Source organism: Eleutherodactylus coqui, chromosome 11 (genome assembly GCF_035609145.1).
Source record: "Eleutherodactylus coqui strain aEleCoq1 chromosome 11, aEleCoq1.hap1, whole genome shotgun sequence".
NCBI classification, from domain to species: Eukaryota; Metazoa; Chordata; class Amphibia; order Anura; family Eleutherodactylidae; genus Eleutherodactylus; species Eleutherodactylus coqui.
The window spans coordinates 62,349,568-62,421,656 of record NC_089847.1 but is presented as its reverse complement, the minus strand read 5'-3'; the positions used below and the strand labels follow the sequence as shown (position 1 = coordinate 62,421,656).

General features: G+C 46.6%; 1 protein-coding gene, 2 long non-coding RNA genes and 1 other non-coding gene across 6 annotated transcripts; 3 read left to right on the top strand and 1 right to left on the bottom strand.

Annotated features, from left to right (window-relative positions):
* Positions 1–26,253: 26,253 nt before the first annotated feature.
* LOC136581606 (uncharacterized protein C11orf98-like) lies at positions 26,254–39,992 on the bottom strand. The gene is made up of 4 exons (XM_066582198.1): positions 39,916–39,992; positions 35,696–35,820; positions 29,960–30,057; positions 26,254–27,449 (listed from the first exon to the last, which is right to left on the bottom strand). The coding sequence occupies exons 1-4, from the start codon at positions 39,949–39,951 to the stop codon at positions 27,334–27,336; spliced, it is 375 nt and encodes a 124-aa protein (XP_066438295.1). The 5' UTR covers positions 39,952–39,992; the 3' UTR covers positions 26,254–27,333.
* Positions 39,993–40,069: 77 nt separating this feature from the next.
* Positions 40,070–44,078, top strand: LOC136581604 (uncharacterized). Of its 2 annotated transcripts, none has more exons than XR_010787071.1 (2): positions 40,070–40,119; positions 42,541–44,078. It is a non-coding gene; the product is annotated as an uncharacterized lncRNA (long non-coding RNA). The 2 variants fall into 2 exon arrangements; XR_010787070.1 differs by lacking the exon at positions 40,070–40,119 and adding an exon at positions 40,132–41,734.
* On the top strand, positions 40,173–40,305 carry LOC136582923 (small nucleolar RNA SNORA57). Its single transcript, XR_010787250.1, has one exon. It is a non-coding gene; the product is annotated as a small nucleolar RNA SNORA57 (small nucleolar RNA).
* Positions 44,079–68,203: 24,125 nt separating the features above from the next.
* On the top strand, positions 68,204–71,280 carry LOC136582607 (uncharacterized). 2 transcript variants are annotated; one of them, XR_010787199.1, is made up of 4 exons: positions 68,204–68,467; positions 69,561–69,734; positions 70,026–70,199; positions 70,876–71,280. It is a non-coding gene; the product is annotated as an uncharacterized lncRNA (long non-coding RNA). The 2 variants fall into 2 exon arrangements; XR_010787198.1 differs by having other exon boundaries at positions 68,204–68,498.
* Positions 71,281–72,089: the final 809 nt, after the last annotated feature.

Genomic DNA, 72,089 nt, shown 5'->3' with positions numbered 1-72,089 from the left:
GCCTGCTTGCAAGTCAAGCAGCTCGCAAGCTGAGGCTCAGGGGTGATCTAATACTCAGCTATCGCTGGTGTTTCGATCCTCGCAATGGTCTACGGCGCAGCTGCAGTCTGTTGTGTCCTCCTCCATGCCAATAGAGCATTGCTTTCTGGATGCAGTGCTTGAATGCCCCGCCTTCAGCAAGGTAATGCTCTGATTGGCTGACGCGGCACTCTATTAACCAATGAAAGCCGGCGCTGGGTTAACCAATCACAGCCATTCAATGCTGGTATTAGACTAGGCAGCTCTAAGGATCATACAAATAGAACTGCAGTCAGCAGCTTAGTGACAGACAGGAGAATAGGTTGCCTTTATTAGTAGAGGCAACCTAGATGAACAGTGAGCGCATAATTAGTGAAGCAGAAATGATGCATATAGACGGGCTCCTAATGAACCAAATGAGGTGGTAATAAGATACAAAGTATTAAATATATTCTGGTGAAAGCTGCACAACAGTGCTATGCGATCATAATTTCGCCTCCTATTTCAATATTTTCTACCAACTCATATTGGTTTTTAGATATATGAGAATGTGACAAACATAGATAATTGTTGTGTCATAAAATAACCTACACATCATCTATAGAGGTTAGAGATGAGCGAACGTACTCGTCCGAGCTTGATGCTCGGGCGAATATTAGCGTGTTCGGGATGCTCGTTACTCGTAACGAGTACCACGCGATGTTCCGGTTACTTTCAGTTTCCTCTCTGAGACGTTAGCGCGCTTTTCTGGCCAATTGAAAGACAGGGAAGGCATTACAACTTCCTCCTGTGTTGTTCCAGCCCTATACCACCCCCCTGCTGTGAGTGGCTGGGGAGATCAGATGTCACCCGAGTATAAAAAGCGGCCCCTACCGCGGCTCGCCTCAGATGCCTTGTGAGTTAGCTGAGGGAAAGTCCAGTTGTGTTGTAGTTGCTGTAGGGAGAGTGTTTGTAGTGAGTGTAGGCTTCAAGAACCCCAACGGTCCTTCTTAGGGCCACATCTACCCATGTGCAGGCTGCTGTTAGCAGTGTATATATATATTTTTTTTTTTTCAAAATCGGCTGTGCAGAGCATTGCACCCTGTATTAGGGACAGAAGTGGGGGTTAGGCAGGGAGAGTGTTAGGAGTTAGTGTAGGCTTCAAGAACCCCAACGGTCCTTTCTAGGGCCACATTTAACGGTGTGGAGTACTGTGCAGGCTGCTGTTAGCTGTGTTGCATTTTTTTTTTTTCTCAAAATCGGCTGTGCAGAGCATTGCACCCTGCATTAATACTACAGGGACAAAATTGATTAGGCAGGGCCAGAAGACATATATTATTCATTGAATAGACGCAGTGGGCCTTTCCTTTTAAAAAAAAAAGGGAAAAAAGTATATTTGGCCTGCCTCTGACAGTCCTCGGGGCTCTGGGTACGTGTGTGCTGCGTGGAGAACGTAAAAAAATCAGACGCAACCAGCTACAGTTTACAGCAGGCTTGCGCCACTTTCTTTCCTGCCTGGGAAATTCCTTGCTCAGCTGTAGTTAATAACTCTGCAACACTAAAGTTCTGTGACACATTTGCAGGGGCACAACACAGTTATTAAACTTATTATTCATTGAATAGACGCAGTGGGCCTTTCCTTTTAAAAAAAAAAGGGAAAAAAGTATATTTGGCCTGCCTCTGACAGTCCTCGGGGCTCTGGGTACGTGTGTGCTGCGTGGAGAACGTAAAAAAATCAGACGCAACCAGCTACGTTTTACAGCAGGCTTGCGCCACTTTCTTTCCTGCCTGGGAAATTCCTTGCTCAGCTGTAGTTAATAACTCTGCAACACTAAATTTCTGTGACACATTTGCAGGGGCACAACACAGTTATTAAACTTATTATTCATTGAATAGACGCAGTGGGCCTTTCCTTTTAAAAAAAAGGGAAAAAAGTATATTTGGCCTGCCTCTGACAGTCCTCGGGGCTCTGGGTACGTGTGTGCTGCGTGGAGAACGTAAAAAAATCAGACGCAACCAGCTACGTTTTACAGCAGGCTTGCGCCACTTTCTTTCCTGCCTGGGAAATTCCTTGCTCAGCTGTAGTTAATAACTCTGCAACACTAAAGTTTTGTGACACATTTGCAGGGGCACAACACAGTTATTAAACTTATTATTCATTGAATAGACGCAGTGGGCCTTTCCTTTTAAAAAAAAAGGGAAAAAAGTATATTTGGCCTGCAGGCTTGCGCCAATTTATTTCCTGCCTGGGAAATCAAATCACTGGTAATACAGCATGCTGAGGGGTATGGGTAGGCCTAGAGGACGTGGACGCGGCCGAGGACGCAGAGGGCCAAGTGAGGGTGTGGGCACAGGCCGAACTCCTGATCCAGGTGTATCGCAGCCGACTGCTGCGCGATTACGAGAGAGGCACGTTTCTGGCGTACCGACATTCATCGCACAATTCATGGGTCCACGCGGGAGACCTTTATTAGAAAATGAGCAGTGTGAGCAGGTCCTGTCGTGGATGGCAGAAAGTGCTTCGAGCAACCTATCGTCCACCCACAGTTCTGCGCCGTCCACTGCTGCAAATCCGAATCCTCTGTCTGCTGCTCCTCCTTCCTCCCAGCCTCCTCACTCCACTACAATGACACATGCTCAGGAGCGGGAAGACTCCCAGGAATTGTTCTCGGGCCCCTGCTCAGATTGGGCAGCAGTGGTTCCTCTCCCACCAGAGGAGTTTATCGTCACTGATGCCCAACCATTGGAAAGTTCCCGGGGTCCGGGGGATGAGGCTGGGGACTTCCGGCAACTGTCTCAAGACCTTTCAGTGGGTGAGGAGGACGATGACGATGAGACACAGTTGTCTATCGGTGAGGTAGTAGTAAGGGCAGTAAGTCCGAGGGAGGAGCGCACAGAGGATTCGGAGGAAGAGCAGCAGGACGATGAGGTGACTGACCCCACCTGGTTTGCAACGCTACTCAGGACAGGTCTTCAGAGGGGGAGGCAAGGGCAGCAGCAGGGCAGCTTGCAAGAGGCAGTGCGGTGGCCAGGGGTAGAGGCAGGGCCAGACCGAATAATCCACCAACTGTTTCCCAAAGCGCACCCTCGCGCCATGCCACCCTGCAGAGGCCAAGGTGCTCTAAGGTCTGGCAGTTTTTCACAGAGACGCCTGACGACCGACGAACAGTGGTGTGCAACCTTTGTCACGCCAAGATCAGCCGGGGAGCCACCACTAACAGCCTCACCACCACCAGCATGCGCAGACATATGATGGCCAAGCACCCCACAAGGTGGGACGAAGGCCGTTCACCACCTCCGGTTTGCACCGCTGCCTCTCCCCCTGTGCCCCAACCTGCCACTGAGATACAACCCCCCTCTCAGGACACAGGCACTACCGTCTCCTGGCCTGCACCCACACCCTCACCTCCGCTGTCCTCGGCCCAATCCAGCAATGTGTCGCACCGCACCGTCCAGCCGTCGCTAGCACAAGTGTTTGAGCGCAAGCGCAAGTACGCCGCCACGCACCCGCACGCTCAAGCGTTAACCGTCCAGATAGCCAAATTTATCAGCCTTGAGATGCTGCCGTATAGGGTTGTGGAAACGGAGTCCTTCAAAAGTATGATGGCGGCGCCGCGCTACTCAGTTCCCAGTCGCCACTACTTTTCCCGATGTGCCGTCCCAGCCCTGCACGACCACGTCTCCCGCAACATTGTACGCGCCCTCACCAACGCGGTTACTGCCAAGGTCCACTTAACAACGGACACGTGGACAAGCACAGGCGGGCAGGGCCACTACATCTCCCTGACGGCACATTGGGTGAATTTAGTGGAGGCTGGGACAGAGTCAGAGCCTGGGACCGCTCACGTCCTACCCACCCCCAGAATTGCGGGCCCCAGCTCGGTGGTGGTATCTGCGGCGGTGTATGCTTCCTCCACTAAACCACCCTCCTCCTCCTCCTCCTCCAACGCAACCTCTGTCTCGCAATCAAGATGTGTCAGCAGCAGCGCGTCGCCAGCAGTCGGTGTCGCGCGTCGTGGCAGCACAGCGGTGGGCAAGCGTCAGCAGGCCGTGCTGAAACTACTCAGCTTAGGAGATAAGAGGCACATGGCCCACGAACTGCTGCAGGGTCTGACAGAGCAGACCGACCGCTGGCTTGCACCGCTGAGCCTCCAACCGGGCATGGTCGTGTGTGACAACGGCCGTAACCTGGTGGCGGCTCTGCAGCTCGGCAGCCTCACGCACGTGCCATGCCTGGCCCACGTCTTTAATTTGGTGGTTCAGCGCTTTCTGAAAAGCTACCCACGCTTGTCAGACCTGTTCGTAAAGGTGCGCCGGGTCTGCGCACATTTCCGCAAGTCCCACACGGACGCTGCCACCCTGCGGACCCTGCAACATCGGTTTACTCTGCCACTGCACCGACTGCTGTGCGACGTGCCCACACGGTGGAACTCTACGCTCCACATGTTGGCCAGGCTCTATGAGCAGCGTAGAGCTATAGTGGAATACCAACTCCAACATGGGCGGAGCAGTGGGAGTCAGCCTCCTCAATTATTTTCAGAAGAGTGGGCCTGGTTGGCAGACATCTGCCAGATCCTTCGAAACTTTGAGCAGTCTACCCAGGTGGTGAGCGGCGATGCTGCAATCATTAGCGTCACCATTCCTCTGCTATGCATCTTGAGAAGTTCCCTGCAAAGCATAAAGGCAGCCGCTTTGCGCTCGGAAACAGAGCCGGGGGAAGACAGTATGTCGCTGGATAGTCAGAGCACCCTCCTGTCTATATCTCAGCGCGTTCAGGAGGAGGAGGAGGAGCATGAGGAGGATGAGGAGGAGGGGGAAGAGACAGCTTGGCCCACTGCTGATGGTACCCATGCTGCTTGCCTGTCATCATTTCAGCGTGTATGGCCTGAGGAGGAGGAGGAGGATCCTGAAAGTGATCTTCCTAGTGAAGACAGCCATATGTTGCGTACAGGTACCCTGGCACACATGGCTGACTTCATGTTAGGATGCCTTTCTCGTGACCCTCGCGTTACACGCATTCTGGCCACTACGGATTACTGGGTGTACACACTGCTCGACCCACGCTATAAGGAGAACCTTCCCACTCTCATTCCCGAAGAGGAAAGGGGTTCGAGAGTGTTGCTATACCACAGGACCCTTGCGGACAAGCTAATGGTAAAATTCCCACCCGACAGCGCTAGTGGCAGAAGGCGCAGTTCCGAGGGCCAGGTATCAGGGGAGGTGTGGAGATCGAGCAGCATGTACAGCACAGGCAGTGCAACAGTCTTTAAGGGCCTGGACAGCTTTATGGCTCCCCAGCAAGACTGTGTCACCGCTCCCCAGTCAAGGCTGAGTCGGCAGGAGCACTGTAAAAGGATGGTGAGGGAGTACATAGCCAATCGCACGACCGTCCTCCGTGACGCCTCTGCCACCTACAACTACTGGGTGTCGAAGCTGGACACGTGGCCTGAACTAGCGCTGTATGCCCTGGAGGTGCTTGCTTGTCCTGCGGCTAGCGTCTTGTCGGAGAGGGTGTTTAGTGCGGCTGGGGGAATCATCACAGATAAGCGTACCCGCCTGTCAATCGACAGTGCCGACAGGCTAACACTCATCAAGATGAACAAAGCCTGGATTTCCCCAGACTTCTCTTCTCCACCAGCGGACAGCAGCGATACCTAAGCAATACGTAGGCTGCACCCGCGGATGGAAGCATCGTTCTCTCTCACCATCCAAAACGGGGACATTTCTGCTTCATCAATCTGTGTATAATATTCCTCCTCCTCCTCCTGCTCCTCCTCCTGAAACCTCACGTAATCACACTGAACGGGCAATTTTTCTTAGGGCCACAAGGCTCACTCATATAATTTTTCTAAAAATTTTTTATACGTTTCAATGCTCTTAAAAGCGTTGGAACTTTAACTTGAACCAATTTTTCGTTAAACTGGGCTGCCTCCAGGCCTAGTTACCACTTAAGCCACATTAACCAAAGCGATTAATGGGTTTCACCTGCCATCTTGGTTGGGCATGGCCAATTTTTACTGAGGTACATTAGTACTGTTGGTACACCAATTTTTTGGGGCACTCACCTACAGTGTAATCATAGCAATTTCTATGTTCTTCGCCTGCACTCATGGTACAGAAAGGTGTGTGGGGTTGGCCTACACTTTAGCTACATAAATGTAACTTGGGCCTTGTCTATACTGCAGCTACTGAAATGGAACGAAGACTGCGCTCCCACTATACTGCTGCTTCGGAATTGTTACTGGGGCCTGTCTTGAGTGCTACTATTACTGAAATGGAACGAAGACTGCGCTCCCACTATACTGCTGCTTCGGAATTGTTACTGGGGCCTGTCTTGAGTGCTACTATTACTGAAATGCAACGAAGACTGCGCTCCCACTATACTGCTGCTTCGGAATTGTTACTGGGGCCTGTCTTGAGTGCTACTATTACTGAAATGGAACTAATACTGTGCTCCCCCCATAATGCTGCTAGTGATATGTTAGTGGGGCCTGTCCTAATGCTACGGCTGAAATGTTACTAATTATGGGCTCTGCCTATACCGCTGCTAATGGTATGTCTCTGGGGTGTGGAAACAGAGGCTTCCCAAAGACATGATGGCGGCGAGGCCATTTCCCACCAACGCTGTTACTGTTAAGGTGCATATAACCACGGACACGTGGAGAGGACACGTAGTGCCTCAAAAACATCCCCCGCCACAGCCCACTTAATCCTGGCCACATTACGAAAACCAACAAAATAAAACCGCGCTACTAGGTCCGCAGTCACCACCACATTACCACCAACGCGGTTACTGTTAAGGTGCATATAACCACGGACACGTGGAGAGGACACGTAGTGCCTCAAAAACATCCCCCTCCTCCTCCAACAACGAAAACATTCTTGGCAAATGCCTTTGCATTGGTCCGTCTGGTGGCAGTCCAAGAATTTCACCTTTACCGACACAACAAGAGAGCCCCCCCACCATCCCCCCGCCACGGCCCACTTAATCCTGGCCACATTCCGAAAACCAACTACATAAAACCGCGCTACCAGGTCCGCAGTCACCACCACATTACCACCAACGAGGTTACTGTTAAGGTACATATTACCAGTCTGACTGGGGCATGCCGTGTGGGCCGAAGCCCACCTGCATTAAGCACGACATTACTACCTCAGCTGTGTTGGGCAATGCAATGGGATATATTTATGTACCGCCGGTGGGTTCCAGGGAGCCACCCATGCTGTGGGTCCACAGGGAATTATAAATAAATGCATCTGTTTCCACTTGTAAAGAACCCCAGTCTGACTGGGGCATGCAGTGTGGGCCGAAGCCCACCTGCATTAAGCACGACATTACTACCTCAGCTGTGTTGGGCAATGCAATGGGATATATTTATGTACCGCCGGTGGGTTCCAGGGAGCCACCCATGCTGTGGGTCCACAGGGAATTATAAATGCATCTGTTTCCACTTGTAAAGAACCCCAGTCTGACTGGGGCATGCAGTGTGGGCCGAAGCCCACCTGCATTAAGCACGACATTACTACCTCAGCTGTGTTGGGCAATGCAATGGGATATTTTTATGTACCGCCGGTGGGTTCCAGGGAGCCACCCATGCTGTTGGTCCACAGGGACTTCACAATAGGGAGTTGTACCTGCCTGTGTCTATGAATTAAAAACCGCGGTCTGACTGGGTCATGCAGACACCTTGACAGAATGAATAGTGTGTGGCACATAGGTTCCCCATTGCTATGCCCACGTGTGCAGCTCCTGATGGCGGTGGCACAGGATTATATTTCTCATTGCTTCTGTACAGCATTGTGGGCTATTGCCCCGCCCCTTTTAAAGAGGGTCGCTGCCTAGCCATGCCAACCCTCTGCAGTGTGTGCCTGCGGTTCCTCCTCATGGCAGACGCACTTATAAATAGACATGAGGGTGGCGTGGCATGAGGGCAGCTGAAGGCTGGGCAGGGACAGTTTGGTGTGCGCTGTGGACACTGGGTCGTGCAGGGGGGGTTGGGCAGCATGTAACCCAGGAGAAGTGGCAGCGGAGTGTCATGCAGGCAGTGATTGTGCTTTGTTGGAGGTAGTGTGGTGCTTAGCTAAGGTATGCATTGCTAATGAGGGCTTTTCAGAAGTAAAAGTTGTTGGGAGGGGGGGTGGCCCACTCTTGCCGGTATTGTGGCTTAATAGTGGGACCTGTGAACTTGAGATGCAGCCCAACATGTTGCCCCTCGCCTGCCCTATCCGTTGCTGTGTCGTTCCCATCACTTTCTTGAATTGCCCAGATTTTCACACATGAAAACCTTAGCGAGCATTGGCGAAATACAAAAATGCTCGGGTCGCCCATTGACTTCAATGGGGTTCGTTATTCGAAACGAACCCTCGAGCATCGCGAAAAGTTCGTCTCGAGTAACGAGCACCCGAGCATTCTGGTGCTCGCTCATCTCTAATAGAGGTATATTTGGGTCACTGAGGAGCTCCTTCTCGGAGCAAAATGCGTCGGACCGAGACCTAACCATTATTCAACTTCTTTGTTGGAGTGATCAAACTGAGACCTCCCTTTTGCCGCAGGGAGGTAAAAGATCAGTAACTCATTTGATCCCTGATAATTTGTAGTGACACCTAACACAACCGTGTAATTATCCTAGATAGTGGATGCAGATATCAGTCCACATAAATCCCAATTATATTACTCACGACAATAAGTGAGAAATACTTTATTTTAGTTTGAGATGTGTGTTTGTGAGTCTTTGTCTCAATTTTAATGATATTATTAAAGGTTATGTTTTACAGTCCAAACCAGTAAAAAAGTTCTATAGATAATATTTGAACTATTCTTGCCTCACTGAAGCCTACACAGTATACAAAAGTCAATCTGGATCTCACACCATTAATATGTGTCCCAACATGTATAGATGCCTTTTTTTCAGCCGGCCCACCCGATTCTGAAAATATCATTAATATTGGGCTGGGATCTTCATACAAGAATCTTTAATAAGAAATTCCCCTTTGTATTTAATTAAATAGGTAATTCCAACAAAGCAGGCATTTGGAGTTAGGAGACTTAAGGAGAATCAGGCTTATTTGCATCACAGTTGAAGGCTGGTTTAGACACATCGATTCTCGCTCAAAAATCACTCAATGCTGTCTTTTGAGCGAGAATTGTTGGGTCTAATTGCACTGACATCATGCAGTTTTCGTTAACGAGTCGCAATCAGCCTTATCAGGAGTTCACAGCGGGATACAGCTGATACTATTGTCTCAGCTGGTATCCCGCTCCGTGAACACAGCGCTCTAGCTGTGTTCTGTATACCCTGTTCGCAACTGTATAACCGCTGAGCGCTCCGAGAAGAGAACAGCTGGATGCAGAAAACAAGCAGCCCCGCTTGTCTTCTGCATGACCCACTCAAAGTGATCGCTCAAAACTGTAAATCAAACTGCCGTTTGAGCGATCACCATGTCCTGTAAATGCACATAACGATTATCGCTCAAAAGATGTCTTTTGAGCAACTTTTAAGCGAGAATCGTTGTGTCTAAACCAGGCGTAAGGGGAAGTAATACAATTATCTTTCTAAATTCAACATCCAGCAGGCAGAGGGGAGAAAATTGGAGAGGGGCCTGAAAAATTACCAATGCTATCTTCTACACCCAACATGGATGACCTACAGCCAGGCCAGAATGGGCTGATATAAAATGAATGCTGAGACAGGCCTACCAGTCTCTATATCACAAAGATGGTTTAGATATCAGCATAAATAATAAATGATATTCAATATTCATATTTCTAATGTATTATGACCACTGCCTTTGCTTTATCTGTGACATTCTGTAATAATATATGAAACTGACATCCATATAGAGGTAACAACTAGGACACAATATGACCTTGCAATCTGCAATCATTTCTAGAGACTACAAGAGCAAGGAAGGAGTAACAAAGAAATGACGAAAGAAGAAAAAGTGTTTTTTTTTTTTAAATGACAAAACACATTTAATAAAAATAATTTAATCGAAAGAAGAGAATTTGGAGAGAAGTGAAAAGCATATTGATTTTAGCATTGTTTGATTACTTCCAGAGTAATCAGTAACGTCATAGAGTGAATCATGTGACCTGCTGGAGTGCAGCATGCTCATGCTCCAGCTGATGTAATCATGAACAGGCTGTAGAGGGAAGATGTCATTTAGCCTCCTCTATTCTGGCCTGCTCAATAGAGACCAGCCAGATCACACCATAAAAAATAATTATCACACTGGGAACTGGCTTGATACTTACCTCGTTGGTACATCCTTGTCATTTCTTCATCCATTTCTATGCTGCATCACTGTCTGTCCAGGATAAATTGCATTAGAGTTTTTGCACTGGACACCACCATCTTGATGTTCTGCTTTTAACCCCGCTATTAGATGGAGCACAGCCAGCACAATCTGAGTACGCGCCATGGAGTGTGCTGCAGTAATAATGAACAGCTAGAGAACAAGCTCAAGAGATGCTCCTGGCATTGATGAGGATGTGTTCTGTGCTCTAAGCATGCTCAAGATGCAACAATGGTATTCATTCATAGTCTGTGCAGGATAAAGAACTAGGCCGCATCACTCTCATGTATCCCTCCACCAGACAAATCAGCTAATTCAGTTGACCTTTTTTGTCAGAGTAGCTACGCAGAGCATTTTATCCCAAACTAAGCCCTTCCCTGAAAATCATCCCTAGCTTGTGTAAAAAAAATAAATAAAAATAAATTATATACATATACTCACACACTCACTTCTCCAAATGGTACCCTAAAAATCCACCCTGGCTTGTGTTAAAAAAAAAAGTGAGTGTATATATATATATATATTTTTTTTTTTATACCCCCGAAAATCATTAATCATTGCCGCAGGGAGTTCCCTCATCACTGTACACTGTGCGATGAGGGGACTCCCCGTGGGGGTGAAGGAATCCTCTGCCACTGCTGTTACACTGTTACAGCAGTGGCAGCGGATAACGATCATTGCCCATTGATTTCAATAGGAACCGAGCCGCTCTCGCGCGTCACATGGCATGGGTTGGAGACCAATTTAAAATTTTTCTCTCAAACACATGTCTGACGACAGTCAGGTAAGGGGTTAATAATATTTTGTTTTAACTGTATTATTGGTAAACTCTTTACCAGAAAACGGCCTTAAAAAAAAAAATAGCACGACACCACACTTTTATGAAAGTTGTTTAAATGGAATATCTGCTTTTGTTGCCCACAGCAACCAATCACAGCACAGCTTTCATTTTACCTCAACAGTATAAGAAATAAAAGTTTGCTGTGATTAGTTCCTATGAAGTTTTCATAAAAGTGTGGGGCTGGGCTACTTTTTTGTGGCCCAACCTATATTATTTGCTCTTTTATCAATTTACCATGTACAATAATAAACAAGCTATTGTTATGATAAACATTATATGAAAAATGTAAAGATAACTTGCCTGCGCTTCTCCCAATAGCTTTACACTGGCTTAGGCCTCCTTCCCACGAGCGTGACGGGGTCCGCCGCGTAATATTACGCAGTGAAGCCCGTCACGGCGCCCCCCAGAGCCCCTATACTTACCTGCGGGAGATAGCGTGAAATCGCTTCCCCGCCCACCACCGCCGCGTCACCGAGCGTGTCACGTGACGCGGCCGGCCGTGTCACGTGACGCGGCCGGCCGCGTCATTTGGCGTCAGATGACGCGCGGCGGTGGGCGGGAAAGCGTTTTTTCACGCTATCTCCCGCTGGTTACAGCGGGAGATAGCGTGAACGGACGGCTTCCATTGACTGCAATGGAAGCCGTCAGTGCGTACAGCCCGTCCTCACCCGCAGAAAATAGAGCATGCTGCGGGTGAGGACGGGAGAAATCGCGGTGCGTAATTCCGCGCTGGAATTACGCATCGTGAGCATTGTGCTATTAGGTTCAATAGAACCTAATAGCTGCGGGCAACGCAGCGGATTTTCGCCGCGAATTACGCGGCGGAAATCCGTTCGTGGGAAGGAGGCCTTAGGCCTCATATCCACGGTGAAATTATATTTAGCAAATCCGCACATGAAAAAAAACGCAAGTCCGCATCGCATAGGAATGTATTGACTGTCGGCGGTTAATTAAATAGCCACGGATGGTATTTTAAGTGATTTACGGATTTCACGCGTGGGAAAAAACGTGACTTGCTCCATTTTAATGCGAATCACATGGGCTCAAGCGTGGATTTGCCTCGTTAGGTCAATGGGTGCAGGAAAACCGCAAATACACCCGCGGATTTGTGGGTGGTGGGGAATAAATTTGGAGGTGGGGAAAAATCTCCAGCGGGGGCCATTTTGTGAGAAACAGAAAGTGAGAAAAAACATGTGTGATGCTGGACAGTGTCTTACACTGGTAGAGGACTATCCCTGCCTCTGGGATCCGAAAAATGATGACTACAAGGCCAGAAATAAAAGGCAGATGGCATGGGAAGAAGTAGCAGCACGGCTGTATGAGTAGGAATGGACAGATAGTAATGTTCAAGATAAGAAAAAAAGAGGTTTGGCTTCTTTTCCTTTTGGAGTGCGTTTTTTTTCATGTTCAGATTACCGCAGTACATCCATATACATCCGCGCGTGAAATAACTTAAACTGTATGTTTAAAAAAAGGCATTTTAAGCTAATTCTGCTGAGAAAATTTGCGAGGGCTGTATTTTCCCCGTGGACATGAGGCCTTAAGGCCCATTTACACCAGCCGATGATCGCTAAAAAGAAAAAAAATCGCTAATCAGCGATCGTTTTGGCGATAATCGGTGCGTCTAAATGTGTGCCCATCGTGCACTGCTAGCTGATCGTTAAATTTAGTCCAAACTAAAAATCATCCTTGAGCCTTATCAGCAGTTCTCCATGGGGAGTGCTGATAGCATTGTTTCCTTTGGAGAACAAAGGATCTGAGCGCAGATAATAGCCCTCTATTAATTGCACTCAGCTAAGGCTTCATTTGCACACTTAATTGCTCTTAAGTAGCTGAGTAGCTACTCAATAATTTATGTAAAATGATCGCTCAAAGCTGTCACTCAAACTGTCGTTTGAGGGATCATCTGCTGGTGTAAATGGGCCTATAGTTCGTTATGCTATGCACAGTATAGCTGATTAGATGATTGTAGAACAGGAGTTTGGGGATGAAGCAGAGATTGGTGACAGGTCGGTAGTTGGGAGTACGGAACATGGCAAGAGTTGGCTTTCTTCGTAATGGAAATATAAGTGAATATTTTAAGGAACAGAGAAAGATACTGTCAGAACCAGCAACTCTCAGGGCCGCCGTGCCCACACCACCGGTCCTGCCACTCGGGTTGCAGGTGTGCGGCGCAGGGGAGCCCCGGTTCTAGTGATCTCCCCTGGCCGCTGTAAATCTGGTCGCCGCCGGGTTACTAGCGAGGCAGCAGGTGCTTCTCCATTTCCTTGACTACCAAGCGCGCTTCCTTGGTGACTGTCTGTTCAGCAAGGCTGGGGGCGGTGTTCCAGCACCTCCTTGATTGGGCCCTGCTGCTGTCAGGCTCCCCGCCCCAATCAGCTGCTGGGGTGGGAGTTCTGATAGCATTTAAATGTGTGTTTTCCTTCCAGCCTTGCCAGTGTTAGTTTGGTTCTCCAGCTGCACCCGCGTATATTTTGACTCCTCTTGTGACCCCGGCTTTTCTGACTTCTGCTTTTGGACTTGACTTCGTTTTTGCCTTCCCCTTTGTACTGCGTACCCTCCTGTTGCCGACCCGGATTGTCTGACCATTCTACTGTTTGTGTGTCTTCAGTGTCTGTTTGTCTTTCCCGTGTCCCGCTTTCCTAGTGAGGGTAGGGACCGCCGCCCAGTTGTCGCCCTGGGGGGTTAGCCCAGGGGGGAAAGTAGGCAGGGACAGGGGTTGCGGGATTTCTCAGGGACTCCCATTATCCCGGACACTGTCCTGACAGTAACACTGGCCGAAGGAAGGTTAGACCCTTTGAACCCCTCGATAAAGGCCGTGGCGGCTTTAGCGAACCAGGTCCAGGTCCTTACTAACCTTGTCCAGGACCTAACCGCCCGCTTGCAGCTACAGGAACAAGTGGCGACTGCAGGTCCCATGCAGCCCCCTTCCACTCCAGGAACTGTGTCAGAACCTCGGGCTACGCTTCCGGATTGCTTCTCCGGGGAGAGAGGTCAGTTTTTTGCATTCAGAGAGAGCTGTAAGCTCTACTTTGACCTCCGACCCCACTCCTCTGGTACTGAATACGAGAAAGTGGGAATTGTAATTACCCGCCTGAGGGGAGAACCCCAAAATTGGGCCTTCTCGTTACCGGCTGGCTCTCCCTCCCGACTATCCATTGACGCCTTTTTTTCCGCCTTGGGCCAAATTTATGACGAACCCGACCGAGCTGGCTATGCAGTTTCCAAGCTTCTAGCCCTGCGCCAGGGTTGCAAGATGGCGGAAGACTACTGTTCCCAATTCCGCCAACATTGTACGGAATCCGGGTGGAATGATGCCGCCCTAAAAGATTTATTTTTGGCCGGTCTGTCTGAGGGTCTTAAGGACCCACTCGTGGCCCACCCGGAGCCAAGAACCCTGGAGCAAGCCATGTTGCTGGCTATTCGGGCCGACCGACGTTTGAGGGCCAGACATGACACTCGGACCAGTCCACTCCCCACGCCCACTTCTTCTATTGACCTGACTTTTTCACCTCCCACCACTGAGTCCATGGAGCTGGGAGCCATGAACCCTAAGCAACGACGGGAATATCGCCTGAAGAAGAATCTCTGTTTCTACTGCAGAGAGCCGGGTCACCGCATTGTGACCTGCAATAAGAAGCCACAGCAGGAAAACTTCCGCTCCTAGGCAGTTGTTGGGAGGACTGTCTAGGAGCTAAGGTACTCCCTGTGTTGTCCAAAATGTTATTGCCCTGCACCCTAGAATTCCATTCTTTCTACCGTACTGGGCAAGCCTTCGTTGATTCTGGGGCTGCTGCAAATTTCGTTAATTTTTATTTCGTTGCTCAACTGTCCGGGGTTTTGATACGCTTAGAGACTCCGATTTTTGTTTCAGGAGTGGACTCCACTCCATTGCAGGCAGGGGTAGTTAATCTGGTTACCCCTGAGGTAAGGTTTACTGTAGGAGCCCTACATGTTGAAACCTGCACATTTCTGGTGATGAGAGACTTGTCTGTGGACATCGTCTTAGGTCTCCCCTGGCTCAATCCTGTAGTAAATTGGGACACATTGGAACTGGTAGAGTGGGGTCCCCGCTGTGCCAACCACCTGTGTCCGGTTGAGGTGGGTATCTCCATCTGCGAGGGGATTCCCCTACCAGATTACCTCTCCGAGTTCTCGGACGCTTTCTCTAAGCAGTTATCTGAAGCCCTGCCCCCTCATAGGGAATGGGACTGTAAAATCGATTTGATTCCTGGGGCCAAACTTCCTAAGGGCCGCATTTATAATGTTACGGTTCCAGAGAGAGAATCCATGAGGGACTATATCCAGGACAGCTTGGCCAAGGGGCAGATCCGGCCCTAAGAATCCCCAGTGGGTGCCGTTTTTTTCTTTGTCGAGAAGAAGCATGGGGGTCTCCGGCCCTGTATAGATTATAGAGAGCTAAATAAAATCACAGTCAGAAACCAGTATGGTCTTCTGCTCATTCCTGACCTCCTCAACCAGGTCGCTGGTGCCCAATGGTTTTCGAAGCTTGACCTCAGGGAAGCGTACAACCTCATTCGCATTCGGGAGGGGGATGAGTGGAAAACCGCCTTCAATACGCCTCTCAGTCATTTTGAATACCTAGTGATGCCTTTTGGATTGTGTAACACCCCAGCCATTTTTCAGGGGTACATGAATTCTGTGTTTCAGGATATCATGGGGGTGTTCGTCGTGGTATATCTAGACGACATTCTGATTTTTTCCTCTGACTTGGCGAGCCACCGTACACATGTTCGGACCGTGCTAGCTCGACTCAGACGTAACAAGCTGTTTGCTAAGCTCGAGAAATGTGTTTTCGGGGTACAAAAGATATAATTCTTAGGGTATATCATCACGCCATGTGACTTCCAGATGGATCCTGGGAAAGTGAAAGCCATCACGGAGTGGGCCTGGCCAGGTACCTTGAAAGCTCTTCAACGCTTCCTCGGCTTCGCTAATTAGTATCGCAAGTTCATTAAAGACTTCTCCGTGGTGGCTAAACCTCTAACGGACCTCACCAGAAAGGGAGCAGATGTGAGTACCTGGTCTTCTGATGCTCTTAGGACCTTCGATACCCTAAAAGCGGCATTCTCTTCAGCACCCATCCTATTACAACCGGATCTGTCCTGCCCGTTTGTTGTGGAGGTAGATGCCTCGGAGTTTGGTGTGGGAGCGGTACTGTCCCAAGGTCCCTCCACACTCACTAACCTTAGACCGTGTGCCTATTTTTCTAGAAAGTTCTCTTCCACTGAACGGAACTACGACATAGGCAACCGGGAATTGCTGGCTATTAAGTGGGCTTTTGAGGAGTGGAGGCATTTTTTTGGAAGGAGCTCGTCACCAGATCACGGTACTCACAGACCATAAAAACCTCACCTATTTAGACTCCGCTAAGAGGTTAAATGCTCGGCAAGCCCGCTGGGCCTTGTTTTTCTCTCGGTTCAATTTTGTTGTAACCTATAGACCCGGCTCAAAGAATGTCAAGGCAGATGCCCTGTCTAGGAGTTTTGGTTCCCCGGAACCTTCCGAGTCTGAGCCTGAGAGTATTCTCTCCCCTGGGGTGGTCCTCGCTGCTGTCTACTCCGACCTTTCTCCTCTCATACACGCCGTTCAACAATCCGCCCCTGAAGCCCTTCTGGAAGGCAAATTTTTTGTTCCGTCGTCACTGAGATTGAAAGTGTTAGAGGAGACACATGCGTCAGTCCTAGCTGGTCACCCCGGTATCAGGGGTACTCTAGAGTTATTATCCAGAGTCTATTGGTGGCCGCATATGGCCAGGGATGTACGGTTATTTGTATCCGCATGTCCGGTTTGCGCAAGGGGGAAGAATCTCGGGAGACATCATGAGGGTCCTCTTCTTCCCTTGCCTATTCCGTCCAGGCCATGGTCCCATCTGTCCATGGATTTTATTACTGATCTGACATCCTCGCTGGGGAAAACGGTCATTTGGGTCATAATTGACCGTTTCTCAAAAATGTCACATTTCGTTCCTCTTTGCAAGTTGCCTAACGCCAAACTTCTGTCTGAAATGTTCATCAAGGAGATTGTTCGGCTACATGGGATCTCGCGGATATTGTTTCAGATAGAGGGGTACAGTTCGTTGCTCGCTTCTGGCGAGCTTTCTGTAAAAATCTAAATGTTAATTTGTCTTTTTCCTCTGCTTTCCATCCTGAGAGTAACTGATAAACGGAACGGATGAATCAAGAACGTATCCAGTACCTGCGACTTTTTGTCTCTGATAACCAGTTTCAGTGGGCCAACTACTTACCTCTCGCTGAATTTGCTATTAACAACCATGTTAACTCGTCTTCCCAATTGTCACCATTTTTCTGTAACTATGGGTTCCATCCCCGGTTCTCGTTTTCTGCTCCTTTTGTTTCAGACAATCCTGCTGCTGACATATCCTCTGAGGAGCTGTGCACAGTTTAGGCCCAGGTACGTAAGAACCTTCAGGGTTCCCAAGAGAAACTGCTTAAATACTCTATGAAAAGATGTACTATCTCGGCACCTTTTGTGGTTGGGGAGCAAGCTTTATTGTCATCCAAGAATTTGAGACTTAAGGTTCCCTCCCTGAAACTTGCTCCTCGGTTCATTGGCCCATTTACTGTTTCGCAGGTTATCAACCCTGTGTCGTATAAGTTATCACTTCCTGACTCCTGGAAGGTCCACAAGGTTTTTCATAAAAGTTTGCTTAAAAGGTACGTGACTCCAGTTCTACCCATCCAGAACCCGCCCCCTCCTTCTCTGGTACAGGGGGAACCGGAGTATGAAGTGGAAAGGCTTGTTGATGCCCGACGGGTTAGAGGTGTGCTACAATACCTGGTCCACTGGAGAGGGTTTGGCCCTGAGGATAGGACATGGGTCCCTGCTAGGGATGTTCATGCGCCACGCCTAGTCCGATTGTTCCACAGGGCTTTCCCTCTCAAGCCCGCTCCTGGCCATGGGGGTCCGGTGTCCCCCCGTAGAAGGGGGGGTACTGTCAGAACCAGCAACTCTCGGGGCCGCCGTGCCCACACCACTGGTCCTGCCACCCGGGTTGCAGGTGTGCGGCATAGGGGAGCCCTGGTTCTAGTGATCTCCCCTGGCCGCTGTAAATCTGGTCGCCACCGGGTTGCTAGGGAGGCAGCAGGTGCTTCTCTAATTCCTTGACTACCAAGCGCGCTTCCTTGGTAACTGTCTGTTCAGCAAGGCTGGGAGCGGTGTTCCAGCACCTCCTTGATTGGGCCCTGCTGCTGTCAGGCTCCCCGCCCCAATCAGCTGCTGGGGCGGGAGTTCTGACAGCATTTAAATGTGTGTTTTCCTTCCAGCCCTTGCCAGTGTTAGTTTGGTTCTCCAGCTGCACCCGCGTATATTTTGACTCCTCTTGTGACCCGGCTTTTCTGACTTCTGCTTTTGGACTTGACTTCGTTTTTGCCTTACCCTCTGTACTGCGTACCCTCCTGTTGCCAACCCGGATTGTCTGACTATTCTACTGTTTGTGTGTCTTCAGTGTCTGTTTGTCTTTCCCGTGACCCGCTTCCCTAGTGAGGGTAGGGACCGCCACCCAGTTGTCGCCCTGGGGGTTAGCCCAGGGGGGCAAGTAGGCAGGGACAGTGGTTGCGGGTTTTCTCAGGAACTCCCATTATCCCGGACACTGTCCTGACAGATACCAGAAGAAAGAGACAGGTTAAATATTGCAGTGAAATGACTAGTGACAGTCGGCGAGAGAGACTGGACGAAGTGTGATGGAATAGGGTCACTAATGCAGGTAGTAGGGCAAGAAGAAAGGAGGAGCCTTTTGTTGTTGGGTCAAAAGCTGAGAGTGAACTAAAGTAAGTGCAGGAATGAAGGGGATCAAAGCTATTCAGGGTGTAGAGCAGGGGTGTCAAACTCATTTTCACCGAGGGCCACATCAGGCTTATTGTAAGACAGTATATTAAGGGCTCGTTCACACAAGCGTATTTGTGTACATAATATGCAGTGAATAGAAGCCATTAATTTCAATGAGTTAATTCACATGATGTATATTTTCATACAGCATGACCTATTTTGTTGCGTACGACGCACCCCCGATGGGCCATTAAAGTGAATGGTCCGCGCAAATACGTGGTGAATGCGCAGGAAACCGATGTATTCACTGCATATTTGTGCACCAATTCAGTGGGCCCATCTGCGTTCTTTTTTGCATGCCCAAGTATGCAGCCATAAGCGATTTTCGATTGCGCAAATATGCAGCGTATTTGTGTGACCGAAATAAGATTACGCCCGTGTGAACGAGCCCTAATAGTGACCCCTATAGTGGTCGCAATAGTAATAGTGAATAGTAATAGTGAATATTGACCCCCACAGTGGTCCCAGTAGTAATAGCGACCCCCCACAGTGGTCCCAGTAGTAATAGCGAGCCCCACAGTGGACCTAGTAGTAATAGCGAGCCCCGAAGTGGCCCCAGTAGTAATAGCGAGCCCCACAGTGGCCCCAGTAGTAACAGGGTATCCCACAGTGGTTCCAGTAGTAATAGCGACCCACAGTAATATATACCCCCTCACTAGTAATAACCCCTCAGCAACATTATCCCCGTCAGTAATATTATCATCCCCATCAGTAATATTAACCCCCCCCCCCCCACCCAGCAGCAATATTAACCCCCCCAGCAGCAATATTAACCCCCCCAGCAGCAATATAACCCCCCAGCAGCAATACAGCAATATTACACCCCCCCAGCAGCAATATTAACCCCCCCCAGCAGCAATATTACACCTCCCCCCCCCCCCCCCGACCCATATACTTACCTCCTCCCTGCTGTTAGCGCTTATGCTGAGCCCGGGTGCACACTAACGTCAGTGTGTAGCCCAGCTTGCTTCCTCTCTGAGTCCTCTCCTGCGGAACTGAAGAGCAGGGGACTCAGGGGAGGAGGATCCCGGCTGCACACTGACAACAGTTGTTTGACACATGTGGTGTAGAGAGATTAATTCCTGCCAGATGTGGTCAATTTTCTCATTGAGATAACTGGCTAGGTCCTTGGGCCTGAGATTTTTCATAGGCGGCAGGCTAAGAACGGAGTAAAAACTCTCAAGAAGATTTTTTCAGTTATTGGATAGTGAGGAGATGAGTGTGGCTTGGTGAAGAGCAGAGTTTTATGTTCTTGGCATGAATTTGTAACGGATGAACCCTGCTAGCATCTGTGATTTCAACACATCTGGAAGAAACGTGTTTAAGGTATGTGCCAAGGTGGCTATGATCTGCGCCAGGAGGGTCGGAGTATTTGAGCAGCTACCCAGGGCACCTTTGAGGATTTCATTATAATATTTGGCAATCTGATCGGAACAGAAGAGGGAAGCGATTGGGGACAAAGAGTGCTATAAGAAGTCAATAAATTGCTTAGTGTGTAGGTTTCTGTGTGTCCAATAGGAAGAGGTATCCTAGGAAAGACAAGAATGCTTGATAGTAAAGATTGTCATGATCAGAAACCGAGAGAAAGAAGTTTAAAAAGTCAATGATAGAACAGAGTTGGAAGCAGACCAGAACCAAATGTATTACTGTGCTTGTATGTTGTGAAAGGCTAACAAGGAAGGTTAGTAATAGAAACCGAGATTAAATCATGCAGAAAAAAGAAGTCTCATATGTAGCCCCTAGCAAAAAGAATAATTTGAAATAATGAACTTGGCTGCATTCAGCTCACTAGAATCAGTTGGTGGCTTCTGTGGAGAAATGCAGAAACAGGATTCGGAGCCCACAATGGTGCACACCAGGAAGCCAGGAGAGATATGTAGAAGTTTCTTTATCTTGCAAGATGTGGACAAAGAGTCTAGGAAATGCGTTTCACTATTTGACCAAAGACTTCTTCAGGCTGGACAGGCTAAACAATGTAGATGTCTTCTATAGAAAAACACAAGAGTATCCATGGGTTGCAAGGTCAGAGGTCACAAACCCCACTAGGCATCTCAAATTGTGAGATCTTGTCATATATTAATTTAAAAAAAAACAGCATAGTAAAATGTATATTAAAAATTATATATATTTTAAAAATTATAAACATCCATAGAATGTTACTGTTAGGCTGGGTTCACACGAACATGCAGTAAAACGTAGTGTCTTACCGCAGTGTGGCCTGGCGCATAGCCGCATATGGCAGTGATTTTTGCCTGCACATGACGGCGTATCTTATGTACGCTGTCATGCACTGGCTTCCTGGTTTCATTTTTTTCTTGAATTTCCCGCTGTCACTTAGCGACATTGCATATAAATGCCACACATACACAATGAATTTGCGTTTCTACTGTGTTTTGTACACGCCCATAGAAAACAATAGAGCTCTATCGCGCGTGATATGCAGTAAATAGAACATACGGTGTTCTCTTTTACACACATATTATACGCAATGAAAAAACACTAGTGTGAGTGTAACAGCAAAAATCAATGTATCTGAATTGCCGTGATGTACTGTGTATTATATGAGCATACATCATGCGTGTAACACGCAAATTGTTTTTTGCTCATTTTCCCTCTTTTGTGATACCAATGAAAACTAGAACTCGATGCACAAAAAAATGCCTCAAAGTTGTATATATGTGGTAAAAATTTCACAAAAGTAGTAAAATGTAAAAATCTATATTTTTGGTATTGCCACAATAGTAATAATGTGTACAATAAAATTAACATGCTTATCCTCCCCCCCCCCTTGGATGTGCTCAGTAGTCCACTCTATGATGCAGTGTGCAAGTTTGTTGGCATATAGTGGGGAAGTTTTTTTTATTAAACTGTTTTTTAAGTTCAAAAATAGTTTTATTTAACATTTTCCGACATACATGTTTACATTAACAAAAATAAAGGGAATTGGGCAGGGTAGAGGGTAGGGAAGGGTAATCTTGAGTCTTACTCAATATGGCTAGTTCAACAGTAGTATGTAGGTGGGACAAGGCAAGGAATCCTCTAGATTGATCATTGCAGTCTGTTATTTCAGAAGTCTCTCAGAAGAAAGAACTCTACCATCTGAGGTCATCGTATTACAAATAAACTTGATCAACTTAACCTCTATTGAAACAAGCGGGGAGGTCTAACTGTGTTAGGGTGGGATAGTGCCATCTTGGGCATCTGATTGAACTTTCATATATAGTCAGTAATAGCTATATTTTTCTCCATCTCACCCAGCAGCTTCCCCCCCTCTGACTAAGCTCCCACAGGCCCGCTCCCCTGGTGGTAGCCCTGAGATAGGGTCTTAACAGATAAACATATAAGTACCACCAGATAAAAAACAGACAGGGAAGGATCGCATCCATAGTTGGACGGGAGGGGAGGGAATAGGCGAGGAGACGGGAGTTCAGGTCCTGGCCCTTTCATCATCTAGGTCTGTCCTCCGAGCCCTGACTCCTCCATCTCATGGGGTGCCTGACTCTAACCACCTTCCAAGCATATCCAAGGACCTGAAGGCCACCCAGGCCCGCCAAGTGTAGTTTTTTTCCCATGTCTCTGGCTCCTCCGCCCCCACCTCCTCAAAATGCATGAGAGCATGAAGCTCCTTCACCCACATTTTCCGAGATGGCGCAGTAGTGAAGCGCCACAGTCTCGGAATAATTTGTCTGACTGCTATAATAAAAAAATCTGAGGAGGCTCCTTTTTCCCTCTCATATCGAACCGGGAAACATAGAAAGAAGAGTCAGTTCCGGAGTAGGGGGTCAGCCCCGTGTGGCATATATGGTTATAGAGCTCTATCACCTCTTTCCAAAGATTCGACATCTGGGGACAGCCCCACCAGATATGTGTCATTGTGCCTCTGCTGCCATTACATCTCTAACAGTTGGAGTGGGTCTGGAGAAACATCCTCTGAAGCCATCTGGTGTGCTGTACCACCTAGACAATATTCTAAAATTCAGGTCCTGGATTCTACCCACTGAGGAGAGTTTGTGTGTCAAAAGCCACACCCTGTTCCAGTTCTCAGGGGGGAAGTTCCCTCTCCCTTGCCCCCACGTAATCAGGGGTTTTTACCTCTGTCTTCCGAGACAGCAGCAGACTATATAGGTTGGAAATCGTATGTCTAGGTAGTGAGGAGCATAGTTGCTCAAACTCCGTAGAGGGCCTTATTTCATCCACCCGTGGCATCAGTGTGCGTACAAAGCCTCCCAACTGGAAATACTGTAACCACATACCCAGTTGAGTCTCACTATCACCCAGGATCTCCCGGAACGGTCTTAGCCCCAACTGCGACATCACATCTCCCAGTCTTGGGATTGGGGTGTTTGGGAGCACCAAGATAGAGGGGCTCTTAAAAGTGGCCTCAAACTGGGGGTTAGAAACTATGGGCATGAGTGGGCCTGGCACCCCTAACAGTTCCTTCGCGGCTGCAAAGCCTGCTCAATTTTTGATAAGTTGGATACAGAATAGAGATGAAATAGGCAGGGCTTTGATCTGTTTGGTGGGGGAGGGGGGACCAGAAAGCTGCCTGTAGGTAGCCCACCACACCTTCGTGCTCCGCCTCCACCCACAGCTTTGATATAAAGTTTTTTTATCATTATTAGAAGACCTGTCTTACAAAACCCCTCTTCTGATATGCTGCTAGGCAAGGATGGGGCTGAGAAATCAGTCTTTACCTAGCAGTATATTTAGAGGGCGCTCCATGCAGCTGTGTCTGTACCTGTTCTCTATAGAACAGCTGCAGACTGTTAAGTCCATGCAGCGCACTAAAGCACCACACCTCAGCACGGACGCAAGAAGGTGTCCTAATAAAACCACAACAACTCTCATAATGTTGCATAGACTAATTACACCTCTCCAGGTAAAGATAGGATACCTGTTCCTTACTAATGAGGGAAAGTGGGGAACCCCTGCCTAAAAGCAGGATAATTGTTCCGATAAGGTCAGTCCCACTGTCTTCATCTGGGACCTGGCTATCCCCGCTTAGGAACCTGGAGATATGTACACAACACAGCACACGCACTGAACATGACTGTTCACAACTCATGTCTAACCACCTCCACAGATATACAGAATAAGTTGCTGTTCACACCAACACACAAGGCAATGCACACCACACAGAACAGGACTGCGCATAGAGCACGTCGGGCCACCTGCACAGACATACACAAAACGTCGCTGTTCACACCAACACACAAGGCAATACACACCACACAGAACAGGACTGCGCATAGAGCACGTCGGGCCACCTGCACAGACATACACAAAACATCGCTGTTCACACCAACACACAAGGCAATGCACACCACACAGAATAGGACTGTGTTTGTTTACTTTACACATTTATATAGTGCAAACTTATTCCACATTTCTTGATGCCCCCATTTGGGCTCGCAGCCTAAGTATACCTATGGAGTGGGGGGTAAAGACTGGAGTACCTGGAGGAAACCCACAGAAACAAGGGGGGGGTGGAGGGGGGGACAAACAAGCTCTGTGCAGATAGTATCCCTGGTGGAATTTGAAGCCAGGACTCCAGCACTGCATTGTAACAGGGATACAACTGAGCCACCATGCTGCCCCATCCACAACTAAACTTATTTTATAACTCTACCGAGAGTAAGGATTCAAGGGAGGGATGCGGCTCTTCTAAACCCTGTATGTGCCCTCTTTGTCGGGGGGGGGGGGGGGGGGGGAGTTTGAGATTCAATATCTGCCTTTAGCAGGGTTATACATGAAGCATCTAGTAGGTGGCAGTAAAAGTTTAATGTTCTATAAGAGAGGCTCATAGGGGCACATATATATTGGTCCAAGGAGATGCAGACTACAATGGGCAGTCTGTAAATATTACGGCAGGTCCCCTCAAACAGTCTGATGGCCATTAAAGTGCAAAACGCTAGAGAAAGCAGTCCTAAAAAATGTATCCTTGTTTAGAAGGTCAGAAGCTGAAGCACAAAGCAGACCTGACACAGCTAGGGTTGTATCAGAGGGTAGAGAACCCTCAGGTTGAGGGTCCTAAAAGAATTAGGGCATAGCCCTTACTTACAGTCCTGAAAGAAGCATCCAGACCATATGTAGTCCAGTGAGGAGCCAAAGAGATTTTGATATGCTACACCAGTGGTATCAAGGTCCAAGTGGCTTCCCCAACCCTGTCTCTCTGTGGTAGTCTGTTTGTTAAACTAATCCACTGCAGCCGCCAGTCTCTTCTTCACACATGTAATGACAGCAGCTGGTGTTCCTGTACATAGGCTTCCAGCAGGGGTCGGGTGGGCCAGCACTGCTGCTCAGATCGCAGGCCCGTCTCTGATGTTTCAAGATGGCGGCCGCAAGTGGGGATCCGCTGTAGCTTGCAATTTGGCTCCAGTGGCAGGGTGGATGACACTGGTATGAAACTGGTGTTATAGTATTAGGAATACTATTATCGTATATCGAAACGGCTCAGAGAACATGCTCAGCTGTTTAGCTATCTCTCATCACTCTAATAAAGGGTACTATGCACACCTGGCAATCTCACATCTATAAATGGGATGCAGCCTCATTGTGCCATATATTTATATAAATTGTTGCCAACTTCCGACTGTCACTTTTTTAGTTTTCAGTTGACATAGTTGTGTGAGGGCTCATTTTTAGCAGGACATCCTGTAATTTCTGCTGGTACTATTTTGCAGTACATGGGGACTTTTTGATCACTTTTTATTATATTTTTTTTCTTGGAGACAAAGTGACTAAAACAATGCAAAGAGGGTGTTTTTTTTCTGAGGATGTTCCCCATGTGGGGCAAATAATGCGTTATTGTGATAGACTGGACTTTTATGGATCCAATGATACTAAATATGTTTTTGGGTGTTTTTTTATTTAGATTTTTTTAAATTAAAAATATAGCTTTTATGTTTATTTAATAATTAGTAAAACATTTTTTAGTCCCCATAGGGGACAAGAACTTGTAATGGTTTGATCGCTGCTGATGTTATATCATAGTATTACATTATACCACGCCCTGACAGGCAATCTATAAAGCCACAGAGGGTTTTCAGAAGAGACAGCTAAGATCCCATAAATAGGAAAGCCTAGCCCCTTGATCCTAGTGGAGACTTTGTTGCATTCATCTGTTCAAATGGGGAATATACACATACATATATATATATATATATATATACACACACACACATATACACATACACACACACATATATTATATAATGTGTTGGCATATCCCAAAAATGTTATCAACATCATAATACCAACAAAAGTAAAACATATATATTTTCAAATATGCAATGTGTGTGCAATATTGTCTAACATTGTGATCTAAGTATATCCAGCATTCTTTTACACAAGACACAAAAATACATCCAATACAGAAGAATATTTATATGAAATTAATTATATTCCAGGAACATCAGTCCCTGTTCACAGAAAGTCCTAAGATACTACATAGTACTGTAATGTGAGCACTTACAGAACAGCTTCACTACGTACATCACATATGGCTGCCACCTGTGGAGAATAACTGCTACTAGCTCAATTCCAGGATGATGCCAGAAAGCAACATCATGCAATATTATAATTGGCTGCTAACATCTTTGATGCTAGAGGTGGCAAGCAGTTCTGGGATGTCTGCTGTATGGCTCTGGAGCCCAACTGTTTTTTTCACACTCATTTCTCTTTGCCCAGATGGGCTCTTCTTAGGTTTAGGTGAAGGGAGGCAAGTAGACAGGTGACTGACAGTCCGATGTCACCCATTGAGCAAAGCGGATCGTCCACTTGACAATCTTGAGAATGCTGGGACCTGGACCTAAGAAGAGCTGTGTGGGCAAAGGAAGGTGGGGATGAAAAAAAAACAAAAAAACAGGGATGCAGTCAGCAGGACCATGGCTGCAGTGCCATGTAGTCAGTTCTGCCGACTGTATCCAGGGACAGGTCTTCTTCAAAAGCACACATTAAGTTATGCCAGTTGCTAGCATTAAAATACTGCGTTGTATTTTAGTGCTAGTATATAGAAGCAGGGCAGTGTATTAGTGTCCTTGCTATACCCTACAGTTCAGCTGCTGTATGAGTTCTGGGTGTTCCATGGTTTTATACAATGAGGTGTGTTAGGCTGAATCATATGAAGGAATGGCTTCTGGTCAAACAGAAGGTCCTGGAATAAAAAAAATAAATCCACTTCTGGTCTTCCGCTAATGAGAAGTGACTTGTGCCTGCCAGAATTATACAAGTGATCCCTTGCTTCCTACTGTATTGGCACACAATGCATTTAAACTGGGCAACATTGTTCAAATGAATCCCCATACAAGAGATCCGCCATCATTACTGGTTTATGGAGCAACTTCCACCATTTCCACATCTTGCTGAGGCTTCTTGGATTTTCTTTTTTTGGTGATGTCAACTTCCATGGTTCTCATAGGTTTTTGGGGTTTTGATGTACGTTCCACTAAAAAATAAACACATATGCTTATTACTAGTATGCAATGCAATGACCTACTTCACTTTCTATTCCATACACTTTAACCAGTTAAGGACAAGGCCCTTTTTTTCCCCTTCCTTCATTTTCAGTTTTTCCTCTTCACTTTGAGAAAAGCATAACTCTTTTTTTATTTATCCATCAATGTAGCTGTTTGAGGGCTTTTTTTGCAGGATGAGTAGTATTTTTCAATGGTATATAATTAGATAGTACCATTAAATGTATTGAAAAACTTTTTCAAAATTCTAAGTGGAGTGAAATTGAGAAACACAATCCCGTACACGTTTGTGGTGGTTGTTCCTAAAGTGTACAAACTACAGCAAAAATGACAGGATAACTGTATTCTATGGATGAGTACAATTATGGCGATACTATAATATATATATATATCACACACATACATACACACACGCACACGCGCGCTGTACTACTTAGGAAACAAAATATCTTTGGAAAAAAGATCATCATCTTCTGACCCCCATAACTTTTCTTTTTCTGTCATCACAGTAGTGTGAGGGTTTTTTTTTGTAGGACATCCTGTAGTTTCTATCCTTCCCATTTTGCAGTACTTTTTGATAGATTTTTATTCAACTTTTTCTTGGAGATGAGGCAACCAAAAAAGCTTAATTCTGACGACATGTGGTTGTGTGTGTTTTTTTACAACAATAACTGTGGGGGATAAATAGTGCGTTACTTTGATAGATTGAATGCAGCGATGCCAAATATGTTTTTTGTTTCATTTTGATTTTTATTTAATAAATATGCGAAGAGAAGTGTTTAAACTTTCGCTGCCTTTTATTTTTTCATAATTAATAAAACTTTTTTTTTTAAACTTCTTATTATATTTTTTTTAGTCCCCATAGGGATTTGAACTTGTGAATGTTTGATTGCTCCTGCAGTGTAATATAATACCATAGTATTATATAGTATAATATTACATTATACCGTGATTTGACAGGCAGTCTATCAAGCCACACCACAGGCATGGCTTCATAGGCAATCTGCAATGGCAGTCCTGGTGGGCTCTTCAGAAGGCCCCCCAACTGCCATGGCAACTGAACGGCACCCTGCAATCTTATTGCAGAATTTAAATGCCACTGCCAGGATTGGCGGTGATATTTAAAGGGTTAACAGATGCGATTGGCGTAAGACAGCAAACAGCCGCCCGCTCACGCTGAGTATATATAATATTATTTCTTTTTAATATGCTGGCCATGCAGAAAAACACTAACCTAGCCTATACTCACATGTCCCAGGCCGTTCACAAGCAGCAGGGTCAGCCTTTGAATGTAAAGTCACAGCAAATCACAGACCTCAGAGGTCAACCGCTGCTGCAGCCAGTCATGCTCTATTCCCAGGCTGACCGCAGCTTGTAAACAGATCCATGATGAAGAATAGAGAAGCAGCAGGGATCCAGGACGGATGACTATAGGCTAGTTTCTTGTTTTTCCACATGGCCAACATACATCCCCTTCAAAGTGGTTCTCCAGAAAATAAAAGAAAGAATTCAGAAATACAGAGTTACTACGCATGATCTTCCCGAACTGAATCACCCATAACTCACATTTAATGACACTGATATATAAAGCTGCATCCATGGAAACAGAAAGTCAACAATTTTCATTTAGTAAAGCTGTCTAACAGTAAGATGTCCTTATTGTCCAGAGCAACCAATCACAGCACACCTTTCATTTCCCAAGATGTTGAGGTGAAGGTTATGTAAACGCTAATGGACACCGGTGGCTTCATGGAATCTGCAGTGTTTAGTGATGAAGCCGCCTTCCAGCTTTCATCAGTTAACAAACGTAATGTCTGAATCCGGGGAGGGAAAACCCACCGGTCTGCGTGGAGCGTTTGGGTGACTCCCCCAAGGGGAATGTGTTTTGTACTACAACCTGTAGGAAAGTGTACGGCTTCTTCTTTTTCCATGAGGAAACAATCCCAGGGATTTCGTACAAGGACGCTACAGATATGGCTTCTGCCGCACCTGGAACAGCAAATCACAGGTTTCCAACAGGACGGGGCACCAGAAGGGCCGGACATTCACAAGCTGCCTTGCAGCTGATTGAAGCAAGGCTATGCAAGGCAGCATGGGAAGTATGGGAGAGGAAGTCCAAGACAGTACAGTACTGGCAGTACAGCTGGCTTAGTACATGGACCCCTCCCCACCTGTAAGTGATGCAAACAGGAGAAAAATAGGAAAATCGACATAGAAAACTGTTGATAGAGCTCAACCAGGGTGCAAACAGCAGCCACTGAAGACCTGGGCTGCACTTGAGAACTCAGGTACCCTTTAATGCATCTTTTGGGATCAGTTATGTTTTCCGGGTCCAATTCATTATAAACAGAACCTTGTCACTAGCGGGAACAGAACTTATTATATATAGTGTGAGAAGGAAAGTAGAAGACAGACAGTCAGACAGCCTGGATTAGAGCAGCCCACAAACACCACATGTAACTCCCATTATCCCCAACAGTACCATCCATGGCCTCTTTCGTCTTCTGGACGTGTTTCAATTGCTTTATCAATTTCCTCTTCTTCTTCCCAGAAAGTGTGATATTGGCTCTTGCGTTAGAACTAGTAAGACAGACATAGAAAACAGAAATATGACTACTTGTAGTAGAGCTGGGGAGCAATGGGACAAAGGAGGATACAATTCTGGCCGCATGCAGTCATGTCCACAAGTCAGGAAAGTATATAAATCTTACAATGGAACATACAGATGAAATATTCTACCATTGTGTTACTATGGGCAAGGACTCTCACTGATGGTGCCCTAGTAATACACTAGGGCAGATGGGAGTCTCAGCAAGAAGCCTAATGACCAGGATTAAAGGGTCTACTCTGGGACAAGAACTTAACTTTTAATGGATTTTGAATAAAGATATGGCTTTTAATCAGTAACTCCTAAGTAGAACCAAATATGTTCCCATTACCAGGAACCTCATGTTCCATTCCGAAGATTAGATGCTACATTAAACAGCAGTCTGTATTCTGCTGATGGATCTGCAGGATCTCTGTTTTATAAGTTTAAGGCTTGTTTCACGCGGGCGACAAAATTGCACGATTTTCTCACGAAGCGACAGTGCAACAAATCGCCTGTATGTGAAGCCTGTGCTTTCCTATGGGTTCCTTCACATTAGCAATGTTTTGTAGAATGCATATTGCAAGACAAAAAAATCACGGGTTGCTAGATATGCCCGCGACTTGTGATGTTTTGTAGCCCATGTTTCCCATGGACCCTTTCTTTCTGTTGCATCGCACAAAAACGCAGTTTTCGTGCGATGCAACTTTTACAGTAGGAAATCCGCCACTTGCTTGAAGTTCTCCGGTAGAGCTTCCTGGTCAGGATTTTGAAATTCAAAATCCTGACCAGGAAGCTCTGCCTCTGATTGGCTGAGCCATTAAATGAATGGCTGTGATTGGTTTATCAAGCGCTGGTTCTGATTGGCTGAGCCGCGGCACTCAGCCAATCAGAGGCAGCGCTTCTCTGCCGGAGAACTTCAAGCACGTGCTGGACAGTTCTGGGAGACGTGCGCGGAGCCGGACAGCGGCTCTTAGGTGATATATGTGTTTTGGGGTTTTTTTTACGCAGCTAGGTCTTATTTTTGGGGTAGGGCTTATATTTAAAGCCCATCCTGCCAAAACCCCAGAAAAAGACTGCTACAAAAATTGCAACATCGCCATGAGAAAAAGCAACGATATCACACAGACCACTGATGGTATAGCGCTGCGATTTTCTTGCATGATATCACATATCAACCATGTAAAATAGACCTGACACTTTCACAGTCAGGCTTTTGCGCTGTTGCTCGTAGGTCACTGTATAATTTGCAACATTACACAGATGACCACTTTTCTTTACTGGTTGCAAGGTTCTTTGTCACTTTTTTTCTACAAGCGTATATTTTGGTTGTGGCAATCCCACAATTTAATCATGACTCACTCCTGATGCGGTGTTGCCGGCTGAAAGCTACCAATATTAGTGAAATGCTGTTTATCGTCTTCCATGCCCTCATTTAATGCTTTCAGGACATGGTGCTTCTTCATTTGCTCATCCTCACCTTCCGAGAGCCATAACTCTTGAGGGCTTGTTTGCTTTGCGGGACCAATTGTATTCTTTTAATGGTGCCATTTTGGGGTACATGTAATGTACTGATAAACTCTTTTTTATGCCTCCTTTAATTGCTATAAATTGTCTTTGTGACAATTGGATCGAAAGTCACATTTTAGCTAAGAGAGATTTCTGGTTAAAGAAAAAGGATAAATAAAAGTTCTACAACTTTCTAATATTCTTTACATTTCCATTAGTCGCCATTTTGAAGATATTAGCTTACTGTCATTGAATGAGAACACTCACAGACCTAGTCCTGCTCTTAGCTAAAAAGTTGATACAAAGTGCCTCTAGTCTGGGCAATGCTCTGTGAGCTAAGCAGCCTGGACTCAATACTAACCAGAGAGATCTGTGGACAGCTGCTCATGTATTTAGCTCTCAGAGCATTGTCTACTCTGGGTACAATTGTATCTACTTCTCAGTTAAAGCGGGACCAGCCATGTACAGGTTTGCAGTCTGAATGTAAATAAGAACAGTGCCGCATAATAGGTTGATATACAAAATGAGGCATCTTGGATTGGGTGAAAACGTGCGTATCTGGGTAAAGAACTGGCTCAGAGATAGAAAGCAGAGGGTGGTAATAAATGGCTCATACTCTGATTGGGCCACCGTTACTAGCGGGGTGCCACAGGCTTCAGTATTGGGCCCCATTCTGTTCAATATATTTATCAACGGCCTGATAGAGGGGCTGCACAGTAAAATATCAATATTTGCAGATGACACAAAGTTATACAATATAATCAATGCAACGGAGAACAAGGTACGGCTACAAAAGGACCTAGATAAGCTGGGGGCTTGGGCAGAAAAATGGCAAATGAAGTTCAATGTTGATAGATGTAAGGTTATGCACATTGGCAGGAGAAACGGATGTCATCAATATACACTAAATGGGGAACTGCTAGGGAAAAGTGATATGGAAAAACACCTGGGGGTACTAGTGGATTATAGAATAGACTGGAGTAACCAATGCCAGTCAGCTGCTGCAAAAGCTAATAAAGTATTGGGGTGCATTAAAAGAGGCATAGGGGCGAGGGATGAGAACATTATCCTCCCACTATATAAAGGCACTTGTCAGGCCTCACATGGAATACTGTGTACAGGTCTGGACACCGGTGCTCAGGAAGGATGTTGCAGTGCTTGAGGGGGTTTAAAGGAGGGCAACTAAATTATTATATGAAACAAAATCGCAGAGGAGGCAGCCAGAAAGTCTCCAAAAATTATTAAAGCCCTTCACAGAGGGGACTTGAATTAAAATGATCAACTTTATTGGGTAATTTATTTAAAAGGGTTTGATACTAGGGCACAACAAATAACACACACAAAAATAGCATGTGTCGCAATGTCTACGGCACATCTATTTATTTAGGACAAATATTTCTTATTTAGCGTAAATGTTCCGTTATGTGAACAAAAGATGTTATATAGAATTGTTCTGGAATAAACGTACTGCTACAAATAGATCCGCCTGATGGATATGCAACACAAGTGCTTAGACTGCGATCCAGCAGTAAGTCCTTGCTAGAGTTGCGGATCTGTATTCGGAAAATTTCGTATTTTAGTCAGCCAGTGAGCTACTAATAAGTCTGTGGTGTCGTACTCCTACACCATCAGAAGTGTTGAGCCACCACAGCTGATTGATTATATAGTGCTTATCATTGCACTGTCAATAGTACTTGATTCACAATCTTCGATTTTTTTCATTTAATATAGATCTTTTCCAACTCTTTGTCATTAGTACGAGATCATTTAAAGGGGTTGTCTCGTGAAAGCAAGTGGGGTTATACACTTCTGTATGGCCATATTAATGCACTTTGTAATATACATCGTGCATTAAATATGAGCCATACAGAAGTTATTTCACTTACCTGCTCCGTTGCTAGCGTCCCCGTCTCCATGGATCCGTCTAATTCTGATGTCTTCTTGCTTTTTTAGACGCGCTTGCGCAGTCCGTGCTTCTGCCTGGTGAATGGGGCCGCTCGTGCCGGAGAGCTGGTCACCGCGTCATCATCATAGCTCTGCCCCGTCATGTGTGCCGATTCCAGCCAATCAGGAGGCTGGAATCAGCAATGGACCGCACAGAGCCCATGGTGCACCATGGGAGAAAACCGCAGTGCATCCCTGGGAACGGACCGGCGGCCATCTTAGGGAGATTTTTAAAACGTCATATTTCGTCAGATCGGTGAGTAGCAAGCGGTTTAAAAACCGCTTTAAATTGCTATTTTATGCCAGGGGGTGACAGGGGGAATGGGCTAATGTAAATTTTGATGTTTGCCGCGAGACAACCCCTTTAAGCTCAACGCGTTTCACCACTTCATTGAGTGGATCCTCAGGAGTATTACGGTACTTTAGATTTGACTCTTTAGGAGTAACCGTGAGATAGATTTTGGCTGATTGCATGCCAGGATGGAGTATGTCCTAAATATAAAGAACCACTACGCTTCCCAATACGGGGAGAATGATAGATCTAGGTCAATTGCTCATGCATAAACAAGGGGTTATTGGGTTATTAATGGAGCTCCTCTATTTCCTGCGGAAATTTATTAGCAACTGGATCTGAGGAGCCCAGAAAGTCCTGGGTTAGCTATTTGCTCTCTCAGGTCTGTCCGGAGGGTAAGTAAATCAGTAGGAGCCCAGCCAGTTGCTAAGCTGAGAAATTGGGTTTGTTACTTCACTGAGGTCTATTGCGATGAAGCTGAGACCAGTGAAGATCAACCCCAAAAAGTTCTGTTAGGCAAGGTTGGAGCCAATCCTCCTATAAATACGCCTGTTTGTTAGACAAGGGACTCAATTAGATGTCCCTAGGCGTGCCTAATAACGCTTGAGCCCATAAAAGTATACCCAAGGGTTCCTCATCAGTAGCTAAATAGCTTCAGCAGAGCATGAAATAAAAAAAAGAAATACTGTCCGTAGCCCAGATGGTAGGCTAGCCTAGACCTAGACCTCATATTATTATTATATGGAATGAGGGGACTGGAATACCCCGAGAGGCTATCCAAATTGGGATTATTTACCCTGGAAAAAAAGACAGCTAAGGGGTGATCAAATAACTATGTATAAATACATGAGGGGATAATACAAGGATCTCTCCCATGATCTGTTTATACCCAGGACTGCGACGGTAACAAGAGGACATCCGCTACGATTAGAGGAAAGTAGGTTTCATCGCCAACACAGAAAGGGGTTCTTTACAGTAAAAGCAGTGAGAGTGTGGAACTCTCTGCCTGAGGATGTGGTGATGGCAAAATCGATAGAGGAGTTTAAGAGGGGACTAGATGCCTTTCTAGAGTGGAAGATCCGGGTCTTATAGACAGGTAGGAACTATAAGAGGTTGATCCAGGGATTAGTCTGACTGCCATTAGGGAGTCTGGAAGAAATTTTTTCCCCAAAAGGGCTAATTGGCTTCTGCCTCTTGGGGTTTTTTGCCTTCGGATCAACAAGGAGGTTGAAAAAGATGGACATTGTTCTGTTTCCTGACAACAAATATCTATAAAATGGTGAAGAATTATAACACAAAAAAATAGTAGAAAGCTGTGAACTTTCCTTTATACAGTGATTCCAAGATTTAGAATACCCCTTTAATGCCAACTTAAAGGGGTACTCCCATCTGAGACGTTCATGGCATATCCACAGGACATACTATAATAGTTTTATAGGTACGGGTCCTAGAGGTGATGCCCGCATCACTCTCTAGTTTTGCTCCCACTAGGGATGTACGGGACTTGCGGAAACAGACTGTATGGCATCGCAATATTGTTTCTGTACCTCCCGCAGCAGTAAATGGGAGATATGAAAACCGCATGACACAATAAGCTTCGCTGTTTATACAGCTCCTAATTTACAGAAACAGTGCGGCTCGTTGTTTCCTTAGCTATCATTGACTTGTATGGCAGTTCTGGAAATACTGTAGCGATGCCCATTTAGCTATTTCCGCAAGTCCTGCCCCACCCCGGCCACTGCATTTATCTGGGCCAGGGGCAGTACTAGCGATAGGTATGGGTTACAGAGGTGGAGCCCACATCTATCAGACTTTTATAGCATGTGCTGTGGATATGCCATGAACGTCTCCAATGGGAAAACCCCTTTAAATCTATTTTAAATTACCTTCTCTTCTTTAAGTGATGAACTGTTATTAACTCTTTGTCTACCACAGCTCCAACTATTTTATGCTTCCTCCGTTTCTCTCGGGTAATCAAACGACGGCGTTTCAAGACATTTCTTTGCAAGGCCTGGTGTAGAAAAACAATGATCATTATACCTTGCGACAATAATAATAATATAGTAAGAAATGTAAGAAAAAACATAAAACCCAATTAACCCTTGTGCCTCCCAGCAGTTTTAGGTTATTAATCCAGAAGAGGAAGTAACAGTATCTTCAGATTGTGCTTCATTTACTACATCTGCGCCTAAAGCTTTTCGTCTTGTGGATAGTGCAGCCTCAGAAACGGAGTCTGTGCCATCCAGAGCGGGCATGAACTGTGAGATACAGCTGACATCCAGAATCAATGGGCAGAATCATACCTAGCTCCAATCCCAGCTGTTTAACCCCTTACATGTCAAAGTCAATAGCGACCGTCACATCCATTCGCCCTTCCGTGCTGCAATCATGAGGTGTCGATGCATTGTCATAGCAGTTGGGAGCCTGAAAAGGTCCCCAAGTGTGTCATGTACCTATGTCTATTAGGATACCTGTCAGCCTCATGCTAAACAGGCATAACACACTGCAAAACAGAAGTATTGCAGTGTATTACACTTCATTCAAAGTACTGTCAGGACCCATGTTCCTAAAATCAGTGGTTGTCTCAGTGACCAGACCCCCCCCAATTATAAAATTATCCCCTACCCTGGGATAACCCTTTTACATTTACCTGCTTAGATATTCCTTCAACCCCTTAGTGTAGAATAGGCAGCTGAGCTCCTTTCATACATGGCAAGTGCCGGCTGTCTTTGAAAGCGGACACCTGCCTGCAACAGCACCAATCAGCATTCACACTGATTGCAGCTGTTAACCCTGAAGTGCCGTTGTCTTCTCAAGATGAGATTGCAAGGTGCCATTTGGATATCATAGGAGCCAGAAAGCCTTCTGAAGGCTGCCTGACAGAATACAGCATAATGCAATACTATGGTACTCAATGAGCGACCAAACGATTGCAAGTTCAAGTCCCCATAAGGCTTCAGTCCCTTAAAAAAAAAAAACATTCTGCATTAATAGTAAAAAGAAAAAAGCAAAAAAACAAAAACCACTCATCACTGCGTTGGTAAAAGTCCGATTTATCCCGCACATTGAATGTTGTCAGAAAAAAATTTATACAACAGCAGAAATGTGCTTTTTTTGGTCACCCATCTCCAAGAAGGAATGTATTAGGCCGCTTTCACATAGGCACCAAAATCACACGATTTACTTGCGATGCGACAGTGCTGTAAATCGCATGTATGTGAAGCCTGTGCTTTCCAATGGGTTCCTTCACATCAGCGATGTTTTGTAGGCTGCTACACTGTGGGAAAAAGAAATTGTGGCATGTTGAATATTCTCACAATTTGCGATGTTTTGTAGCCCATGTTTCCCTATGGAGCCTTCCTTTGTGCTGCATCGCACGAAAACGCGTTTTTTTTTGTACAGTGCAACTTTTACAGTACGAAGTCCTACTGTTTGTTTCTAAGGCCCCCTGTCCACAGGCGTGATTTTGCCGGTGAATCACGCCGTCTGAAGCTTTCCATAGCATTGCTATGGAAAGAGCCAGCCCTGTGTCCACGAGGGGAGAATCATTGCGATTCTCTGCTCGTGGCTGGCAATTCGCAGCATGCTGCGAATTGCCCGATTCTCCACGGTCAGCCTAGCTATCAGATTAGGCTGACCGGCGGATATTTGTCTGCGGCTCCTGCTCCCGATACCGCAACACCCATGGACAGGGGGTCTTAGGGCACCGGCACATGGGCAGATTTGCACTGCGTAATCCGGAGCAGGTGTCAGCCTCAGGAATCCGCAGCAAATACGAGGGGCTGCTGATAAGTCTTTGGCTTTGTGTTCTTTTTTCTATGGTAACGAATGTTACATCACATGAAAGCCTTATGTGTCTAATATATGTTTTCAAAATGTTTTGTTTGTAGCTTATGGCAACCGTGATCTAGGCACGCGGGAAAACAAAGTGGCGGAGTCTAAGGCGATATTCACATCAAATGAGAGCAGAGGAGTGATAAAATTCTTGTTTCTGCAAGGAAAGTCCGGAAGGATATTCATGGTGATATTTCGCAGACATTGGGGGATCAATGCCCTTCATATTCTACAGTTAAGAACTAGGTTGCCAAATTTAAAACGGGCCACTTCAGCACCAATGATGAGGAACTTCCTGGACGACCGAGAGAGGTTGTTGTTCCGGAGATCGTCGATGCTGTGCACAACCTCATACTGGAGAATCTGCGAATTTCAGCTAAAGGAATAGCAGACATCATGGGGATTTCTCGTGAACGTGTTTGTGTCATTATCTATGAACATTTGAATATGAAGAAGCTATCTGCAAAGTGGGTCCCCAAATGTTTGACAACAGATCAGAAAAGCATGCGAGTGAAAACTTCCCGGTCCATTTGTCAACGTTTCCAGACTGATAAGAACTTCCGGGATCGACTGGTCACTATGGATGAGACCTGGATTTATTTGTATGACCTTGAAAGCAAAGAGCAGTCAAAAGATTAGAGGCACAGTGGTTCTCCTCGCCCAAAGACGTTCAGGGTGCAAAAATCAGCCACTAAGGGGATGTCTGTGTTCTGGGATAAGGAGGGCGTGCTGCTAGTGGACTACCTTCAAAATGGTTCCACCATCAATGCAAGGTATTACATTGAACTTTTGGACCAATTGAAGGCAGCTCTGAAGGCCAAAAGGCGCAACAAGTTGACCAAAGGAATCTTGTTCCTGCAAGACAACGCCTCCGCTCACACTGCACAAGCGACCACGGCAGAACTGGTGGAGCTAGGCTTCCAGCTGGTTGACCACCCACATTATTAACCAGATCTAGCTCCCTCCGACTATCATCTGTTTCCAAACCTGAAGAAACACCTCAAGGGTACCAAATTTCACACCATTTCTGATGCCACACATTATCACAGCATTATCTATTATTAGGCGGATCATTGCAGAAAGGTCACGGAATCCGCGTCATCGCCTAGCGATGGTGTGGCATAATCTTTACTGTGCATGGCACTGATTGGTTCTCGAGCGCTATGGCTCAGCCAATCACTGCAGCGCTCGATGCATCAATTACAGCCATCACATTGAATGGCTGTGATTGGTTCTCAAGTGCTGCGGCTAGGCCAATCAGAGCCAGCGCTTCCTAGAGGTGGGATTTTTGAACCTCCTGACCAAGAAGCGCTGGCTGAAGATTACAAACAAGTGCCGCAGGAGACGTGTGTTGGAGCGGACAGCGCCCGTTAGGTAATATATTGTTTTTTTGAATGCAGAGGTGGCACAGAATACAGCTGCGATTTTCTTACGGCACTGTTGCCCGTGTGAAAGAGTCCTTAAAAAGCGATCAATGAGTCATAAGCTCTCCAGAATAATGGCAACAAAAACTGCAGAACGTCTAAAAAAAAAAAAAAAAAAAAAAAACGAGCCCTAACGCAACAATATTGATGGAAAAATAAAAAAGCTATGACTGTCAGAAAATAATTTTTTTCAGATATTTTATTTTCTAAAAGTAGTATAACTAAAGACTGTATACATTTGGTATTGTAATCGTACTGATCCATAGAATAAGGTTGTTGTGTCATTTTTGCCACCGCGTGTGCAGCGTAAAAACAAAACCCCATCCCCCCTAAAAAAAAAAATGGTGGGATTGCATTTTTTTTTTCCCATTTCATTAAACTTCTGCATTCTTAAAAGTTTTCAGTTCATTATATGATACATTAATTGGTCCTATTGAAAAATACAACTTGGGAGAAAAAAGTGCTGCATCACTAAGGGGTTAAAGGGCTTCTCCAGAATTATAACCCTGTGACCCATGTGACAAGCAGCCGTGAAGAGGCCATAGCGCTTCTTCCTGAGCCATGTGCCCCGTTAACAATACACGCAGAACATCTCGTCCCCATCCCTGTGACCAGCCATTCTGGAGACCACTAGAACCACCATATTCTAACATGTTACACAATATGGAATGGTGAAGCCGTTGCCCATAGTAACTAAAGCAGGCTGTAGTTTCCCTTTTCTAAAGCCCACTGCAGAGCATTGACCAAAGTAGTTCTGACACTTTTGCTGCAGATCACTGCCCTGCGGTCTGATATATATTAGTAGGTATCGGTACGCAGTAATAGTACGGAACACTAGAGACAAGTACCGTTTTCGGCCGGTTGATCTTTCCTCCGGGAGCCATGCTGCTGTCACGTGTGCTTCTAAACGAACAACTTCCGGGTTCTCTTGCGTTCCGAGCCTCGGTTTCCGCAGCCTATCCTGAGGATGACGTGTAGTAAGTGGGCGGGGCTTCGGAGTGGTGGATATAAACGCTGTCCGCTCGCTCAGCGCTCTCTTTCTGGTGCGGCAGGTGAGGAGTGCAGTGTGATGGCGGCGCGGGGGCTGGGGCAGGGTTGTGTGGCGCCTCCATTTCTTGGCATGCAGGGTGTTGTCAGTACCCCTGTGTGTGATGTACGGAGGTAGAGGATTGCCGGTGCTATGTCTTCGGTGCCAGCTCCTTCCTGGGCTGGTTCTATCCTCAATCACCGGTACAAGCTGTGTAAGGAGTGCTGTCAGCTGGGGGCAGAGTAGAGCTAAGATCTGCCCGTGGAGATCCTGGTGGGGCCGCAGGGAGGAATGACCGGGCGCTGCATGTGACCCACTGTTCTGCCCATTGCTAGTCCATGGCCTGAGTCCTCCTAGGGCAGGCGGGCCTCAGACCATGTGCAGTACCTTGCTGGCTCTGGCCACAGGGGATGCCTCACCTCCTTGGACACCTAACTAATTAAAAGGGGGTTTCACAATTGCCCTACCCTCAGGACAGCTTATCAATAGTTGATCAGCTGGGGTCTGTTGTGTGGGACACCGACTGCCTGGTCAGCTGACCAGGTGCATGCTGTCAGAGCTGCAAATATGGAGGTTGGTGCACTTGTAACTGCAGGTACAAGTCTCATTAAAATCAATGCTTGCTGTGCTTGCAAGCGTCGGCCACTACAGAGGTTGGCGCAGAGGCTTCCACTCTGACCTCTGTGGTGTTATGGTGCTGAGCAATGGACCGCGGACAGTCAACTATTGATGCCTATCCTGATACATCCAACAATAGTATTTCCCTGGCATACCCCCTTTTAGGGTACATCACTATCACCTGAACGCTCATTGCAAGCTCAGGTACTAGTCATTCAGTGTCTGTGGCTGCTGATGACGCTGGGTGAGGAGTCGCTCACTTGTTGGAGTTTTTTTTATAGCCGATCTAAAGCCCGTGTGACCAGGAGGAGTAGCTCAATCTATGAACGCCTCATGTTTACTGTGAAAGGGGGCGGACTGGAACGATTCCACCCCGCTCCCCCTTCATACACAGGAGTAACAGTTGGGTGGCTGTTTAAATGGCCCTTTAGGCCCCCAGCTGCAGGTTGTCTGCTTTATGAAAACTCATGCTGACCTAGCTGAGCTGCCTCTAACTCCCATAGAAGTGAGTAGGAGCCGAGCGGCACTTGGTGACTTCAATCTTCTGGGCTGTCTTGTACAGAGCAGTGTTCCAATCATGGCTATTTTTGGCCAAGATTGGTACACCCATTTAAACCCCTGATGACTCTAGTTCTCCCTGTTGCCCTTTACTTGGTTGTATACCCAATCTGCTGCTGAGGCCAGTGATTGGTGACCAAGTAGAGGGCACTGGCATGGCAGCAGATTTGTCAGATTCTTCTGTTCCATGCCATTTTCTCCACATTAAGATTTCCTGAACTTCAAAAACTTAACTTGTCCCCACCCTAAAGGCACATGTTGGCATGTAGTAGAAACATAATTTCATTTGGGGGTGTATATTCCCAATGCTGGATAAGGTTGCCCCTGGTGACTCCTGCACACCATCTGCAGGTCTGATTCTCCTGTTGGCACAAGAGGTGGCACAGCTTTGGCTTGGTGCAGTGCTGAAGCTCTCCAACCATCTTCAAAAACTATAGGAAGTGAATGAACGGTTAAGTTTTGATGTGAGTTAGTGTTTGTGTAACCTTGTCCACTTACTGATCTGCAATTTTGTAACTTCTGTCTTTTTAAATAGGTGTATTGGGATGGATTTTTCAGATTTTGAAAAAATCCATTTGATACACCATTTCAAAGCAGCAAAAAACCTTGCATATGGCCTCCTGCGGTCGGTCGTAACCTGCTGTGAGAATTCTCGCAGCAGGATGTGAGCTGTGACCCGTAGCTCACCTGCACCGCTGTCTCCTCCGCTCCATGTTTCGGCTTCTGCCCAAGTGGCTTGCACAGAAGTAGGACATGCCGCAATTTGTTTACTGCGCATTTTCATGATGGTCAAATCGTGGCTGTCTGCATAGGATTGCATTATCTAATGCAACCTTATGGCATCGGCACGGGCAGGAAATCCCACTGCATAACTTCTGCCCATGTGCAGGAGGCCTATCTGCATTATTTATGCTCGTGTATACACATACCACCCTGGTAGTGATGGCAATGAATAGGCTTTGCAAGATTAGTAGTATCTATGGCGATGGCAAGCACTTGGCTTTATTAGTCAGCCCCATAGATGAAGAGCGATGGTCATGCATGTGCACCACTACTCTGACCGATGTGATCTTTGGTGGTCCCAGTGGTCAGAACACCAAAGGTCAACATCACCTCTGTTGTGGCAAGCTGACATGATATTGGTGGGATAACTCCTTTAATACTACTGAGGTCTTGTATAAGAATGTCATGTAAGGTAATTGAGGCTTGACACTTTTACAATAGTCAGTCTGTTTGGCCTTGTAGTCTAATCAATGCCTTGTTCTTTCAGCTTCAAGGGGAACCATCTACCTTCACCTGGTGTCCAGATGCTACAAACACTAATGTGCGGCACGGAATCGCTGCTGAAGACTGACGAATCCCTGACTTGTATATCTGACATGGAAGATGCAGTGGATGACTTCTTCAGTTTTGCTGCTAGTTTCTTTCAGTAACTTAGATTCTGTAAGGCTGTCCGTACACCATCTATAGTTACCTGCTGTGTAGGTAACTCATTCTATTAGTCTAGTTACAGAAGATATACCAGTTTGATACTATCAAAGCTGATACTGGCATGGATAACTAAGTTCAAAACCCAAAAACCATGGTGAGAGCTCGTCTTTAGGGACGCCGAGGGTCGTGAACGACTAAACTGTCAACAACACACCAGTTTCATAGACTGGGTAAAACCACTGCTGAAATCTGTCTTTTCTGCTGTGATCAGTGCAGCTTTAGCCCTGTCAATGGGTAAAACATACACGTGGCATTTCTAATGTGTTCTAGTAAATCATTTCATTACTTTCTGCAGAAACAGGTTGGAAACTGCACGCCGATGTTGATCATTGGCAGGGCTAAATCTGTATGTGGATCTGCTGCAGACATCTGCCGTAGGTTTATAGACAGATTCCGCATGGAATATTCCGTGGAAGAGTCTGCCGTGTGACTATACTAAACTGTTGTACGTGGACAGTCTGGCCGTACGTAACATTTATCTATAGATGTGGCTGAATACTGGAGGGCTGATTGAAAACAAATGAGACCGCCTGTATTTATATCCAGAAATATCTTAAGAGCAAATACGAGGAAGCTCTTCAAATACCCAAGAGGATTCCTGCTGCCTTAACCTTTTTCCACATGTAATGAATTGTGGATTTGTCATTATGGCCTGGAGTCCAAGTAGTGTGGAAACAAGGATTTGCCGCTGCCTATAAACCTGTGTCCATCAGCGGGTAAAGTAATGCTTCTGCCGTTCTTTGCATTCTGTTTAGTACTACAGCACTTGGCTGCTCAAGAATAGGCAGAACGGTGATTACTGGAAGCCCATTTATGTGGGGTCATGAGAACAGACTTGCTTAGGACAATGTCAGACTGCTTATTACTGCTCTTGCATTGGCAGCACTGCCTAAGATTGATGGAACTGCACTAAGATGCCCTAAATATAGCCGTGCAACTTCTGGGTATGCCCAACACAAACTGGGGGGAGGACTTTCAGTCAGATGTGACATTAAGCAATGCAGCCATGGCCTTTCACATCGGTTGCATGATTGGATCCTTTGTGAAATGTAAGAATGCCATCTTAAACATAATTGACTTTTCCTTCTGAATCAAGTGACTACAGGCTGAACAGTTTTCAATCAGCCCTCGTAGATGAGCCTAATGCTGAGGTACAGCCTCTAACTTGTTTGAGGACCAGTCTGAAGACCCCCCCACCATGTGGGTGCTGGCTCATACTACTGAGTAGTCTTATACTTCTGTGCACTTTCATTTACTGCTGTATTATAAAATGGATAACAAACCTGTATCAATAAAGCTGCTCTAATTTAACACGAACTCTTCCAGCTTGTGCTTATATTTCCTGTATAAGGCCGCCGGATCCAGATATAAGAATTTCGGAGCCACATTCAGCATGCAGAATCCGACCCTGGCGGCAGCGGCGTCTACACGTACCTGTAGTTTGTTTCTCTGTACTGTGGATTGTCCGCACGGCTCGCCATCAGACATGCACAATACAGATTTTTTTTTTCTTAAACTCCTGCTTTACCGCATCATCGCCTAGCAATGACGTGGCATCTGCAACCTTTCCAAATCTGCATTGCAGAAGGGCTGTGGGTCTGGCTGTGTGGAATCCAAGCAAAAATGGAGCATGCTGTGTTTTTTTTTTTTAAATATTTTTCTCCCCCATGCAGATGCTCCATTGGCTTGAATTGGTGCAGGAGGTGATTGTGGACTCTGCAAATTCAAATCTGCCCGTGTGCAGGTGGCCCAACTAGCAAAACGGCTTTAGTTATTTGTAACTTTTCACCTTCTAGCTTGTTGCCAGTCGATTGACAAGGAATGTGGAGAAATTAGACCAGGGAAGAGGGGAATGGGTTGTGCTCACTGAACTGTATGGGATTGGGGAGGCTGGCACAAATGTGACAGAGCTAATTGTGAGCCGCCTGCTGCTGTACACCTACATGATGCCAGTGGAGCACTTCTAATGACTCAATGAGGAGACAGTATTCTCCTTGGGGAAAGTCGTAATGGCAGTTCCATGAGGCTTCCTCACATGACACATTTATGACCCATTGCTGGTGTCTGACATCCATACAGGAAACTACTTGACTAAAACGAGGTTGCACTAAGGCTGGCTTCACATGGCGGAGGATCTCACACAAATATGAACCCTACTTTTGAATGGGGTCATGTTCATGAGTGAATTTCTCTCCTGCATTGCACCATAGGAAAAAAGATTGTGATGTCCTATCTTTGGCTATGCCCACGTATTGCCCATTGTTTTCAATTGGGCTGGCAAAGCATCACACAGTGTACTAGGTAAATGCAAGTGCGATTGTGAGGTTTTGCTATGGGAAACACCCCATGATCCTCTGCTGGAGCTGTCAGCCATGCTGGAGGATCACTAATTCCTCAATGTAATAGATGTGTTTGATACAAAAACAGGGAAGTCTCATGTCAGTGAGCTGTATCGGGCTGAGTTTTACTAGATACTGCACTCGCCTGTGAAGTTGGCCTAAGGCTGTATTTGCATGGGCTACAAAACATCGCTCATGTAAAAGAACCCATTGGAAACTACGAGCTTCACATTATAGCGAGATTTTGTAGCCTGTGAGGATGCAGTGAGACCTCGTTGGGCTTCCATACCAGTTACTGTTTCCCCCTTAGGTTCGTTCACACTGGATTTAGTATACATCTTATCCTTTTCATTCGATTTCAAACTGAAGGTGAAAACTTCTTCAGATCTCCACCAAAATCCACAGCAGATCAACTGCATGTGAACACAGCCTGAGGGCTCATTCACACAGGGAGCTGGGCACACAGAAAACATGTGGCTATTAGAACCAATGGTTTCCCATAGGAACCTTAATATTCCTTCATCTGAACATTCCCATAGAAAACAATTGGTTCTAATTGCACACCTAGCGGGACATGTGAAGGAAGCCTTAGGCTGGATGGGAAAGATCTATTGCTGGCACTTCTCTGGTCCATTAAAAAAAGTAACCAAGTCCTCATCTGTCCTGCTGCAGCCTAGAGTTCAGTGCTGGTTTCTCTTATGCAGCTTTCTGTGTGGAGTATGGAATCTGCTGGGTTGTAAAAGCCTTGACTAGAGCCTTACATGCCTACATGGATAGTAGAGGCACTCCCCTCCTATGGGCCATTTACACAGGACAATTGCTCAAAATTCTTTAGAATAAATTAGCGTGATAATCATGCAGTGTCAATGCATAAAATCACATTTTGTTCACAGGTTAAGCTGACACCTTCAGTCAGTTTAAAACCCATTACTGGACTGCAAGCTTGTTCTGTGTAAACACTCAGGGCTTCACATAAAAGGTAATGTGCTGAGCAAGAAACCTGCGATCAGCAGTGAGTACCAGTATAAATGCTCTGCACAAACAGCATTGACCTTAGCGGTGACGTCAGCTAAACGACTGCACGAGTGCTGACTGTCGCCCTGTGTAAAAGGCCCATTAACCTAAGAAACTGATTGGATGTCTCAGTGTGACCATATTGGCTTCACTGCAGCGTGGCTTACTCTACAAGGCCTCTTTACACACTGCAGAAGTGGTCAGTATTTTACATGTTTAAAGGGGTTTAATGACACGGACCCCCCCCCCCCCCCCCCTCAAAAAATTCATAACGCCTTTATTTCTCCATCGGTGTCACTGTATGAGGGTGAGTTGTATTTTTCAATGGTGCTATTTAAAGTACCATATAATGTACTGAAAAACTTTTAAAAATTTAAGTGGAGTAAAATGGAAAAAAACAACATTCCACCATCTTTCAGTGCGTTTTGTTTCTACGGTGCACAAACCAACAAAACCCAAAAAATGTGTGGAGTGCGGGATGAGACTGCCAGCTACGTACCAGAGGCCTCTCTGCAAGGCATGCGTAGCTAGGCTAGTCAAAGAGGAATCGGGGGGGATTCATGGATGACGTTAGGAAGCTGGTGAAGGAGGAGGTTCGATCAGCCCTAACGTCACAGCTGGCGCCGCCATAAAAAGGCGTATGTTCCCGACGAGCCTTTCGACTCCGAGTTCTATCTGATGGGAGCAAGAGGAACAGGCGGCCGAGGAGTCCTCAGACGATGAGGACTACAAAAGATACCTATTCCATCAGGACGACTTAACGGAATTGATTAAGTCGGTCAGGGCTACACTAAAAATGGAAGAGCCCAGAGAACCACGCACCCTGCAAGATGAGATATTCGGGGGACTAGGGGAGAGGCGTAAACATACCTTACCTGTCCACAAAAACATCATTAAAATTGTCCAAAAGGAGTGGAAGAAACCAGACGCAGGTTCCTTCTCCGCTAGAGGGGTAAAAAGAAGGTACCCATTTGAGGAGGAAGTTTGCGCAAGCTGGGAAGAGATACCCAAGGTAGACGTCCCAGTGGCCAAAGTAGCTAGGAGAACGAGCCTGCCCTTTGAGGATGCCGCACAATTAAAAGATCCCATGGATCGCAAAGCCGAAGGCCTTCTAAAAAAAATCATGGGAGGCAGCGGCAAACATACTTAGGCCAGGGATCGCAGCCACTTGCGTGGCGCGCACTCTGGGGGTATGGCTCGAACAGCTAGAGCTACACTTAACCAATAAAACACCAAGGGAACAGATCCTAAATTCCCTACCTATCCTGCGTATGGCAACAAATTTCCTAGCGGATGCCGCGGCCGAAACGGTTAAACTCTCGGCAAAAGCTACAGCCCGATCTAACTCAGCCAGAAGAGTACTATGGCTGAAATCATGGTCAGGCGACCTAGCCTCAAAAAATAAACTATGCGCCCTCCCGTTCTACAGTCAGTTTTTGTTCGGACCAGACCTAGACAAAATCCTGGAGAAGGCGGCTGACAAAAAGAAGGGATTCCCGGAAGAAAAGCCGCAGAGAGGGAAGACCTTCTTCCGAACTTCAGGGCAACAGCCCGAGGCCTACCGAGGCAAGGGCAAGACAGGCCGCTGGAGTTACCCCAAGGGGGGCAGAGGGGGAAATATCCTCTTTAATCCCCACCAGGGGGAGCCCAAGCAGAGACCCTGACGACAGCTCCGTAGGGGCAAGGCTGGGAAACTTTGTGGACCAATGGGCCGCAATTTGCGAAGGCCCATGGATCCCAAAGATCCTACAGCAGGGATACCGGATAGAACGGGTGTCACTCCCCAGAAGGAAATTCATTATCACAGGAGGCTCAGGGCAACAGTTACACTTACTAAGGCAGAGCGTTCGGGATCTGCAACATCTAAACGCAATATCCCCCGTACCGCAAAACGAGAAAACTCGGGGCCATTACTCCAGGCTCTTCCTAGTAAGAAAATCCTGCGGGAAACAGCGGATGATAGTGAATCTGAAGCATTTGAACACCTGTGTCAAGTACAGAAAATTCAAAATGTAGTCCATCTCCTCAACGATAAAGTTGATTCCCAAAGGGGCCTACATGGCATCCATCGATCTGAAGGACGCTTATTTCCACGTACCGATCCACGAGAGGTCCCAAAGATACCTAAGGTTCGCAGTGGATATGGGCAAAGGAATAGAGCACCACCAATTCAGATGCCTGCCTTTCGGAATCTCCTCAGCACCTAGAATTTTTACCAAAATTATGGCAGAGGTAGCTGCCTACCTGAGGAAAGAGTCGATCCTAATAATACCCTACCTGGACGATATTTTAATAATAGCAGAGTCCAGGGAACTACTAACGAAGCACCTAGAGATAGTGCTAGAACTCCTCCAGTCTCTAGGATGGATCATAAACTGGGAAAAATCCAGCTTAGACCCCGACAAGCAGAAGATGTTTTTGGGCATAACGCTCAACTCAGAATTACAATGCTCCTGCCTGCCCGAGGAAAAAATACAAAAAAATCCAAAGGCTGGTCAGATCCTTCCTACAGAAACGATCATGCACAATTCGGGAAGCCATGTCTCTCCTGGGAAGCCTAACGTCATGCATTCCCGGAGTAGCATGGGCCCAGGCTCACACCAGAGCTCTACAGGCCTCCGTCCTATCCACATGGGACAAAAAGCAGTCCTCGCTAGGGACAAAAATGTATATCCCAAACACAGTGAAAACATCCCTGCGTTGGTGGACATCCCCAGCGAACCTGCAGGAAGGGGTTCATTGGCTACAAAACCCAGCCACGCACATCACAACGGATGCAAGCGCCTGGGGATGGGGAGCGCATGTGGGGAACCAGTTCTTTCAGGGCCCGTGGTCCCAAAGGATAAAAGAACAATCCTCCAATTACAGAGAGCTACAGGCCGTATGGCGGGTCCTACAGCAGTTAGGAAACTCGCTACGGAACCAGCATATAAAGATACTGTCAGACAATACCACCACGGTCGCCTATATTCGGCACCAGGGGGGCACAAGGTATCCTGCCCTGCAAAACATTTCGCAGAAAATCTTCCACTTTGCAGAGGGCCGGATCCTTTCGATCACGGCAACACACTTAAAAGGGACGCTAAACCAAAAAGCGGACTTCCTCAGCAGGAGGCAGATAGACCCAGGAGAATGGTCTCTCTCCCTAGAGGCATTCAGAATCCTGACCAACCGGTGGGGGTCCCCACAATTGGACCTATTTGCAACCAGGGAGAACGCCAAAGTAGGCAATTTCTTCTCCCTCCGGTCAGGAGATCGTCCTACAGCAATAGACGCCCTAGGCCAGGACTGGGGAAAGGGGCTAGCGTACGCGTTTCCTCCGATACCGCTGATCCCCAGGGTCTTACAACATTTCAAAACCCAGGTATGCACGCTAATCCTGGAGACCCCCTTCTGGCCCAAGAGAAGTTGGTTCGGTCTTCTGACAACATTGAGCGTCCAGGACCCAGTCACCTTTCCGACCTGGACAGATCTGCTATCACAGGGGCCACTGAACCACCCGGGCTTAGACAGACTCCACTTAACAGCATGGCTCTTGAGGAATCCTCACTAAGGGGGAAGGGATTCTCAGAGCGAGTAGTAGAAACGTTAATGTCCAGCAGAAAAAAGACGACCCACCTTATCTACCAGAAGGTTTGGAGAAGGTTCTCCTCATGGAGACAGGGAAGGGATTCCGGAGATTCTATCCCGAGCATCCCTTTGATCTTAGAATTCTTGCAGGAGGGCCTACAGATGGGCCTCTCTCCAAGTACCCTGAAGGTCCAGGTCGCAGCCCTTAGCGCCATATGCGACACAAAGTTCGGGGACAATAGATGGGTCAACAGGTTCCTGACAGCAGCCGCTAGATTACGACCTAGACCCATAAAACTTGTTCCAGACTGGAACCTTAATTGGGTTCTAAGGGCCATGTCAGCGGAACCATTCGAGCCGATCGAAGCACTACCGATAAAAATGCTTACGATCAAGACCGTTTTTCTAGTAGCCATCACTTCTGCGAGGAGGGTTAGCGAGCTTCAGGATTTGTCCATTCGCCACCCATTTCTAAAAATCTCGGACTCCAAATTAGTATTTAAAACGGACCCTGCCTTCATGCCAAAGGTGGTATCACATTTTCATAGGTCCCAGGACGTAATAATTCCCTCATTTTTTAGCAAACCTAAAAACGAGGAAGAAAATCCTAAGCTGCCTGGACGTCAGGAGAGCAGTCCTAGGCTACATAGATGCGACAAGCCACTGGAGACGGGACGACAACCTGTTCATCCAGTTCAGTGGCCCAAATAAAGGGAACAAAGTGGCAAAAAACTCCATAGCCAGGTGGATCCGCCTGGCCATCATAGAGTCCTATAAGGCCCTCGGGAAGGAAATCCCCTTAGCTCTTAAAGCCCATTCTACGAGGGCAGTAGCATCCTCATGGGCCGAACATAGCTCAGCTTCGGTCGAGCAGATATGCAAGGCTGCAGTCTGGAAAAAAACCCACACGTTCATTAAACATTATAGGGTAAAAGTGCAGCAGGACGAGGACATGGCCGTCGGCCGCAAAGTCCTCTCGGCAGCAATCCCACCCTAATAAACTTTAGTTGGTACGTCTCAATTGGTGCAGTCGTGAAGACGACTGGGGGGGAAAATGGATTCTACCTACCTGATAATCAGGTTTCCAGGAGTCTCCACGACAGCACCCGTACCTTCCCCCCCTAAATGGATAGAAAAGAAACTATAGAATATAATATAAAAAATAAATAAATATATAATATAATATAATTTTATAATCAACAAAAAACCCCGGTTAAGGGAAGAAATTTAAGTTGAGCTCCTACCCCGGCAATTTGTTAGAATCCACTGAGGAAAGTGGGGAAGGGGAAGGGGAAGGGAAGCTTTTAACCCCTTAACGACCAGCCCATAGTGTTTTTACGTCCTCCCGAAGTGGGCTCTATTCTCTGAGGACGTAAAAACATGCTTCCTGCAGAGAATAATGCCCCTCGGGCTGTGGACGTGACAGCTCCATGCTGTCGGTGTCCGCAGGTAGCTGACAGCATGGAGCTGTCATCCCGGGCTGTTCGGAGCCCCCCCCGGCATTGCGATCGGCGCTATGCAATGGATAGCGCCGATCGCAAAAAAAGTAAATAAAAGTACATAAAAGTTAAAGATTCAGCTGCTCTGATGGATCGGATCCATCGGAGCAGCTGAAATTACTCACCCAGGTCCTGCACGCTGCTCCCCGCTCTCCTGCCGCTCCGGGGCCCGAAGCCGGTCTTCTGCGCATGCGCGCCAGGCGGCATTACGTCAGCCGCATGCGCAGAAGGCCCGGCGGCGCGGGAGATTTAAAATCTCCTGGCTCCCGGCTCCTGTAGGTAGCCGGGAGGCAGGAGATGTCAGCGGGGACTGCGGTGAGCGGTCCCCGGTATCGCGATCGCCGTTATCCAATGGTTAGCGGCGATCGCGAAAAAGTTAAAAAAAAGTTTTAAAAAAGTCAGTTTCACCTCCCCTCATGGATCGGATCCATGAGGGGAGGTGAAAATACTCACCCCCAGTCCTCAGCGGTGTCCCGATGTCCCGGGACCCGAATCCCCGTCTGCGCATGCGCGCCCGATGATTGACATCGGGCGCGTGCACAGACGGGCTCGAGCCCCGGGGAATTTAAAATCCCTCTGCTTCTGGCTGCCATGTGTAGCTAGGAGCAGAGAGATTATACCGGGGACATGATCACTGTCATCCAATGGATGACAGTGATCATGTAAAGTGAAAAAAAAGTGTAAAAAAGTAAAAAAAAAAAAGTAAAAAAAAGTTTTTAAAAGTTTAAAAAGCGTACGTTTCATCTCCCCTCATGGATCATATCCGTGAGGGAGGATGAAAGTACGTACCTAAGGCCCCCAGATTTATCCGCGGACCTTACCACAGCTTCTGCACACGCGCCCGTCGCCAAAATGGCGGGCGCATGCGCAAAAGCTGTGGATTGCCAGGATAATTTAAATTCTCCCTGCTCCTGCCTACAAAACGTAGCCAAGAGCATGGAGATTTAATGGGGGTCCGCGGTGAGCGGTTCCTGGTCACGTGTTCGCCATTATCCAATAATGGCGATCACGTAAAAGTAAAAAAAAAAATTTGAAGTTTCATCTCCCCTCACTGATGCGATCGGTGAGAGGAGATGAATCTTTTTACCGGAGGCCTGCGTATTTGAATCCCGACGCGATCTTCCTCCGTGGACCTTCCAGGATTCTGCACATGCGATTGCCGGCAAAAAGCCGGACACATGCGCAGGAGTCAGGGAGCCCAGGAAACTTAAAATCTCCTTGCTCCCAGCGACCAACGGTCACAGAGAGCCTGGAGCAGTGACCAGGGGCCTCGTTGAGCGGTCCCCGGTCACGTGATAAAAAGGTAGCGATCTACCATAGGCCGGTCTCACATGACCGGATAGGAATGACGGATTCCGCATGCGTTTGATTAGCGGTAATACGCAGATCAATCGCATTGGATTACACAATTCCGCTCACATTAGCGGGTCAGAATTGCGTAATCCACTCGCAGAAAAGAGAACGCAGCAGGTTCTATTTTACTGCGGAATCGGCAACATAGAGCCCATTGTGCTCCATGGTCGCGGATATACCCGCAGTCCATACGCAACTACATTGTATACGGGCTGCGGGTACCCGCGTCATCGCTAAGTGACGGTGCGGGAAATACAAACAAAGGTGTACTGTGCATGACCGCCTGTGTGAGTAGGCAGTTATGCGCAGTACATTACGCAGCCGTACGCAGGGTCACAGCCGGGCTCACAGATGGGATCCGCTGTGGGCCTCCGCAAGCGGATTCCGCCTGCACCCGCGTGAGCCCGGCGTTATTCAGACCGCTACCTGTGATACGTATTTTACAAGAAGCCCCGGGAACGCTCGCTTTCCTGCAGTTCCAGGAGCAGCTTGTTGAGCGCCTTCTGTGTGAGACCGCCGCACCTCATCAAGCTTACGGAGACTCACGGAACGCCACTTTTTACACCCCATACCCGCCACTGAGGTCATGAAATACCCCCAAAAAGCATGAGAGGGGGGGGGGATACCCGGTTTTATTGCCCCATGGGCCCATTCCAACCAGCCTCCGTAATTACCCCTGTCTTCGGAAATACTACACAGTTCACATTTTTACTTTTATCTAAGATTTGCGAACGCCAAAAAGGGCGTGGAGGGGGAGGGGGGGAATTTTTAGGGAGTCAATCTTTATTCTGTACAAATAAGCAATGGGGCCTGGAATTTATTCAGTTGTGCCCTAAAATCCAACAGGTGTTCCGTCCTTTATAGGCCTTGCCATGCGTCCTGTAAGTAGATTAGGGCCACAATGGGTATGTTTCTGAACTCGGGACAAACGGGGGTATCCATTTTGGGGTGAACGTCTTCATTCCTATGTGCACTGTACAAAAAAACTGTTTTTAAATTGAAAAAATTGCCAAAAAAATTGAAAATCGTAACTTTTTCCTTCTGCTTTGCTTAGATTCATTCAAATACTGTGGGGTCAAAATATGCAGTACACCCCTAGATGAATTCGTTAAGGGGTCTAGTTTTCAAAATAGGGTCATTTGAGGGGGTTCTTTATAGTTTTGGCAGCTCAATGGCTCGATAAGTGGGCAATGGGGCCTGAAATTTATTCAGTGGTACCCTGAAATCCAACGGGTATTCCTTTCATTGTAGGCCTAGCCATGGGTCCTGTAAGTCTATTAGGGCCACAATGGGTATGTTTCTGAACACGGGACAAACAGGGGTATCCATTTTGGGGTGAAAGCCTTCATTTATATGTGTGCTGTACAAAAAAAACTGTTTTTAAATTGACACAATAGCCCAAAAAATGAAAATCCTATTTTTTTCCTTTTGCTTTGCTTGAATTTATTCAAAAACTGTGGGGTCAAAATATGCAGTACATCCCTAGATAAATTCGTTAAGGGGTCTAGTTTTCAAAATGGGGTCATTTGTGGGGGTTCTATATGGTTTTGGGCGCTCAAGAACTCTACAAGTGGGCAATGGGGCCTAAAAGGACTTCAAGCAAAATCTATGTTCTGAAAGCCACCGATTACTCCTTTTATTTTGGGCCCCGTTGTGCATGCGGACATAAGATTAGGGCCACAATGGGTATATTTCTGAAAACAGCACAAACAGGGGTATCCATTTTGGGGTGTAAGTCTTCCTTCATATGTGTGCTGTACAAAAAAAGCTGTTTTTAAAATGACAGAATTGCCAAAAAAACAAAAATCCAAATTTTTTCCTTTTGCTTTGCTTGAATTTATTCAAAAACTGTGGGGTCAAAATGCGCAGTACACCCCTAGATAAATTCGTTAAGGAGTCTAGTTTTCAAAATGGGGTCATTTGTGGGGGTTCTCTATGGTTTTGGGCGCTCAAGAACTCTACAAGTGGGCAATGGGGCCTAAAAGGACTTCAAGCAAAATTTGTGTTCCGAAAGCCACCGGTCGCTCCTTTCATTTTGGGCTCCGTTGTGTATCCAGACATAAGATTAGGGCCACAATGGGTATGTCTCTGAACACGGGACAAACAGGGGTATCCATTTTTGGGTGCAAGTCTTCCTTCATATGTGTGCTGTACAAAAAAAGCTGTTTTTAAAATGACAGAATTGCCGAAAAAACGAAAATCACAATTTTTTCCTTTTGCTTGGTTTGAATTCATTCAAAAACTGTGGGGTCAAAATATGCAGTACACCCCTAGATAAATTCCTTAAGGGGTCTAGTTTTCAAAATGGGGTCATTTGTGGGGGTTTTCTATGGTTTTGGGCGCTCAAAAACTCTACATGTGTGCTATGGGGCCTAAAAGGACTTCAAGCAAAATTTCTGTTTTGAAAGACACTGACTACTCCTTTCATTTTGGGCCCCGTTGTGGACTCAGATATAACAATAGGGCCACAATGGGTATATTTCTGAACACGGGAGAAATAGGGGTATCCATTTTGGGGTGTAAATCCTGATTTTCATGTAAACTATAGGAAAAAAATATGTCTTTAAAATGACAGATTTGCAAAAATATGAAATTTTACTTTTTCTCCTCTAAATTGAATTAATTCCTGAAAAAAAACTGTGGGGTCAAAATACTCATGACACCCCTCAATGAATACATTAAGGGGTGTAGTTTTTAAAATGAGGTCATTTGGGGGGGTATCTATTATTCTGACACTCATGAGCCTTTCCAATCTCGGCTTGGTATAGGAAAACAAAGTGTTCCTCAAAATGCTAAAAAGTAATGTTAAATTTGTACGTCTCCTAAATAGTTAAAAAAAAACGAAAGTTTTTCCAATGTGCGCCCAAAATAAAGTAAACGGGTGGAAATATAAATCTTAGCAAAAATTTCTATATTATGTTTGCACATATTTAAGATATTGCAGTTGGAAATGTGAAAAAATTACGATTTTTTCAAAATTTTCCCAATTTTGGCGCTTTTAATAAATAAACACAATTTCTATCGGTCTATTTTTTCCGCCTAAATGAAGCACAACATGTGTCGAAAAAACAATGTCAGAATCGCTTGGATATGCAAAACCTTTCTGGTGTTTTTCCATGTTAAAGTGACACATGTCAGATTTGCAAAATTTGGCCTGGTCATTAAGGCGCAAACAGGCTTGGTCACTAAGGGGTTAACCTCTGTGTGTTCCTGTCCTATCAGGATGAGGCAATCTCAATTGGTGCTGTTGTGGAGACTCCTGGAAACCTGATTATCAGGTAGGTATAATCCATTTTTTCCATTGTAGTTGAGCGAGGGGTCATTTTTTTGAGGGATGTCCTGTAGTTTCTGTTAGTTCCAATTTGGAATACATATGACTTTTTGATCACTTTTTATTGCATGTTTTCTGGGAGACAGGGTAACTTAAAAAATTGCATTTCTGGTGTTCTTTATTTATATTTTTTCGGACGACGTTCACCGTGCGGGAAAAATAATGCACTACTTTGATAGATCGGACTTTTACGGATGCGGTGATACCAAATACATATTTTTATTTTATGATTTAGATTTTTTAATAGGGCAAAAGGGGGTGATTTAAACTTTTATAACTTTAACACAATTAAAAAAACTTTTACTTTAAAGTCCCGCTGAGGATCTACAACCAGCGATGCTTTGATTGCTCCTGCTATAGCATTACGTCATACTGCTATTTAACAGTAAGCCTATCAAGCCACCCCACGGGGATGGCTTGATAGGCAGCCCTGGGGCCTTTCAGAAGGCCCCCGGCTGCCATGACACCCGCACGGCTCCCCCGATCTAACCGTGGGGGGGGCCATACGGGACCACCGAACTATTTAAATGCTGCTGTCAGAATTGACAGTGGCATTTAAATGGTTAATAGCTGATAGTGGCTATTGCCCGCGGGTGTCAGCTGTAATAAACAGCTGACGCCCACACTGTATGAAGAGAGGTTGCCCCACAACCTCTCTTCATACATACCCCGCCGCTCCACGATGTACCCTTATGTCATGGAGTGGGAAGGGGTTAAAGGCTTTCTATGGGTTAAAACTGACTTCAGCCCCTTTTACATGGGAGGCAGAGTGGGCCAGGACATGCTCTGGCCCCCTCCAATCACAGTAAAGGGTCACTAGCTTACAGATGAAGGACTGCCTGTTAGTTGGTGTGCCACGGGATAGTTCGGTTCTATTTTACGGTTTGCATGGAAGGGGGTCAGTGATTTATGCTTGAACAGTCGGTCAATCACTGCGTGCATTCACAGCATAATTGGGCAAACTGCTTCTTCTTACAAGTGATTTACATGATTATGCCTTGTAAAATGGGCTTTATACTCCATTTGGTCCTGGTGTTTGCCGGTTGCAGTCAGTATGTTCATTGGAAGTCACATGCTGCAGCCAAACAGTGGCGCAGCTCGCCATCCGTAACGTAATTAAAGGTGCTTTTACATGGAACCATTACACTGCTCAACAAAATAAAACTCATTGTAAAATACGTTTTTCTTTGAGAGAAAACATGGTCCCTAGAGGGGAAAAAAATCACATCACATCACAGAACCTTTGGTGGACAGAGAAAAGATCATATTGCCACCACTGCACATTAAACTTGGTTTGATGAAGCAATGCTCTCAGGAGAGATGGATTGTGTTTCCACTACATATGTAGAAGATTTGCTGGGCTGAGAATGGAGAAACTAAAAGCAGATATATTCGATGGACCGCAAATCAGGGAACTCATGAAAGACCAGGGTTTTCAATATTCTGTGCACAATATTGAGGCACGTGCGGCCATCATTCTGTATGGTTGTGAAGAATGTTCTTGGAAACACGAAGGCCGCTAACTACAGGACACTTGTGGAGAATACGCTCACTGCATTTTATACACTTGGTTGCAACATGGGTATCAAGTTGCACTATCTGTACAGTTATTTGGATCGATTTCCATTGTGTCTTGGTGATGACAGTGACAAATAGGGGGAACGATTTCACCAAGAAATAAGGATCATGGAAGAATGGTACCTTGGAAGATGGGATATACATATGATGGCAGACTACTGTTGGAGCATCCATCACCAATGTGCAGGAACACTGCATCATAGGAACTCACAGAAACGAGGTACTTATTGCTGGCCGGGCCCATTCACATTGGCATGGTATACGCCTGTGCCATTATTGAACCGGCTGAGCAGCCTAATTAGTCCCTGGTGTTTTTAATTAAAACTGCTAAATTGTCCAGTTACGTGCAGATGGGGTGCGCATTTGGGTACGTCCATAGACTCCTATGATGCCTTAGGTGCGCTAATGCACACAAAAATAGAGAATGTTGTGTATTTTTCCCCCAACAGAAATGTGTGTGCAAAAACAAATAGGCAGTATCCCATTGAAATCAATGCGTTCTATTGTCAGCCGTTTGTGAAATTCTGCAGCTGCGGATTTGTCTGAAACCTGCAGCATAATTCTGTGTGGTGTGAAAGGTCCCTTAAAGTACCAGCGCAGTGTCCTCCGGTCTGTGACTGGCTGCAATAAAACTCTTATTGGGAGTGGAAGTTTCGCCACACGTAGAAAGAACAGCAGGTTGAAGACCACTGCTCTATAGTAAGGGCTCGTTCACACCGGCATATTTGTGCAGCGTATTACGCAGTGAATAGAACCCATTGATATCAATAGGTTGGTGTCTTCATGCAATGTTCAATTGTGTGCTAAAATGCTTGGCATGTCCTGATTGAAGCTTATTACAAACTGCAATAGGCCATTGAAATGAATGGGCCAGTGAATATGCAGGAAACCGTCGTGTTCACCGCATATTTGTGCAGCAAATCAAGGGGCTCTTCTGCCTACTATCTGATGTGGACTTGATGTCAGTAAAGGCTCTTTTACACGGAACGATTATCGTTTAGAGTTGTTCAAATACCCGCGCTGCTGCAAGTATTTGAACAATAGTCACCCCATGTAAATAGAATCATAGAATGGTAGAGTTGTAAGGGACCTCCAGGTCATCGGGTCCAACCCCCTGCTCAGTGCAGGAGTCACTAAATCATCCCAGACAGATATTTGTCCAGCCTTTTGTTTGAGCACTTCCATTGAAGGAGAACTCACCACCTCCTGTAGTAACCTGTTCCACTCATTGAACACTCTAAGGGCTTATTCACAGGAGCGTATATCAGCCGCCAGTTTCACGTCCGAACGATATATGCTACTACCTGAGCTGTCTTCCCCCAGCTGTTTGCAATGGGAGAGGGTGAGACAGGGGCGGAGCTAAGCTCCTGTCGCCTCACCTTGTCTGCAGCCAGCAATGGGAGGAGGCAGAGCTAACCGTCCACTCCCTCCCATTGCAAACACCCAGAGGGGAAGAGAGAGGCAGAGCGCCAGTGAGGAGAAGGAAGGGGAAAGACCGCTCAGATGGTAGCGTATATCAGCTGGCCATGAAAATATGTGAATAAGCCCTTGCTGTCAGTTTTTTTTTCTAATATCTAATCTGTGTCTCCTCCCTTTCAGTTTCATCCCATTGCTTCTAGTCTTTCCTTGTGCAAATGAGAATAGGACTGATCCCTCTGCACTGTAACAGATATTAGGCTGATAGGGGTGATCCCTCTGCACTGTGACAGATATTAGGCTGATAGGGCTGATACCGCTGCCCTGTGACAGATATTAGGCTGATAGGGCTGATACCGCTGCCCTGTGACAGATATTAGGCTGATAGGGCTGATCCCGCTGCACTGTGACAGATATTAGGCTGATAGGGCTGATCCCTCTGCACTGTAACAGATATTAGGCTGATAGGGGTGATCCCTCTGCACTGTGACAGATATTAGGCTGATAGGGCTGATACCGCTGCCCTGTGACAGATATTAGGCTGATAGGGCTGATACCGCTGCCCTGTGACAGATATTAGGCTGATAGGGCTGATCCCTCTGCACTGTAACAGATATTAGGCTGATAGGGCTGATCCCTCTGCCCTGTGACAGATATTAGGCTGATAGGGCTGATCCCTCTGCACTGTGACAGATATTAGGCTGATAGGGCTGATCCCGCTGCCCTGTGACAGATATTAGGCTGATAGGGCTGATCCCGCTGCCCTGTGACAGATATTAGGCTGATAGGGCTGATCCCGCTGCCCTGTGACAGATATTAGGCTGATAGGGCTGATCCCGCTGCCCTGTGACAGATATTAGGCTGATAGGGCTGATCCCGCTGCCCTGTGACAGATATTAGGCTGATAGGGCTGATCCCTCTGCACTCTGACAGATATTAGGCTGATAGGGCTGATCCCGCTGCCCTGTGACAGATATTAGGCTGATAGGGCTGATCCCGCTGCCCTGTGACAGATATTAGGCTGATAGGCCTGATCCCACTGCACTGTGACAGATATTAGGCTGATAGGGCTGATCCCTCTGCACTGTAACAGATATTAGGCTGATAGGGCTGATCCCGCTGCCCTGTGACAGATATTAGGCTGATAGGGCTGATCCCGCTGCCCTGTGACAGATATTATGCAGATAGGGCTGATCCCTCTGCACTGTAACAGATATTAGGCTGATTGGGCTGATCCCTCTGCACTGTGACAGATATTAGGCTGATAGGGCTGATCCCGCTGCCCTGTGACAGATATTAGGCTGATAGGGCTGATCCCGCTGCCCTGTGACAGATATTAGGCTGATAGGGCTGATCCCGCTGCCCTGTGACAGATATTAGGCTGATAGGGCTGATCCCTCTGCTCTTCAGATATTTGTACACAGCTATTAAAGGCCCATTAAGACACAACAATTATAAAGTTGTCTTTTGAGCAATAATTGTTGTGAGTAAACGCACAGCCATCGTGCACTGTTCATTCATCGCTCATTTCTAGCAAGCTTATTAGCGTCGCCCGTTGATATCTCAGTGGATGACGCTGATAGCATTCTTTCACTTGGTATCCCGCTGGCAGTTCTCAGCATGACACCAGTTGAAAGCGCCTAGAACAAAGCAGCTGTTTGCATATAAAAAACGTCTGCATTGTTCTCGGTGGTATCCCTCTCCGCCTGCATATTAACTCTTTAGTAGCTAATTTGCTATTTAGAGTTATGCAAAGATGATCGCTCAAAACTGTCACTCAAACTGTCGTTTGAGCGATCTTTGAGCAATCATCGTTCCATGTAAAAGGGCCTTAAGTCTCCTCACAGCCTTCTTTTTTGCAAGCTAAACTTTCCCAGATCCTTTAACTGTACATGCATGCAGAGACTGAACTGAGCAAGAGTGAAAATGATTTCAATGGGTTAATTTTCATGCACGCATTCTGCACGTGCAAAAAAATGCAGCTTGCTCTAATTTACTCCGAACTAGCACACCGAAGACTGCACAGCATTCTATAGGGGTGCGCAAATGCACACCCGATACCCGTGTAATTGCAAATGACACTGTGCAATTTGACAGGAAAAAGAACAGATTTGGAACTAAATGGGCTATATAGTCTTTTAAATCATGGCATGGGTGTGTCCTGCGCCCATGTGAAATGGCACAGCTAGTGCAAAAAGTACAGTAATATGTGCAAAAACAGGCACAAAAAACTTGATCACAGCGCAAATACGTTGCACTACCGCATGCAGTTTAGCACATACGCCTGTGTGAAGCCACCCTAATAAGTATTTACCTGTTTCCAGGCATCCCGTCAACCTATATTTATCACGCTGAAAAGTTTTCTGCATTCAGCATCGTGAAAAAGTAACTGCCCCCTTAAAGTAAAAGGGTTGTCCTATGAAATGACGTTATAGCTCAGTTCACCCACTGTAGCCACAGAGTACTCTGATCCTCCAGTTGCTTGCCACAGCTTGCATCACTAGACATCCCGAAGTCGTGGATGGCCTCTGCTGGGGCATCAATAGAAGCCCCAGTTACAAGGAAAAACATCCCCCTGCAGTGACAATAATCACTCGCAGAGCTGATCAGGGTCTGTAGGACCTTGCAGCTCTGCTGTGACAGAGGGCACCCGGTGGTCATGTGATCGCGGGGTCGCATAGTGGAAGTAATACTTTCACTCTTGAGTACATAGCGCTCATTGAGCCTAGAAGGAAGGTAGAAGTAGTTAAAAACCACTTCTCCTCTGGGTACTCGATTATGTCTGACCGCTGAGGACACGACCTGCTCCTGCTTGATTGGAGGAGCAAGGGCTTTAACCCAACACCGTACTTCTGCTATCGGCGGGAATTAAAGCCCGGAACCAAATGCCGTATATTTACCATGCTTGGTCCTTATGGGATGGAAGAAACAGGGAGGCTCAGCACTCTGTGGAATGCACCGCCTTCCCGATGGGCCAGTCCGAGCCTGAGAGTGCGTTCACACGAGCGCATAAACGGCGCGTTTTTGCGCCCAATCGTATAAACGTGACCATCTGAGGCATTGGTTTCCAATGTATTCGTTCGCACGGGCGATTTTACGGCGCGTAAAAACGGCAACCCGAAAAAAACCCGGAACATATGCGACCGAAATACGCGCCAACGCATATTCGATGGCCGAAAAGAGAGTTTGCAAAGTAGGAACAAACGATAATACGCTTTCTAGCTCTGGTCGTGATCGCCGAAAAACGTTCTTTCCGGCGATTAAACGCTGCGCACGTGCTAACGTAAATACGCCTACGCTCGTGTGACCGTGCCCTGAGGGTTAAACAGAGAGCATAAACACATCAAGTACTCATTTTAGTTGATACAGAGCACAATCCACTCATTTAAAGAAGAGGTCTGAGTAGGCTTAGGCTCTGTTCACACTAGCATTAGGGCTGTCTGTTTCTTCCATTTTTAGAGCAGAGAAATAAAAATAAACGTTTTAGTTTTTTTCCCTATTGATGTCAGCGGTTTCCATTTACTTCCATTCTGTTGTTTCTTATTTTATGGAATAAATAGTGCAGTCTGCAGCACTATTTCCAAATAGACAAGAAAATAATGCATACTGAGGCCCAATGTCCATGGGCGGATTTGAATTGGGCACCCACGCAGAAGACCCGCAATTCAAGCCGCCCATAGGGAAGCATGGGTGTCCACACCGGGATTGAAGCATGCGGATTTGTTTTGCGGATCTTTGGGTCCGGAAAACAAATCGCAGCATGCTCTATTTTAGTGTGGATTCCGGGCAGACGGCTTCCACTGAAGTCAATGGCAGCTGTCCGATCTGCATCCCGTCCGCAGCTGGCAAAGCGGACGGACCACGGATTCCACGGGAATACAGGAGTTAAAAAAAACCTGTACTGCGCGTACCAGGACTTCCGCCTGCATCTGCAGTACCGAAAAAAGAAGACCCGGACAGGTGCGTGCGGTTGTCGGCAGGGTTGGATTCCGCTGCAGGCCCCCGCATGCAGAATCCGACCCGCCTGTGGACATGAGGTCTGAGTCTGAGATCCATATAATAAATGGGTGCAGTAGGCAACACACTGAATATCAACTACACTAAGGCTTCTAGCACTCATTATCATTGATGAGGAGCGCTAAACGCCCCAAAATAGAACAGACAGTGCTGAAAAGCGCTGCTAACGAGCGGCTGTCTGAGCGGTCCCATTGAAAACAATGGGAGCGTTAAACCGCGATTAGAGCGGTGCTGAAAAACGTCTGTGTGAGGGAGGCCTAAGGAGACCAAAACAGGCGATATGTGTGAACACCTCTGACACCAAAAATCAGAGACTGATATATCTCACAAATACCAGTTTATTGTACATATATAAATAGGCTCACATAAGCTAAAAACAATTAAAATAGTGAACAAACATCTAACATGCAGTAAGGCCACTCTCACACAGGCACTTGTAAAAACGCTGCTTTTTTTAATGCTGTGTTCGCTGCGTTTCCAGCTGCGTTGACATACGTTTTTGACTGCATTTTCAGCACAGTTCTAAACGCAGTAAGCAAGCTGATAATGCCAGAACTAAGAAAATACAGTCAAAAACGCGCTAATCACATTCTACCACATTTTCAGCAGCGCTACTGCGAGAGTCACTATTACTACTGAGGGCCATTGTGGGGGACACTATCACTATTGAGGGCCACCGTGGGGGACACTATTACTACTGAGGGCTGTGGAGGGCACTATTACTACTGAGGGTCACTGTGGGGGACACTATTACTACTGAGGGCCACTGTGGGGGACACTATTACTACTGAGGGCCACTGTGGGGGACACTATTACTACTGAGGGGCACTGTACTATTACTACTGAGGGCCACTGTGGGGGTCACTATTACTGCTGAGGGCCACTGTGGGGGACACTATTACTGCTGAGGGCCACTGTGGGGGACACTATTACTACTGAGGGCCACTGTGGGGGACACTATTGCTACTGAGGGTCACTGTGGGGGACACTATCACTCCTGAGGGCCCCTGTGGGGGTAACTATTACTACTAGGGCTACTCTGGGGAACACTATTGCTACTGAGGGCCAATGTTAGGGACACTATTACTACTGAGGGCCACTGTGGCAGACACTATTACTACTGAGGGCCACTGTGGGGGACACTACTACTACTGTGACTACTGTGTTGGACACTAATACTACTGAGGGCACTGTGGGGGACACTATTACTACTGAGTCCACTGTGGGGGTCACAATTACTGCTGAGTCCACTGTAGGGGGTCACATTTACTACCGAGGGCTACTATTACTACCGGGGCCACTGTGGAAGACACTATTACTACTGAGTTCACTGTGGGGGTCACTATTACTACTGAGGGCCACTATTACTACTGGGGATACTGTGGGGGTCACTATTACTATTAAGACAACTGTGGGGGCCACTATTACTAATGAGGGCTACTGTGCGGGTCACTATTACTACTGAGGGGCACTGTGGGGGACACTATTACTACTGAGGGCCACTGTGGAGAGTCACTATTACTACTGAGGGTCACTGTGGGGGACACTATTACTACTGAGGGCCACTATTACTACTGGGGATACTGTGGGGGTCACTATTACTATTAAGACAACTGTGGGGGCCACTATTACTAATGAGGGCTACTGTGCGGGTCACTATTACTACTGAGGGGCACTGTGGGGGACACTATTACTACTGAGGGCCACTGTGGAGAGTCACTATTACTACTGAGGGTCACTGTGGGGGACACTATTACTACTGAGGGTGACTGTGTGGGTCACTATTACTACTGAGGGACATTGTGGGGGACACTGTTACTACTGAGGGCTACTGTGTGGGTCATTATTATTACAGAGGACCACTATGGGGGTCACTATTACTACTGAGGGGCACTGTGGAGGACACTATTACTACTGGGACCATTATTACTACTGAGGGCCACTGTGGGGGTCATTATTACTACTGAAGGCCATTGTAGCAGGACACTATTACTAGTGAGGCCACTGTGGGGGTCATTATTATTACTGAGGGCCACTGTGGGGGGGGTCACCATTACTACTGAAGGCAACTGTGAGGGTCACTATTACTGCTAAGTGCACTGTGGGGCACACTATTACTACCGAGGGACACTATTACTATTAAGACCACTGTGTTGGACAATATTACTACTTAGGGCTCCTACCCACTTGCATTTTTTTAACGCGAATGTCAATGGGACTTTCTAATGTTAAAAACGCATCGCACAAAAATCGCACAATCTTGCAATGCGTTTTTAACATTAGAAAGTCCCATTGACATTCGCGTTAAAAAAATGCAGCAATATCACAGCATTAAAAAAATGTAAGTGTGTGGGAGCCCTGATGGTACGTTTAAACGTGGCAGAAAGTCCACAGCAGAAAGTTCTGCAGCATTTCTGCATCCAAAAAAACCTTTAAAATCTGTACCATTGGTGCGGATTTTGACTGAACATCAACCACGTATTCGCAGCTGATGTCATACTATGCATCATTCCTCCTCAGCTCCTTCGTAGGCTTTCCGCTGTCAGCGCTCTCCGGTTTCCAGTGACCTGGTCAGGTGCGGGCGGTGCCGTTGGTCAGGTAAGGCCAGTACAGGCCGCTGAGAACTGGAAGCCGAGGAGCACTGACAGCGGAAGGCCTACGGAGCAGGTGAGGGGGAGCGCCGCATAGTATGACATCAGCTGCGGATACGCGGCTAATTTTCTGTCATAATCCGCACCAATAGCACAGATTTTGACTGTTTTTTGGATGCAGAAATGCTGTGGAATTTGCTCCGTATTTTTTAACCCCTTCCCGCTCCATGACGTGTAGGTACGTCATGGAACGGCGGGGTATGTATGAAGAGAGGTTGCGGGGCAACCTCTCTTAATACAGTGCGGGCGTCAGCTGTTTATTAAAGCTGACACCCGCGGGCAATAGCCGCTATTGGCCGATTGTGGCTATTAACCATTTAAATGCCGCTTTCAATTCTGAGAACGGCATTTAAATCCCCCGAACATAGTTCGGGGGTCCCGTACTGCCCCCCCGCGGTGAGAACGGGGGAGCCGTGCAGGTGTCATGGCAGCCGGGGGCCTTCTGAAAGGCCCCAGGGCTGCCTTAGCAGACTGCCTATCAAGCCATCCCCGTGGGGTGGCTTGATAGACTGCCTGTTGAATGGCAGTATGACGTAATGCTATAGCATTATGTCATACTGCAGGAGCGATCAAAGCCTCGCTGGTTGTAGTCCCCCAGGGGGACTTTAAAGTAAAGTAAAAAAAAAAAATTAATAACGTTTTTTTAATTGTAAAAAAAAAGTTATAAAAGTTTAAATCACCCCCATTTGCCATATCTATTCTTAAAAAATCAAAATCATATTTGGTATTGCCGCGTCCGTAAAAGTCCGATCTATCAAAGTAGTGCATTATTTTTCCCGCACGTTGAACATCGTCTGAAAAAAAATAAAGAACCCCAGAAATGCACTTTTTTAGTTACCCTGTCTCCCAGAAAAAACGCAATAAAAAGTGATCAAAAAGTCGTATGTATTCCAAATTGGTACTATCAGAAACTACAGGACATCCGCAAAAAATGAGCCCTCGCTAAACTACATCGATGGAAAAATAAAAAAATTATTGCGCGCGCAAAATGACTGCAGAAAATAATTGAAAAAAGAGTTGTACAGTAAAAAAACAAAAAACGACTATACAAGTTTGGCATCGTAGTAATCGTACTGACCCAGAGAATAAAGTTATCATGTCGCTTTAGTTGCAGTTTGCGCGCCATAGAAACAAGACGCACTGAAAGATGGCGGAATGTCATTTTTTTTTTCATTTTACTCCACTTAGATTTTTTTAAAAGTTTTTCAGTACATTATATGGTACTTTAAATAGCACCATTGAAAAACACAACTTGTCCCTGGATAAATAAAGGAGTTACGATTTTTTTGAAGGGGGAGGGGGGGACGAAAATGGAAAAACGGGCTGCGTCATTAAGGGGTTAAACAGCCCAGTGCTTTTTATGATGGAGGTAAAAACATGTGGCACGCTAAGCTCCGCCCCTGGCCACACCCCTCTGTCCCGCTTTGACCTTGGGTAAATCTGGTCACTTTACGCTCACCCAAATTTTGTGCATTGCAAGTCAGCGCACAAAAATAGGCCCCATTGTTTGCAACACACGGGCGCCATGGAAACGGTGCTTATTGCCACGCGAGTCTGGTATGAGAACAGTACATGGGAATGTGTGGTGTATACAGTGATATACATCGGCGCGCAGGGCTCCCGCCGCACCTGCTCACATACAACGGGCAAACTAGCTTGGCAAAAATTATTGTAAAACCATATATGCCCTCCGTCACATGTGCGGCGCACTGATACCCAGCAGCATATTTGGGATTTCAGCCGCACTTAAGCAGCGCTGCTGATTAGAGCCACCTGATTGGCTCTTCGGCACCACGTGACTACACAGTGTGTACGCGCATTGCCTTCAGCAGCCGTGCACTACACAGTACAGTTAAGCAGACGTGCACTACACACTACACTTAAGCAGCACGGGGTTAGGTTTAGGGTTAACTAAACCTAACCCTAAACCCTATCCCAGTGTTGCTTAAGTGTAGTGTGTAGTGCACGTCTGCTTAACTGTAGTGTGTAGTGCACGGCTGCTGAATATTTGCACTAACTGCTTAGGTTAAGCAGCGATACTGATTAGAGCCACCTGATTGCCTCTTTGGCACCACGTGACTACACATCGTGCACGCGCATTGCCTTCAGCAGCCGTGCACTACACACTACAGTTAAGCAGAACGGGGTTAGGTTTAGGGTTAGGGTTTAGGGTTAGCTAAACCTAACCCTAAACCCCAACCCTAAACCTAACACTAAACACTAACCCTAAACCCTCAAACTAACCCTACACCTAACCCTAAACCCTACACCTAACCCTAAGCCTAACCCTAAACCGTAACCCTAAACCTAACCCCGTGCTGCTTAACTGTAGTGTGTAGTACACGGCTGCTGAATGCAATGCGCGTGCACGCTGTGTAGTCACGTGGTGCCGAAGAGCCAATCAGGTGGCTCTAATCAGCAGCGCTGCTTAACCTAAGCAGTTAGTGCTAATACGCTCCTGCTGATTTACAGTGTTACACTAGACTAGAAAAAACACTGGGGGCAGGAGCCACCTACAACACAATGCTGGAGCCAGCACTGCCCACAGTCCTGGCACTGACTGGCATCAGCCTGACATCCTGTACAGTACATTACACTCTCCACTTGGGGGCGATGGCTCGCTGGAGACGTCACGGTCGTGTGATCTGTCACATGACTAGCAGGGGTGCCGGCTTCTAACCTGACAGTGCTATGTACGGCTGGCATATTACCCCTTTCAGCCGTATTTCTCCGGCGCGGCCGATTCAGCCAATCAGCTGGCTGGAATCGGCACCACGTGACTCAGCATTGTGCCCGCGCATTGCCATGCACGGTGAGCTGTGCCCGCGCATCACATGACCTGTGACGTCACCGAGCCTTTCAATTTGCCCGCGGATTCCGAGCACTATTCATCTACAGAGGAAGCTGATGGGTGGATGCCTTTTTTTAAATTTACAAGGTGGGAGAGTAAGATTTGTGCGCTATGTGTGGTGAGTACCCACCTGAGATTAGTGCGCTGTGCGCTACGTGTGGAGACGCGGTCACCTGAGATTTGTGCGCTGTGCGCTACGTGTGGAGACGCGGTCACCTGAGATTTGTGCGCTGTGCGCTACGTGTGGAGATACCGTCACCTGAGATTTGTGCGCTGTGCGCTACGTGTGGAGACGCGGTCACCTGGGATTTGTGCGCTACGTGTGGAGACGCGGTCACCTGGGATTTGTGCGCTACGTGTGGAGACGCGGTCACCTGAGATTTGTGCGCTACGTGTGGAGACGCGGTCACCTGAGATTTGTGCGCTGTGCGCTACGTGTGGAGACGCGGTCACCTGAGATTTGTGCGCTGTGCGCTACGTGTGGAGACGCGGTCACCTGAGATTTCTGCGCTGTGCGCTACATGTGGAGACGCCGTCACCTGAGATTTGTGCGCTGTGCGCTATGTGTGGAGACGCGGTCACCTGAGATTTGTGCGCTGTGCGCTACGTGTGGAGACGCGGTCACCTGAGATTTGTGCGCTCTGCGCTACGTGTGGAGACGCGGCCACCTGAGATTTGTGCGCTACGTGTGGAGACGCGGTCACCTGAGATTTGTGCGCTATGTGCGGAGACGCGGTCACCTGAGATTTGTGCGCTGTGCGCTACGTGTGGAGACGCGGTCACCTGAGATTTGTGCGCTGTGCGCTACGTGTGGAGACGCGTCCACCTGAGATTTGTGCGCTGTGCGCTACGTGTGGAGACGCGGTCACCTGAGATTTGTGCGCTGTGCGCTACGTGTGGAGACGCGGTCACCTGAGATTAGTGTGCGGTGCGCTCCGTGTGGAGACTCGGTCATCTGAGATTTGTGCGCTCTGCGCTAAGTGTGGAGACGACACCCGAGATTTTTGCGCTACGTGTGGTGAGTACGTCACCTGAGATTTGCGCGACGCCACCTGACTTTTTTTTGCAGATTTCTGCGCTACGTGTGGAGACGCCACTTGAGATTTGTGTACTACGTGTGGTGAGTATGTCACCTGAGATTTGCGCGACGCCGCCTGACGCAACCTGACTTTTTTTGCAGATTTGTGCGCTACGTGTGGAGACGCCACCTGAGATTTGTGCGCTACGTGTGGAGACGACACCCGAGATTTGTGCGCCTTATTGCAAAATTACGTGTGGAGAGGATCCTGGCGTTTGGACGCGTTTCGAGAAGAATTTCGCTTCGCTTGGACACCATCTGACATCACTCAGCGAGGTAAGCTGCTGCATCTGCCAAAATTTTCATCGCGTGCATCTGCTCATATGTGATTTGGTGCATATTTGCAGGTTTTCGCTTGCATCTGCTGATATGTGCATATTTGGCGCATATTTGCAGGTTTTCGCTTGCATCTGCTGATATGCGCATATTTACAGGTTTTCGCTTGCATCTGTTCATATGTGCATATTTGGCGCATATTTGCAGGTTTTCTCCTGCATCACCTGATCTGTGCATATTTGCAGGTTTTTGCTTGCATGTGGTGGGTGATATGCTCTCCGTTTTCCACAGGACGACTCGTGTGGAGAGGAACCTGACATTTGGCCGCGTTTTGTACAACGTACGTAACCGGAGATTGGCGTTTTAGGTGCTGATCTCACATTTGCCCCCCGCCTTTTGGAGAGGACGACTCTTCTGGAGAGGAATTTCGCTTCGCTAGGACATCACGTGACGTCACTCGGCGAGGTAAGCTGCTGCATCTGCCAAACTTTTCATTGCTTGCATCTGCTCATATGTGCATACATGTATGTGTGCATACATGTATGTGTGTGTATGTGTGTATACGTGTATGCATGTATGTATGTATGTACACATGTAAGTATGCATGTATGTATGTATGTATGTATGTATGTATATGTGCAGGCTTGATAAAGAGCTGGTATGTGAGGTCGAAACGTCGCACTCCTTTTCATGCTTACATACTGGGAAAATTAAAGGAAGATTTTTCTAAGAAAAACTTCTCCAATGTGCTGGTCCTCCTTCTGAAATTTTCCTACACACTCTGCTGCTCACACAGCCGCCCGCCTGCTCACCCACTTACTCAGCCCCCCCCCCACCCCCACCTCTCACACACACACACTTGCTGTGTTAAATTCATCTTATTGGCCGAAAAAGACATTACATTAGATTTGAGTATTTAATTTCTTTTTTTTTTTTTAGCAAACGTACAGGTTCCATCACAATACTGCACCTAATTTGCACTAACTGAACAAACCTTCGGAGCAACATACCAATTGTCCAAATACGATGTCTTTATCTATTAAAGTAGGAGTGAAGAAAAGCAGGGACAGTGCAATAACTATGAAAACCCACGGAATTAAGCCAATTGCAGGGTTAATTTTTTTTTTCTTCCTCGTTATAGGTCAGCTGATACGTTTTGGTCAGAATACTGCACTGTGGTAACCGTTTCCGGTGCTCGCAACCACAGAGTTGAATCACCAGAGAGCCAGAAGTTCCCAGATGTTGGCTCAGGAGGACGCTTGAAAGCTTGAAATGGCCCATCACCTGCTATGGAAATACATCATCAGGATCTGATGGAGCAGTACGATGAAGATTGTCAGGTTGCATGTGATGCTGCTCACTGTCCCTCGTTAGTCGGTTCAAAGTTTATACACTAAGCTATTTATCCCCTTAGAGAACAAGCCTGTTTGCGCCTTAGTGACAGACCGAAAATTTGGAACTTTACATGTTTTTTTCATTTTTTCACATTGTCAAATGTCATATATAAAATAAGTGCAAACATAGTGTACAAATCTTTGCTAACATATATATTTCCATCTGTTCACTTTATTCTGGATGCACGGTTTAAAACTTTTGTAAATTTATTTTTTCCATTTAGGAGACGTACAAATTTAACATTACTTTTCAGAATTTTGAGGAACACTTAGTTTTCCTACACCAATCCAAGTTTGCAAAGCCTGCTAGGTGTCATAATTAAGGATGAGCGAGTACACTCGCTAAGGCACTACTCGTTCAAGTAATGTGCCTTAGACGAGTATCTCCCTGCTCGTCCATAAAGATTCGGGGACCGCTGCGGCTGACAGGCGAGTCGCAGGGGAGATAGAGAGAGATCTCCCCTCCGTTCCTCCCCGCTCTCCCCCGCGGCGGCCCCCGAATCTTTATGGACGAGCAGGGAGATACTCGTCTAAAGCACATTACTCGAACGAGTAGTGCCTTAGCGAGTGTACTCGCTCATCCTTAGTCATAATGATAGATACCCTTACAAATTACCACATTTTAAAAACTGCACCCCTTAATGTATTCGCTGAGAGGGTCAGGAGTATTTTGACCCCACATTTATTTTTAGGAATTAATGCAATTTAGGAGACCAAATAATATTTAATTTTTAGAAAGCATGTCCTTTTCAAGACCTTTTTTTTTCTATATTGCGCATCAAAAGGAGGATTGAACCTCCGAAATGGATACCCCTATTTTGTCTCGTGCTCACAAGTATACACATTGTGGCCCTAATGTTATGTCTGTATGCACAACTGGGCCCAAAAAGAAAGGAGTAGTCAGTGGCTTTCTGAACAGACTGTTACAATTGTGTGAGCAGATAAAGCAGAGGGCCCACAC

Bases quoted from the DNA above. Each gene is read 5' to 3' on its own strand.
- LOC136581606 (XM_066582198.1), bottom strand. From the start codon at position 39,951: ATGGCTCCCGGAGGAAAGATCAACCGGCCGAAAACG. The intron at 35,821-39,915 runs GTACTTGTCTCT...TTTCTACACCAG, and splicing joins AGATCAACCGGCCGAAAACG to GCCTTGCAAAGAAATGTCTT. The intron at 27,450-29,959 runs GTACTGTTGGGG...TTTATTTTTTAG, and splicing joins GACGAAAGAGGCCATGGATG to TGGAACGTACATCAAAACCC.